The sequence below is a fragment of the Lissotriton vulgaris genome, chromosome 6 (assembly GCF_964263255.1).
Source record: "Lissotriton vulgaris chromosome 6, aLisVul1.2, whole genome shotgun sequence".
NCBI lineage: Eukaryota > Metazoa > Chordata > Amphibia > Caudata > Salamandridae > Lissotriton > Lissotriton vulgaris.
The window spans coordinates 1,886,980,395-1,887,052,483 of NC_141694.1; positions in this window are offsets into that span (position 1 = coordinate 1,886,980,395).

Consider the following 72,089-nt stretch of genomic DNA (forward strand, 5'->3'; position numbering starts at 1 on the left):
TTCTCAGCTGGCTAACATTAGTGACGGGATTGCGCTGAGCCTATTTCAATTTCACAGTTGTGCTGGTGTTAGTTAGGCGAAGGTCAAATTACAGGCCATTCTGAGGACCGCGGCTGATTTGGAGAACGGCCGGTCGCCCATTCTGACCTTGTTTGTACGTTTGACAGAGGCAAGGGCTTGGTGACAATATCTCAGGTTTTGCGAGGGGATATGAAAATGTAGTTTATCTTGTAGGATGTGTGGTCCTTTTTTGTGTAGGGTTCTGTGTTCAAAACAGAGGAGCTTGAAATTAGCTCTCTGACGCACCGGTAGCCAATGTAATTTCTTCAGGCAGTATGATGCTGAACTGTATTTTCTTTTGTTGCATATTAGTTTGGCAGCAGCACTCTGGACCACCTGAAGTCTGGAAAATAAATAGTCGGCCATGCCAAAGTAAAGAGCGTTGCCGTAATCCAGTCTGCTCATAAGCAGAGCCTGTGTAACCATTTGTCTGCAATACTTTGGAATCCAGGGGAAGAGTTGGTCTAAAACGTTATAGTATGGAATAGGCTTTTCCGCACAGCGAGCGTATTTCATCCTGCATAGATCGTAGAAAATTATGCCCAAGTTATTTGCCACTCGTTTGGGTTCTGGGGCGGTGCCAAGTGCCTGGGGCCACCAGCTAATGTCCCAAATACCATGGACACCCCCGAAAAGTAGGATTTCCGATTTCCCGGCATTTACTTTTAGACAGTGTTGGGACATCCAGCCTCCAAGCTCAGTGACACAGTTAATTAGGTTGTCCTTAGGCTCAGTGTTGGTCAGCCTGTCTGTCAGGGGAATCACCAATTGTGTGTCAACATGTGTATGAGCATATGTCAAATCCCCATTTCCTACTAATATCGGCCAGAAATGAAGCATAAGCATTAAACAGGTTGGGGCTTAGTGTAGCTTCCTGCGAGACTCTGTATATAATGCTTTGTGATGTGGTTGTGCAGGATCCCATGTGAATTGTTTGGGTCCAATCTTTCAAAAAGGAGGCGAACCATGCCAAGGCTTTAGAACTGATTTCTTTTTTATGCAGGATTTGGTGAAGTTTGGTGTGGGATACAGTGCCGAAGGCCGCGGTAAGATCCAGTAGGATCAGTGCTACAGCTCTTCCTTGATCAACAGGTGGTCTAATATTATCAAACACTGCCAGTAAAGTGGCTTCATTGCTGTTTGTTGGCTCTAAAGCCTTTCTGCAAGGGGTCAAGTATGTTGTTCGATTCAAGGAAGGTGGTAATTTGCTTATTTACTAGACGCTCCAAGACTTTAGATAAGTAGTGCAGTTGAGAGATTGGGCAGTAGTTAGCTGGGTCATATAATCTGAGTCCTTCTTTTTTTAGAAGTGGAAATACCACTGGTTTCTTCCATATTTCTGGGAATAAAGCTTGTTCCAGAGATCGGTTAAATATTATGGTGATGTGAGGGGATAGAACGGACGCTAGTCTGGGAAAAATAAAAGGAGGGCAGGGATCTAATGGAGATCCAGCTTTGACCGCAATCTTGGCTTTGGCCACTTCTTCGACTAAAAAAGGAGTGAAAATGTCGAGCTGAGTTTGTGGAGGGGGTGGGGGCCAAGTTTTCCCAATCTGTGACGTCTTCTTCAGGGGGATTGTCAAAGGAAGTGTAGACTTTTGTCACCTTGTCTGTGAAAAAATGAATAATCAGTTCATGATTCTCTGATGTTGGAGCCATAGACAGAAATAGGCTAATGGGTTTGCAAAGTTCACAAATAACTTTGTAGAGTTCCTCAGACAAGTTGCCATTGTCTTCAATCCTTTCTGTATTGGATGGATGCTAGCCTCACACACCTTGTTTTGGTTAATATGTTTTCACCTGCATAACACACAAGAAGACAAAATCTATTTCAGACCATGATCCGTTGCCATTCTAGTTTCCCACAACATTTTCAAGCTGAACATTTGACAGTTAATTTAGTTTTATCTTTTATCTTTCTCTGTTTCTTGTCCTTTAGGTTTATTCTTTCATTCATATTCTTGTGGGTCATAACATTTATTTAGCTTTTGCCTGATTGAAAGTGGCAGGGAAGTGAAATGCCCGTTTTACAGAGGGAGAATTGTAAGTCATGGTGGATGAAATAATTAGAGCAGAGCCACAATTGTTTGGAGCCCAACTACAAACTACAACCATCGCTCAAAAAAAGGCAAATGTGGACCAGAATAGTTGACAGAGTGAATACTGTAGCAAACAACCTGCGTACACAGGGAGAAATAAGGAAGAGGTAGAATTACCTGCAGGGGTAGAGCTTTACTTGGAGAACTTGAGGATTGGTGGTGGTTCTCCCAGCCCCCCTTACAACTATTTACCTGGGAGTCGAAGGTCTTGTAGAATCTCTACTTCCTGAAGGCTTCTTGGTAAGTTTTACGTTTGAATGTGTCACTAAACCAAAATTTCATTTTTGCTATTAAGTTAGCTGTTGCTAATGTATATTTCACCTTTTGGAAACATGGACACCTATATATATTTGTATACTATTTCATTTGGTCTTGTTTGTTTGAATGTAGATGAACATTACAGGTCTCAATCCACATTACATTTCACATGATGTAATGATGCTTGTAAGTGTTTTTTCACCAAATAACCAATTTCATATATGTGTTTTATATTATAAATGTCTTTTCTTTTTTACTACATGTTTTCACTGGGTATGTTTCACTTGCAACGTTTCAAATGTTGTTAAAGTTTAATTGAAAGGACAACAACTACCATAATGCCTTCTTTTATTTTGTACAAGATAATATTGCATTGCCATCTTCCTCATTCTCTATAATATTTTTCGCATATGTTAAAGTGTGACCTAATTATCAATCTCAATTACATGCTATGTTTTTAAATCAATTTAGTATGTTGTCCTATCCTTGTTCTTTTATTGAATTGATGCTATTTGTCTCACAAATAAAAGTTTGTTGACTTAAAACATTTAAGGTAGGTAAAATAGTATGCTGTGTAGAAGTATTTTTGTTTTAAAATGTACTCTGACATGTTTATATGATGACTAATGCAATATTGGCCTCTATGTTGTCTAATTGTCAGATTTGTAGACTTTGAGGTCTTTGAATGGTTTCCGTCACATTTCTTCTCTCTACTGTGTTGTGTTCAATCATTGGTATATGAAAAAGGCAGGAGCATTGGTACACTAAATTGCCAGTAGCAGCAGACAAGCAAAGCCATACAAGAATGTGTGCATAATGTACACAGTGCCAAAAAGCAAGAGAATCAAGACTGCTGTGCAAATAGGCGCTTATACAAAATATATCATATGGTACTCAAATGGTAAAAAAAGAACAAAGTGCAAATTCACAGTCAGAGCATAACAGGTCTCATAGCCCCCTATAGATCAGAGTAAGGGTATAGTCGGGTCCGTGATGAGACCTATGATGTTGGAAAATATGGGGTCCAGCAGGTGACCTACTTTATGTGTTGGAGAGGAATTAATTAGGTGGAGGTTCAGGGCCCCCAGGTCCTCTACAAGAGCCTGGCTTAGATTAGAGGTGACATCTTCAAAATGCATATTTAGGTCTGTAAGCAGAGTAAAATTAGCTCTTTGAGATATAGAGTACAAAGGCAACATAGACATTGTAAGCCTAGGAATTCAAAGTAAACTTCATATATTGATTGATTGATTGATATATTAACATACACAATACAAATGAGCCCAAAAAAATGAGGCTTCTATATAGATAAACACTATGCAAAGAGATATCCTACAGTACTCAAATGGGGAAAAGTCACCAAGGTGCATGCATATAGTTTATACGTAAGAGGTTGCAAAGCCCCCTCTGGAGTACAAAAACAGCATAACCATTCTAAACCTAAAAATTCAGAGGGCCAATCATTTGGAGTGCCATAAAGCATATACCAATAGCAGTCATTGTTCATAAAAATCAAAGCCATTCCATTATATATAGAGTTATGGAGGGGGTAACCCAATTGACTTTAGGCTGGCAAGAATTAGAGAGAATTTATCAAATGCTCTCCATTGATTTTGTGATAGATTGCCAAATCCGAGACCCCCCCATCATTGTGATTTTCGTCCTTTGCACTCATACCGCTTAATTTCCATGTTATATGTTCCCAATAACCTGAACCTTCGTTCAGCAAATGTGGGGAGTTCTGAATTCAGCCAGCCTGTTGCACTACACATCCTTGCAACTACCATAGCAATAAAAACCATATGAGACTCTTTTTTTAACTGACCCAGTGCTCATTGTATCATCTACAATCCACCATGTATATGTAGTGTATACTTTCTAAATATCAACTTGACAGTGGTATTAGTTATGTGTAAAACGGCGCCACTTAGAAAATTAACACAACATATTTGCATTCATTTGATATCTTACGGTGCTATAAGGTAAGGAGAACCACCACTCTCCTTCTCAACAGGCTACTGCCTTCTAGAACCAAACCACTCCTTAGCACACGTAGTATTTCTGTTAAACATAAGTTAATAACATGTTTCCACAAGCTTTGATATAATAAAGTACAATGGTATTTCTTTTCTTTCTTTGTTGTCCACTTTCATTCCTGTGTAATTTATTCAGGAGGTTGTTTCACAACCAACACGTGTTTCGTTGTAAAGGGAAATCTTCCCACGACTTTCTCCAGGCTGTATGAAGCAAAAGAACAGACAAAACCGTAAATGTGTTAGGACTTTATCTATAGTCCATTGTGCTATACAGATACCTATATTTTCTGGTATTGCCATCATCACCAAACCATTGTGTGAGAACATTTTAGGAAAATTTTAAGAAAAAATTGGTGGTGAGATAAGACTCTGAAGTTGACAAGATATTTAACAAGAAAAACATATTGACGATTTAACACTGGGAGGTATATTAAGACTGACCACGGAGCAACAGAGTTCAAAAGGATCATAAGTAATTAGGCATTTTAATGGACGCTATATTTCTAACATCAACACAGTACAAAACGCATAGAGTCAAAATAAGTTTATAAATTAAATAAAAACTAGGGTCATGAATAATATAAACGTATTCAAATAAATGCAAATACATGTTGGGTGCTTAATTCGGCAATAGGGGTGATATACTACACAAAGTAATAGCTTAGTATGCACTGAACGTACATTTAAATGTTAAAGATGGCCACCGGCAATACGAGGGATTATAGTCCCTCTTCAATTTTCAGACCAAAAGCCGGATAAACTGATCACATTAACGCGAGATCGCGCAGATCTCGGAATACTACTTAGCAGAAATACCGAAGCAATCATTCGAGAGTACTCTGCCTTGATATTGCCAGGAGACGTCCGACGAGCATCAATAATATCCGTAAAGGTAAGACAAAGTCCACCCGCCATCCTAATGGACCCCTTTGTCTTAAACTGATCACATCCGTAATACTTGTTTCTTAAAAACTGAGACTGGGTGTTGTTCTCTATGGGCACTCGAAGATCTCAGTAATAATACGGATTGTGTTCCTAGAAACTCAGACGTCAACGCGTTTCGATGGAAGAATTATAATACCATCTTTATCAAGGCCAACATTATATGACTCTCTCAAACTGATAAATACAGGAACAATTATAATCACCTGTGTAACAAAAAACACATGAATCAATATATCTTGTGTCAATACTCTATACGTCATAAAAGCAGTCGAAATTTTTTTTAAAGTCACATTTTGCTCACTCTTGAAGATTGTCCTCCAAACTGTGAACATTTGGGCCTCCTCCCCCAGCATACAAGATATTAACCACCAAGTAAAACTTCGATGAATATAGGTTCTCACTTAACAATAAGAAGCACAGTTAATCTATGTGTTATTCATAGGGGCCCTAATGTTGGGAATTACACACAAACCAGCATCTAATATTTGTTGACCTAACAATGATTTATCACAAAAACATAATAGCCTGGCTAGTAGCTTGTACATATGACAGAAATAAAGTTCTCGAATCCCACTTTGCTCCTTTACCATACTATACCACACCACATTCACTTATTCCATTTACACTTCTACTTGTGCATCTGGTTGAAAAATGACAACTCACCTCATTTCCCATAGAGGTTTAAGGGGATATGTATATATGTTGAGCACCCGATTATTAATATGTCTGGGCTTCAGGGGCAAACACCTCCAGTTGTTAACATTGCAGGCCCGTAAATTGACGAAAGGATGTATCTCTGGAATTTAGAATGACATCCATATCATCCTTGTTGTCATAGTTAGAAGATTCAAACAGCCCATATACATAACAATTCTTATCTAGACTGTTACACATATAGACTCACCTTTTTCAGATATCCAAACACCCCAAAGAGAAACAATAGGATCTGGGGATAAATAGTGTGAGAATCCTGTCGGTAGCAGAAGCTATACTCCTCATGTTCATAGCAAACAAATTCCTAAAATTTACACAAAGGGAACATTTGATCACTGCTACTACCTTCAAATGTAGTATATTATCTTCTCTATGAGCCTCTGACTATGGTTTATTTTTAGTCTGAACATACCTGCATAGAATATCCTCAAGTTTAGGTAGATTGTTGTTCCTATAATTTTGTTTTCCTTTAATGATGGAAGTGTTGGGGTCAGAAAACTTCTTGCAGCGATCCTATGATGATATGGATCTATAGCACAGGAAAAAGAAAGGGGCTACTTAGTACATTTAAGTGTTCAGTTACTATTTACTGAGCCTCCGGATCCTCCTGACTTGGCCATATATTAGGCAGAGTTGTATTTTAAAAACACACATCAGCATGCCATTAAATTTTACAGACCACTAGAGCCCCTAACATGTACACATAGAGGACGCATCAGTATATTTTATTTGATCAATACTTATTAATGACAGATCTCTCCATATTATATAGTTATGCTTTCTGGAGAGGAATGGACTGCTTGCCACATGTTTAATAAGATACAGGCTAACAACTAAGTTAGGTGTGTGAGAAATAAAAGATGGCATGCTTCGGACACACATAAGGTGCAAAAATAGATAAATACATTTCTCTGTAAAAATTCTAAAGCGCACTAACAGTTGTTTTGCTGGTGTATCTCTAGTGCTTGCGTGGGAACATAGTAGTGTGTTAAAACGCATATCTAATAACACTAAGGCTCGCACTACTAGACTTACTTGCTGACGGGTGGCAGCCTCACGACCTCCGTTTCTATGACTGTAGAATAATGCGAATCTGCCACTTTTATATTGTAACAAATATCCGGCACCTGAAGCTGATTAACCCATGACTCATGATGTGCCGTGACGTCAATAGCAAGTTTTGCACGCCCATATGTGATCATACTAGAAATAAAGGATGGTCCCCTCACTGCAACAATACGAATATCACAAGTCTCGCCATCTTATAGTGTTTTTCTAATTTATAGCTAAATTACCTTGTTAATTAGGGAAACACTATCAGTTGGAAAACATCTAGGCCAGGGTGCACCTGGGCTACTTATAATAGGCACGTTTTTGATGCAATTTCTGAAAAAAGAATTCACTACAATTGGTGGTCCCATAATACCTCATAAATATAACTAACTGGACCCGAATTGAAAACCTAAGTCCTATTTTAAGAAAAACGAAAATACACACCTTGGCATCCTAGTACTTAACAAGGATGCAGGGCCATCTGGTGGCCAAATCCCGTAAATACATGCAACCTTAAAAAAGGGTCATCAGACAGATGATACTATAAATTATATCATACCAGGAGGCCCTAAACTGGAACAGAAGTTATAGCAATCCTTAATTTCCTAACTAATGCTCTATCTGATAAAAGACATCCAGTCTTCTCATGAATTCAGGCCCTTATTAATAGTAGCTAGTCTCATCATGTACCATTGTTCTCTTAAGTTTCTGACTTTCTGTTCCCTCCACGTCTGTTGTTCCTCATTATTTCCAGAAAAAAACACCTAAACTGATCACATTGATGGTTTTGCTGGAAATAGTGGGAGGTAAGGGGTGCATTCTCTTTATTTGTTTGCAGCGTAGACTTATGTTCAGTCACCCTCACGCGTAATTCCTGTCCTGTTTCACCCACATAGCCGAGGCCACATGGGCAAATCAGGAGGTAAACCACGTTATTGCGTCTGCAGTTGTTAAGCGTACTAGGGGTAGCTATAAACCCATTACATTCCAGTTGTTTGGCTGTGATGTATTGTTCGCAGATCGAGCAAGATCCACAGCTGCAATTACCTACTGCTTTTGCAGAATGTAGGTTCATCTGTGTATTGTCCCCACTATCTAGATAGGTATGAACTAAAGAGTTACGTAAATTGAGTTTACGTCTAAAGGCAAACAAAGGTTTATCAATAGGATTTGCTGTTTCATCGTTAACTATTTTCCAGTTTCTACGCATGATATTATTTATTTGGTTACTAATCTGTGAAAATGTACTAACAAAAACGAACTTGTCTACATTTTTGTTCTTGTTTCTGTCTCTATTCATGTCCAGCATGTAGTCCTGGTCATAAAATCTTGCACGTCTGAAGGCTTTTTTGACAAGTTTTTTGGGATAGCCCCTGTCGCTGAGCTTTTTCTTCATGGTTTCAGAATGGGCATAAAAATCTTACAATGAGGTATAGTTTTGTCGGAGGTGCAAAAATTCACCAAATGGAATATTATCCCTTTGGGCCTTCTGGTTATTACTCTGATAGTGTATCAGAGTGTTTTTGTCAGTTGGCTTGGAGTATAATTCTACAGTCAAGACATTGCCACTATTCTTAATACAGATATCAAGGAAGTTAATCTTCGTATTGCTCCAGTGTGACATGAACCTAAGGTTTTGGTCCCCCAGGTTCATCCAACTAAAAAATTCCTCTAAATATTCACTGGTACTGGTCCAGTCGAAAATAATATTGTCTATGAATCGGTACCAGTGACTTACATTTCGAAGAAGTGAGCCACCTCATTAAACACATGCCTCTGATCAAAGATGCTGACATAGAGGCATGCCAGACTGGGGGCTCAAGTTGCGCCCATACTGGTCCCCTAATTTGCTTGAAAAGATCTTTTTTTTATATGAGAAGATGTTGGTTTTGAGTACCAAATCGATGTTTCCTCCACCAAGGTCTTCTAATTCTAGAATAGATCAAACTGTTCTTATGGTGTCATCCTGGGGTATGTTGGTGTACAGGGCTTCAATGTCAAGGGTGACCAGAAACTGGGTCACCCCATTAAATGTCACTATCGTATTTGTGTAGAATCTCTAAGAAAAATTCAGCATATTTGCTAAGGGGTTCCAGAATTGAACCAATGCTACTTACAATGGGCTCATAGGTGGATCAGTGATATTTCTGTGGACTTTTGGTAGCCCATAGATTGCAGGCGTAACTGTGTTCGTGTTATACAGGAACTTAAATTCCTCTTCACTGACCCATTCTTCGCTTTTAGCTATATCCAAGAGTTCATAGACCTCCTTTTTCAATCAGTCATTGACTGAGTGCGAAACTTGCTCGTAATGTTCAGCAACATTTAATAGGCTCATCATCTTTTTATGGTAGTTCTGACTTTAAAAAATTACTACCCCACCGCCCTTATCGGCAGGATTGACAGTAATTGTTTGGTCTTCCTTTAGCCCTTTGAATGCCTGTCTATGTTCTTTAGAGAAATTGTTCTGTGATTTATATGGGCGGGCCAGGACATTCTTGATTTCAGTTTCTACAGATCTTTCAGATGTCTCGTTATTTTTACTAACCTGGCTTGAGGTCGGCATAAAAGTGGATTTGCCCCTAAAGCCGGAGACATTATTGCTAGGACAGGATTCTAGGCCTTCAAAATAATCTTTTAACATAATTTTTCTAAAGACTGATTTGTGATCTTTTTCCAGTTCAAATTGATTGGGAGCTTCTGTGGCAGCAAAACTAAATGCTCTTTCATGGACCTCTTCTTCGGTGTTAGTGAGACCCTTTGAGGATAGATTGATGATAGGAATTTTATCTACCTCCAGTATGTGCGATTTTGGGTTTTCAGATAATCCTGGGGGGGATAATTCCTCATCCGTTCACCTCTGGTAGGATTCCTGTAATTCATTTGATCCTGTTTTGGGCGCTGCCCAAAAAAAGAATCCTGTTCAGAATTAAAACCCATTCTGCTGCGTGGTTCAGGAGATTGTTTTTCTTTGTCACTGAAACTCAACTCTGAGAAAACAGAAGAGCTAATGCTTGGCCCTACCCCTTCTGCATGGGATGACTCCTGGTGGCCCTCTGCCCTCGGACCTCCCCCCCACCCCAACAGACCACAAACAAAACCTCAGTATCATACTAGACACATTGCTCACAATGAACCACCAGATCAACACCATATCCTTGGCCTGCTTCAATACCCTCTGCATGCTCTTAAAAACGTTCAGATGAATCCCATTCTAAGCCAGAAAAACAGTCCTGCACGCTCTCATCAGTAGCAGACTGGACTACGGCAATGCTCTCTACGTCAGAATCAACAAGAACCTACTTACAAACTTTAGACACTCCAGAAATTATTATTATGCCACCTCACTTAATTACACAGTGTTCTCAGCACATACTATGCATGCTCAAATTTTGTGCTAAATACCAGTTTTTGAATTTCAAGAAAATGCATGAAACTAAATTACACACATTTTGAGCACTTCCAATGAAAAGCTGCCTTGCCCCAATGGAAACTCTGAAGCACAGCAGAGCCTTGACAAATACAGCAGCCCTTGACAAAGGACATTTGTTGCACAAGTCCAGTCATGATACAGACAAAAGCCCTCAAACTACAGTGTTTTGGCACAGGTGCAGTCCTATCATGTACAGAAGCCTGGATCAAGAGGATGTCTTGGACAAGTGCCTACCCGATGGAAATATGATCTATGCCAACCATAGCAGCAGTTCACCACAAATACTAAGCAGCAGAGGGACATGAGAAGATCTGTAACACAACACAAACACAACAGCGTCATTGCCACAAAAATAGAATTTCAGATGTTTGCAGCCTTGTATTTGTGAACTGCACTCCTGACATGTGCAGTTGCATAGAAAGGATGGCTTGAGCCCAAATGCAGTCAAGGAGAATAACTCTTGACTGCTGTTTGTGTCGCAAAATATACCAACTATCAGGTTCATGGGGCACCTCACTGCACCTGCTTCACTAATGGTAGGTATGACCCTCGACTCACGAGACAACCTATGTGGCTCACTGGTTAGAGGCGGCAGACCCGAGAGCAGAGGACGGCCCGGGACCAGGGTTCGATTCCCGGCGTGGAAGGTTTCTGGACCAGGGTCAGCGGACTCGATAATTCTCTCGCCTCGGTGCCCAATCTGATCAGCGATCACACTCGGCAACTCTGGGCATTAGCTTGCCTCATCTTCACTAACGGCCCCACCAGACCGCCGGGGATGCCTGGTCTCACCCTGGAGATACCCATTAAGGGACCATCTCTCAGGGAAGCCAGGAAGGGTTTCGCAGCGGTCGAAGCGCCTTGGGACCCTCTGGGTAAGTAGTGCGCTATATAAATGCCTATACATACATACATACATACATACATATAGAATTTAGAACTTATGTTACTTTTCTCTTCCATTGTTTTTACCATACACATTATATTTTGTTGGAAACTTATAAGCTACCAAAAATAAATTGTGAAATCGGTTGTAAGTCTCATTCCTTAAAGGACCACCTCTAAAACACATTGACTTTTGGAAGATGTATATCAAAATATTCAGTTTTTACATCAACACCCGAAAAAAATAAATCAATAATATCATGTACCACACTGTAGTCATGGTAGGAACATATGTAGAAACCTTTCATTAAACTCTAAAGTAGGAATCGCTTGCATTATGTTAGATGTGGCTATGCCCGAGAAGTCCCTCAGAAGTAGGTATGTCACTTTCACTGATGTGCCAAGGAGGTGATGTCACTAATATTCCTGACCTGGAACTACTGCCGTGGAAATTAAGGACCTGATTTAAATCTTATCAGGAATCCCGTTATCCCTCTGCGGTGGAGTCTGTCAAGCTGACAGAATCCTGCCAGCCTATTTAGATGTTTGCTGGTTGAACCGCCGTCTGTGTCGACAGTGTTTTCTGTCGCATACACAGTTCACCACTGTAGACGTGGTGGACCTCTCTGCTGGCTAATATTACTCTGTCACCATCAGGGTGGTGGGGTTCTGCCAAACATATTTACATTTCATAGTTTTGCTGGCGTTGTTCTAGTGGGAGATTGCCGACAGAGAGATTCTGTAGACGGATGCGTTCATCATTACAGTATTCCTGTGGCTTTTAGATGGATGCCAGCCTCACACATCTGATGTGTTTTGCTAATTGTTTTCACCTGCATATCACACAATAAGACACACTCCATTTCAGACCACGATTCTTTGCCATTCCACCTACCCATAACATTTTTAAACTATACTTTTACCAGTTGTCATGTTTGTTTTTAAGTACTCTTTTTTTATTGTATCATAATTATTCTTTAATTCATATTCTTATGTGACATAACATTTATTAAATCTTTGTTGTATTCATAGTGGCAGGGAGGGAAAAGAGTATAAACTTTAGTATCTATACTTTAGTATATACTTATATGTGTATGTACTTTGTTGGCTCTGGAGATCAGCCCTAGGACTTGTCAGCTTCCACTTAGGGACTTTCTTTTCTGTTCAACTTCCTCTATTTAACGGTCTTGATAGGAAATGACACGCAGAGGTAAGTAAATTAACAGAATTGCTTTCTGCTGAGGGAGTTTCTTTTTAAAAAAATTCTGGCAACTGCCTCTATTTAACTTTCTTGATAGAAAATGACCAGCAGAGGTTAGTAAAATACCAGAATCTCGTTAGCATTCTCTAGATTCCAGTCCATAGAATTTGTCTTCCACGAGCACCCATAGACAATAATATTTTTTTCAAATCTTGTATTTTCAGTGATATGACCTACGAAGGCCCTGCTTTTATATTAAAAACAGAGCTTTAGACTATACCATTTCCCGCTGAAAGGCAAGATTTCTCTCCATGTGTTCCCATACCTGGCGTGTCACGCAGCTTGGTGCTTACTTTTCCTCCATGTTAAAGAACAGTAGATGTTTCAGCACCCAAAGGCGAGACCGGAAGCATAACATAGAAAACTATATATATATTTGTATTCTATTTTATTTGGTCATTTGTTTGAATATAGATTGTTGTATTGAAGATTACAGGTCTCAATCCCCAAGACATAACACATGATGTAATTGTGCTTGGTAGTGTTTTTACACAAATAATTCCATATATGTGTTTTATATTGGAAATGTGTTTTCTTTTTCAAAGCATGTTTCCACTAGGTATGTTTCACTCACCATGTTTCAAGCGTTGTTAAAGTTTAATTTAAATGGCTACGTCTATCATGATGCCTTGTTTTAATTTGTTCAAAATAATATTGCAATGTCATCTTGCTCATTCTCTTTTCTATCACTATTCTCACATATGTTAAAGTGTGATGCACTTACCAATCTCAATATCATGTCATGTTTTGAAATGTGTTTGTGTTTAATTTAGTATGTTGTCCTATCCTTGTTCTTTTGAGGAAATGATGTTATTTGTTCCACAAATAAACGTTTGTTGACTCAACAAGTTATAGGTAGGTAAAATTATATGCTGTATATCAGTCTTTTTGTTTTAAAATGTTTATGTGATGAGTGTTGGTATTTTGATTTGTGGAATATGGAATGTGGAATGGGGATTTATTGTGTATGAAATTGGAAGGTATAGTCTTGAACAAGGAGCAGCAGTTTATGTAAGCCTGCTTCCCTGCCAGTCCTTACTTACAGATCCTCAGAATTAATACTTTTTGAAGAAGCACTTACCGGACTATGCACCTTTATATTGGTGACAAGCGGACTGTCAGGGTACCAGGCGTTATTCCTCGCATCATTGTATGCAGTTTGTTTTTGTGTTACTGCTTCTGCTGATCTCCCCGAGGCACTGGATTTCCTGAAAGCCAGGGATTCCTTCCTGGATTTGTGGAGTGATGGAGGTGTCTTCACATCGTTTGAGGAGTACAAACTCATATGTTTTTGGGTTTTGACTTTGTCACTGGGTCACCTAGCAACCCCTTTTTGAGTTGCATTGCAGGCCTTTTCTGTCCATGTTGCCTAGCAATGACATTCTCTTGAGTTGGAGTCATGTTGTTCACTCGTCTTTTGCTTCCTTGTGACGGGGCATTGCTGGAGACTTGGGGGTATTCACTCGGACTCCTGGTAATGTACTGAGCTACTGCGGAATCATACGTAATTTGCATGCAACTGCCTGGCTTATACCGTTTTTGCCAGCGGCTGCAGTCGGAATCGTAATTTAAGATCATACATTTTTTTTTATGGTTTAGGGTGGCAGGCACTCATAGCGAATTGTTTCACTCCGCTGCAATATCAACAAAGTTTTTAATAAAGAGTACACAGATCTCCCGCTTGTCCATCATGATCTCAGGATTACGGTGAAAGGCACACCTTTTACTTTAAGTCTGGCATCAATTTATATCAAAATTGCCATAACGCTCTTAATCATAATAGTTGTGGTATTATTTCAAATAGTATTACTGTAATAGTGTTAGCAGGCTTATGAGGTCCTAGTTAATGCCAAAGTTAAGGTAGTACCTTTGTTCTTAGTATTCTACTACAACATTTTGTGACTGGGTTTTCATCATAAATTGTATATTGTGTGATATTATCATTATTGTATTTTTTTCTTCACCCTTCTTTTCCCCCTGTGTTACACATATATCACTGGTTAATAACATGAATTAAAGTATAGTACCTCCACCCTCATTTTCCGCTAGCACTACCAATGCTGGTCTTGTCTGGGAGTTGTGGAAAGAAAGTTTAGAGGTATATATGGCTACTTTTGATGGTAAAGATTTTACCTATAAAAAGAAATATGTGTTATTGCGTCATTGTTTAGGGTCTGAAGGCAGGAACATTTTAGAGCATTTACCACAACAGTCAATATTCGGGGAAGGTTATGTAGTTGACGACTATATGTCCTCGATTAGACTGTTAAATAGCAGGTTCAAACGACTCACAACTGTAATTCTAGAGAGACATAAGTTCATCAACTTCCAGGAGAACTAATTAAGACTTTTTTGGGGCCTTTAAGAATTTCAGCATCCACATGTGTATACAAAAGTCTTACACAACTGCAGGGCTGGTGTGTATATTAGGCAAATTAATTAAGTCGGCAGCCGTGCTTGATGGCACAAGGTTAAGTTACACCTTATGTTGTTGCGAGACCCTGTATTACGTGGGTCAAGTACTGACGAGTCTGATTCGGAGCGCTTCACTCCTACTCAATTAGAAGTGGTGAGATAAGTGACCCTTTGCATACCCAGGCTCTGTCTCCATCGAGACATAGCCAGGGTAGGCGAAAGGCAGTAGTGTAAGACTTTTTAGGAAATTTATCTTTATGGTCCTGAAGAATTGCCAATAGACCCCTTAGTGACTGACCTGGCAAGAAACATTTTTACCAAAAAAATAATAGCACCTCTGCTCTATAGGATCATTGCCCCCCCATAGGAGCAACATTGTTTGTACTTAGGTTAGCGAGCCAGGATTAATAACATTTATTTAATAAGAGTCTCCCTAAACCTATTTTAAAATTCTTCACTCACTACACTACACACCCCAGTTGACATACCCTCACTCACCAATTGGCTTTATCAAAAGACCACCGCCATTGAACCCCTTCACGGGTGTCTGTCGGGCATTGCAGCGTTGGCCCTCCAAGGAACATGCCCAATGAGGAGGCGAGACACCTTTCAGGGCACTTCCTCCATTTGGAGGTTCTCCCAGAGACCTGACCACCACTAATATCCTTGGGAACGGCACCCTCGCGTATTTGAACTATTACAAGGGAGTACGTGTGCTGAACCTGGCGAAAATACTTCCTTCGTTTTGGAAACCAGAAGTAGCCCACGTTGTCCATGCTTAACATTGGTAACATAGAGAACACACGCTATATGACACCAGTATCTATAAAATCCCTATCTATTTTTATTAATTTATGTTATGAAAGAAACACTCAGAGCCTGATTACGATGTTTGTCGGAAAGGCTCGGAACGGCATTTGCATTCTCCTAAATCGTGTCAGAACCTATTTTTCCGATCAACTTGGAAACATTTCCGACTGACTGATTAGAATGTTTTGATTCAGTTCCGACCGGCATTTGGACGCTCTGAGTCGGTCGACGCTGAATCGTACGGCTTTATGGACTGCATTTCCGATGGACGTATTACAATGTCGGATTCTGACAGCCTTTCCAACTTGGTCTGTCTGATATGAAAAAAAACTGTTGGAAACTGACTTTAGGTGCTCAAAGCAAGTACCCTTCACCCTGAGGCCTCCGGTCAGCAGCCTTGGGGTTACCCAAGGGACCCCCCCAGTTAGACCATGCACAGTGTGAAAGGTACCAACGGGTGCATGCAATAGGGTGCAAGGCTTTCTACAACCACCTCTTTTTTCAATGTGAGTATATGTTGTCAGTGGGAAACATCATAATTGGTTGGTCGGACTCACCAAACGTGAGTCAGTCAGACCTGATTCCGACAAGGAGTCGGCGGGATTGCTTTCCAACAGACATCGTAATGAGGCCCTTAGGTGTAATCTCAACGATGGCAGAGGGAGCAGAAACACTCTATGAGTGACCCTTAGACTGAATTTATTTAGAGGAAACAGCATCAGAGGCACACTAAAAGATGGTGAAATCACTAGACACCTATGTGGTTCATCTTTTACACTGGTAACCTAGAGAACACACAATATATGACACCAAGTGGCACCCACTCCAGACACGGTAGCTGAAACACTTGTCAGGAAGGGAGACACAGAGAGACTGTCCTGTACACGGGTAAGCCATGCTCCTCACCAACTTATTCAAGTGTCTGTGCTGGCAGCTTGAAATAGATCATTTTTGCCAACTCAAGAGTTAAATGGAGTAACATGAAATAATACGGGGAGATGAGATGCAAATGTGAGATCATTTTTAACTCGAGAGCAAAAAAATTGCCCACATTTGAATACGGGATGATGCGGTCTGCAGCTGCGTTCCATTAGAGATTTTCTCATTTTTAATACACATTTAAACTGATATAAAACTCATTGACCATTATTTCAAACTACAAGTGATAACATTTTATTTGAAGCATACACACTTATACTGGAACTTGACAGAATTTTGCGATGCAGAAAGGTGGAGAATATTTCCGCCATTATGGTACAATATTTTCAGACATTATTTACTACTGCACAATAATAATTATGGAAATAATCTCATTATGGATTATTATATTTTTTTAAACATTTTAAAAACCATTTTGTACATAGAGAATTCTGCCATTAACAGGTACCTTAGATTGGTGATAGTCACTTAATTTGTGAACACACTTACATTGCATAAGACATAATTGCAAAACATTTTAGAATATTTATGAGCTTAACACTAACCAGAATGTGCAATCAGATGAGTTAAAGGTCACACTTTACAAATGAAAAGTTTTTTCTGGTTAGTAGTGGCAAATGAAGGATAAGCATGTAAAGTACAAAGTATGTTACATGTAAAAACTGTACGCCAATAGGTCTGTAAACATGGTTTAAAGCATACAAGTATCGAGAACATCTGGTTCAATGAAGTGAGTACAGGATATACCATTCGGCTGTGTGATCAATTGAAACAATTGGAAACGAAGATGAACTGAAGCAAGTTACATGTAAAGTATTGTACATTGGAAAAGATTACACCACGTTGATGGAAACATGGTACTCTCACACTGAGAAAGCATGGGCTTCCATCAGTAATTGCATTTCACCGAGCACTATGTGTATAAGCAAGCATAAGCACTTTGAGAAATTTGTTGTGTGCACATACTGAGAGCCTCTGTAAAACAGATTTCAATTTAATTTCCAGCCCTGATGAAGTCATAAGGTGACCCCCTGACGAAACATGTGTTGGCTGGCAGAAGAATCAATATCCTATAGAAGAAATGAATTGGAGACTATGAGGGCGACTGGATGACTCTCATTTATGCTTATACATGTTGCATGTACTCAGAGATCTGTTTCATTGATTCATATTTATTTGGGGATGCAGGGATGACATTTCTTCTCTGTAAAGCATCGCACTAATACTATAAGACATTAACATTTGTATACTGTGGATTGTGCACATATTCCCTTATTCTCCCCCATTAATGCAGGAGCTGGAGTTTTTGGCTGTAGACATCCTGTCCCTGTACAGCCAGCTCTATAGTTCAGCAGAAGAACAAGTACATGTTAAAAATACATTTTTTATTCCGGCCTTCTTGTTTTTTGAAAACGCAAACTAGAATGGTTCTTTTTAGTTCCTGAATGAAGCATAGTGATTGAAGTAAAGTTTCTGTTATTTTTAAATTACGTAGAAAAACAATGATGTTTTAAACAAATTTGGACAACACCACAACATTAGTATGTGTTGTGTGTTAGATTACCTATATTTTATTTGGTGTGTTTTCCTATGTATAATTTTTAAGTTTATGTTATAACGACTAAATTAACATTATTTTAATTTAGATGATATATTATATTTTCAATACAAACACACACACACACACACACATATATGTATGCATATAAATATATACTTTTTTAACATACAAAATAATCAGCCTAGATCAGGCGTCTCCAACCAGTCGATCATGACCTACCTATAGCTCCCAGACACCTTCAGAGCAGCTCAAAGACTTTAGTACATTTTTAAATAAGCACAAGGTCACATTTTACTTTTAAAGTCAAGGGAAGGCTGTGCTAATTTTACATTATTATTATCAGTCTGAAGATAGCAGGCCCAGCAATGAACAGTCAGATTTATGAGCTAATCTTGGTCGAGCCAGATAGGTGAACAACTGAAGCACTGAGGTATTTTACTCTTAGCTAACAGTCCTTGTCAACTCAGTCTTGGAGCTGTGGACAAAAAGATGCTTCTGAATGCCTTTAAATGGAAGAAAATGAATCTGGAAAGTTACCTACATGATTAAGTGAACTCTTTATTTCAATATTCTCCCATTTAAAAGTGTTGCATTTACAAACAGCAGGCCCGTTACACACAGTGCCCAGTAGACACTGTGCCATACATATAATGGAAAGGCTTTTGGAAATTACTTTGGAGGCCCCTACCCGGGTCCCCTTCTCCCGTGGTCCTCTGGTTGAGTCCCTGGGGGCACCTATGGTGCCCCACATGACATCCCTGCATTGTGTGTCAGGCACAGTGAGGTGCCTGCCACACAGTGCGGGGATGTGCAAAAACTTCCATTGTACAATGGGAGCTTGTGCTGCGGACAGTTTTGGACTGCTGCACAAGCTCCCATTGTAAACTGAAAGTTTGCGACTGCACCATGTGCAGTCGCATCCTAATTTCAGTGTCAGGACTGACGACCAGAGGGTGGCCGGTTCTGCATCCATGGCGATGTTGGTTGGAGGCAACTCAGTCTGACATCGTAATGAGGCTCATACTGTTCCTACTACAATTTGTACAAAAGTGCACAAAATGTTCTACTAAAGAGGAATAAAATGTACTTGTCCCACTTGATGCAATGCAACAGTAGGAAAACTATTGCATTACAAAGGGGTAAAATGTACTATTCCCACTCCAGTCAGTGCAACAGTAGGGAAAGTATTGCATTGCGGAGGGGTAAAATGTACTATTCCCACTCCAGTCAATGCAACAGTAGGGAAAGTCTTGGATTGTGGAGGGATAAAATGTACTATTCCCACTCCAGTCAGTGCAACAGTAGGGAAAGTGCTGGATAGCGGAGGGGTAAATATTACTATTCGTACTCCATCCAGTGCAACAGAAGGCAAAGTGTTGGATGGAGGAGGAATAACATTTACTATTCCCACTCCATTCATTGCAACAACAGGTAAAGAGTTGCATTGCCAAGGGGTACAATGTACTATTCCTTTTCCAGTCATTGCAACATTAGAAACAAATTAATTTACCTAAACATAATACAATTATTTCAATAACGTAATAAACAATAAAAAATATAAATATGTCAAAAAAGAAAATATAATTAAATACTATAAATATGTATTACAAATACATATCATTAACTACAAAACATACTCCCTTTAATAATTACAGTTAATTACTATCCAACCATTGATCCATAAAAATAGAACAACTCAAGCCAATTATATAAATTAACAAATTATTATTCCCATCATTTTCATAATTAAATATCAACGAATTAATTAGTATTACAAAAAGTTAAATAATAATAATTAATAATACTTAAATAACTTCCCACCATCAACTCGTACCAATTCAACAACTCACATCTAATACATAATTTAAATAATATTTTAATTAACATATTTAACATAATTATTCATCAGTTCTATAAATGCTAAAAATTAACTTTCTTTATTATTTAGTATAATCAATTTCCTACCCACCCTTTACACATACAAAAACAACAACACACTATTTTTTTTTTTTAAATAATGTTACATTCGGGGGAACAAAATGGCGGAGAGGACAGCGCTTTGTTTGATATCCTTTTTGGCAGCAAAACATCAAGATTCTCCACGGATGGCATAATAAGAGTTAAATGCTGCTACTGATTACCTACCATTTGTTTTGGGCAAGGACGCCGAGTTTCGCAGAGTCCAGACTTGGGCTGGTGCGAGCGTCTGGTGGTGCTCTGTCTATCGTGTCTCTCTTGCTCTGGCGTAACAGGCATAGGGGAGGGAGTAGGCGGAGTGTGGACGACATGGCTCCGAAAGCGGTGACTGGAGCAGCGGCAAAGGTAGCCGCGGCGGCCCGGAAGAAAGCTGATGCGGAAGAGCAAAAGCGGGCTGGAGTCGAGTAAGAGCGAGACGCCACGCATGCTGCGGACACCTCCTTCTGAGCCGCCAAAGAAAGGGAAACATGCCGCTGTCAGGACTCGCCAGGCAACTGCATCGATTGCAGAGATGTTCTCACGGAGTGGTAAGGAGCAAGGTCCAAAGGCTGTCGGTGAGGAAGAGGCAGCTGTTCCCGCTGCCGCGACACGCTCACAGAAAGTTGGGGTACCGCCGCAAGTACTGGGGATAGGCGCAGATGAGGCTCAAACCCCCTGCAAAAAAATTTAAATTTTCATGAGGACCTACAAACTCATGCAAATACCATCCCTACAATGATAGACTCATAGGCTTCTATAGCTAGTGCAAAAGGGGATAAGGGACTTAATCCCCTCGGTAATGAGGTAGAACTTGGAAAGCTGAGTGACAGTGAGGTGAGAGCGGCTGAAGTGGGGGTCTTAAGTAATGACATCTCCATCCCTCAAGGAGAGAGTGAGGCTGATCTGGCTGTTCAGGTAGCTTTGGAAACAACTCAAAAGACTATGGCAGCACTCTGGGAGGGGGTGAGATTGGAGGACTATATGGAAAAGAGAAAGAAAAGGACAGGATGGACTATGAAAAGGACAAAGATCCCAGTGAATGCTTTTTTTCTGTCTCAGAAGGGGCGGAATGGTTGGAAGAAGAGTGGAGTTTATCCCTGGGGGATAGTAATTTCGAATCGGAGAGCGATCCCGAGCATGAACCTCCGGGAACAGCTATAAGACCCAACATTCAATTAAAAACACATGAGCAACCTGTAAGGGACTTAAGCTGGGATCATTCATCTACTATGCCACTTCAGGGTAGTCCCAATGTTGAAATCCCCACAACTCACCCCCCGCTCCTTGAAGTTATTCATCAGGCAATCCTTGCTCACAGAGAGAAAACACGCCAGAATAGCCGTAAATCTCAAGCAGCAATGAGGAAGATGCATGGCGTGGTAAGGAAGCTGTCTAAGGCATGTGTCAATGTAGGAGACAGGGACTCAAATCTTAAAGAGAGGATCGTAGCGACAGAATCTGAGGCCGCTGCAGCCACCACTAAAGTAGAATCCCAAAGCGCCCAGGTCATTGATATCCAGTGGAAGCTGGAAGACTTGGAAAATAGGCTCAGGAGAAACAATCTCAGGGTGCTGGGGATACCATAGGGAGTGTAGGGGTCAGACGTTAGGGCCTATATGATAAAGCTATTCAAATCGTCCTTCCCCGAGCTCCCGGACTGGAATTGGTCGGCAGAAATTCAGAGGGCGCACCGTACCCCTCTTAAAATACACCATGATGCAAGAGGAGGAGATAAGCCAAGGGCAATACTAATATTTCTGGGGAACTTTATCTTACGGCAGGCTATAGCCGAAATATCTAGACAGAAGCAAGAAGGTCCAGCGGGGGAGGCCTGTTCATTGTCCACCCAGACCACTGCCATGCAATGGTGGTGAGACGCTGGAGGCTGAGGCAACTGCTCAAACTGTTCCAGGATAAGAACATTCAAGTATACCTCATTAATCCTGCGCAACTCAAAGTGATAAATGAAGGGCGGACACCGTATTTTTCGTCTGAAGTGAAGGCGCAAGAGTATTTAGACTCCCTGGGCAGTTAGGGAAACTGTAGGGATAATGAGGATTTTTTTCAGGAGTGAGCTAGGGGAAGAAGAGTTGTTCATTTTTCAACCAATGTTTGCTTATTGATCCTATTGGGTGTGGAGAAGGGGTACTGGTGAGCTAAATTGTAAATGGGTGAGGGTGTCCTGACCGCTACTACTGCAAGCATCACAAGCACAGACCAAGGTCTGAGCGCTTCACAAGGGAGGGTGGAGAGGAGGGTAAGGGGAGGCGGGCAGTGGGGTTAGGGGGAGGTTGGGCTGTTTAGGGAAGGGAGGAAGGGTAGTAGGGTTGTAACGAAGAGGGAAAAAAGATAAAAAATAGAATTTTTGGTACAAATGTGGTCTTATTTTTGGAGGTGAAGTTTGCTTTATGGGTTCTGTATGTGTTTTTTGCTCAGTTTCTGGCACAAAAAGAGAAGGAATATTTTAAATGGAAGAATAGTGAATCTTATTATATGCTCGATTATTATCGGGGAGCTAAACAACTGGATAAAAAGGTGCAGTCCTGCAGAGTTTGTTAAATCAGAGCATATAGATGTTGTATGTTTACAAGAAACGCATCTGCCTTGGGCAAAAAAACAGTTGTTGAGTTTGAAAGGCTTTGATATTTTGTCCTGCTCTTCTCAGACTTCTACAGTAAGAGGGGTAGCTATTTTAGGGAAGTCGGGACTTGGGGGTACAAAGCGCTTCAAGGCCGATACATTAGGGAGATGGGCATTGGCTGAAATGTGAATTGGCATTACACTTTGTGGTATATACGGTTCTAACCAAGACGACCCAGAGGTCTTTGAATTATTAGAGAAGGAACTGACTAGCTGGCCTACCCCTATTGTGGTATGTGGGGATTTAAATATATCGGCAGATCTCATTAATAAATCTCCGTATGTGGGCCGGAAGCCAAGGGTATTTCGGGCTCTGAGTTCCATGATGCAGTCACATGGACTAACAGATGTGTGGGGGAACAAGGAGCCCGGTAATCCTGGGTTTACTTATTTCTCCTGCCCATACCAGAAATATACAAAACTGGACTACTTTTTAATCCCGTACACAGAACTGAGTAAAGTTAATATTCGGAAGTTACCCAAAATTATATCAGACCATAGTCTGTTATTTTTGAGCTTTGATTTATTAATACCAGCAAGAAAGCAGAGGGGCTGGACTTTGATAGAAAACTACTAGCACATAGTATATATGTGGAGCATTTGAAGAAATGGACTCGAGAATTCTTGGATGCTAATCCGTTCAGCGCTCCCAGAAATAGTGTCTTGGATGCGTTTAAAGCAGCACTTAGGGGTGAGACAATCAGTTATGCTGCCCAGCTCAGGAAAAAGGTACTGGCAGATAAGGATAGGTTATTAGGTCAATTGGCAGCAGTGGAAGAGCAACATGGCAAAGATATCCTGCAAGGAAAAGAAGGGAAGGAAAGCCAACTAAGAAATAGCTCTATTAAAGCAGAGATACATAAACAAATGGCTAAAAAAGCTGCTTCAGAATATCAAGCTTATAGAGGTAAAATGGATGAGACAGGAGAGCAGGCCGGTAGGGCGCTTGCACTCCGGATCAGACAGGGTACTACTAAGAATCTAATATCTAGCATTCATGAGAATGGCCAGGATTATGTGTGGAAAGGTAGGGCCGATTTTGACCAAGAACCCTTCAGTATTTGCCCGGCGTTAGCCGCCTCTTAAACCATTCAATATTACCAAACAAAGAGGCAGGCGCTGGAGACTGGAAGGCAGGAAACAGGAGTTTATTCCGACGGAGCAGAACACGTCAAATCAGACAACAGGGTATCTTCTTGAGGTGCTCTAAACGCATCCTTGAGGCCTGGCCTCTTATACACAGGTTTATGGCTTTATTGCATGAAACACATTCTTGTAAATACTTTGTTGTACAGAAAGACATCCTCGGAATCCCCGCTTCAGGCCTGCTCCCACACATATCTACCAGATGTCGTTCCCCCTCCCAAATGTAACAGATGATTGTCATCTTGCAGCTAGACATTCCAATAGGGCATGAGAGGGTGTGGGAAAGGTCAGATCTAAAAGGTTGTGTGAGTGATAAGGTCAAATGCTTCTGCTCGTAAAACAAGTCTTGCTGTGTGGGGGGCAAAAAGGTGCGACCACAGGGCCTGGTTTACAACCTGGGACCGAATCAAGTGGCCAGGTGCAGTTGGGGGGTTATCGGAAGGCTCGGCTCATGTGCAGGGGATGAAAGGACAAATGTGCTTTAGGGTAGGAAGTGGCTCTGGGGTTTTGTCGGGCTGATAGGGTTTTATGACCTCAGCGCATTTGGTCATGTTGAATCAGGACACCGGGGATGGTTGCAGGGTTTAGGGTGAATCATAGGTGGCTTGCAGAGCGTGAGATGACCACGGTCCCTAAAATGGATGCCATTTACGTGTGCGCAAAAGGCCTATGTTGGCAAGATGGTGTGGCCAATGTTTCACGATTTTCACTTTACTTTCAACAGTGGCTGTGGTGACAATAAATGAACGCCGCTTATGTATACCTAATTTAGTCATTTTCCACAGTCCCCAGTTTTTATCATGAGTTAGTTCATTTCTGTTCATGTCTGAGGTGAGGACGTACAAGCTGACATTAGTTATACTAATGAGGGAAGTATGTGGCTGGGCTGTCCATTGAGATCTTTGGTAGCCCATATGCATTACGGGCAGATGGAAACAATCCTGCTTTAAATACTGACAGAATCGTACATAACCATATGTAGTCAATGTGATAGGCGAGGAGGCAGTGCATACAAAATTACATCAGCTGTGTCATACGTTAGACCTGGAGATGGGGACATTACTTAGATGATATAGGAAGTTTGTTCGAATACAAACATGATGTCATACAAAAAATGTTCTGGCAGAAAAAGGGTTATTAAGTACAATACTTGAGGTCTAGACTTCATGGGGATCAAAAACTAGACAGCATGCTCATGTGCATGACTGGTGTTCTACAATCATCATGATACAGAGTTAACACTTTCTTAGTTATCCATGTACAGTTGAAAGTGACCGATGTAAGGTTTCAAAAGCTCAATTGGGTGATAATCAATACAAAGTGGTTGGGAGAGGAATTCAACTTTATACAAGTGACAGTCAGAGGGTGGTAATGTTCAAAAAGGGTTCTTCTTTCCAGTGTCTTATTACAGCGAGCCATAACTGGTAGGCTCTCATTGCTCTTCTTCTTTCGTTGGCGCTGTTGAGCACCGGCGGTGGAGCTATGTGTCCAGCTCTAATCCAAATTTCACATTGCAGGGGGTGGCCATTCTTTGCTCTCGGACCACAGTCCTGTTTGTCCTGTTCCCTAGCTAATCTATCATAGGTACTTTAGGCGGGGTACCCGCATTCCGTTCTTCTTTCGTGACAAACCCTATTCTATCTTTGTGATGTTTTTCTTCTTCAAGTCAAGTTAAAAAAACTCCATATGAAAAAAGGGGGGATGGGGGCGTGCTTTGGGAAGCCGAGGGAAGAGAGGGTGGAGTGGGATCAGATCTGGAATGGACCAAGGAGGGCAGAAATTTCAAGCAAGCGGGCCCATCAATCGGGCTCAATGGGCAGGGACTTTCGGCACGAGCTGATCAACAAACAGGGGGCTTCTGGACAGCCCTTCTTTCTTTCACTTTCCATGTTGAAAATGGTACCTCGTCCCGCATCTCTTTGCTCTGTGGCTCCACCTTGGTCGAGGTCATAGATGTTCCCCGATCTGCAGTCAGGCTGTGCGTCACGTCCGGCCCCTCTCCTCCGACGACTGCATGTTATCTTTAAATAAGTACAAAAACAAATCTTAGAGAACTGGCAGGGGAAGACGTTTACACACTTCAATTTCTCTCCCAACCCCAAGTAGCTGGGGGAAACGTTTATCGGTCACGGTAGGGTGGATGCTTATTAAACCTTACATTGGGGTATGCTATTAACTCATGAATCATTGCTGTGGTGCAGGTTTGTAAGCATTTCCACTATTTTCCATCATCATGTCTGCTTGGTGTTTATTCCTGTTACCTTCGCGAACGTGGCAAGAAGTCTGATATCTATCAATTACATGGTTTATCGAATTCAAACTGGCTCCTCCGGTAGAGACTCGTCTTTCTAAAACAAATCCTGTTGAGATATATTTTTCTTCAGGGTCTGCTAATTTTATGAAAAGTGTGGAGTGCTACTAATGTGGGCTTATAGGTACTTTTTCCGGGGAAGGACACACGTTAAGCATTTTTCTTTTCTGGAAGCAGCGGCTAACCTTTATCAGTTTTAGACGATTTATCTTTAAAAACAAGGTCATCAGCTATATTTCCTAAAAATTTTTTTTTTTGGGACGGCTGGTACAGAACTGGGACCATTCTGGAAAAACGGGGACGTTTCGGACACTCTACTTTTGTGCAATGGGCGGGGTAATCTGAACGATGAAGGTGGTGTTACTAAAGCACTAAAACAAAAAGCCACTGACATATAGTTCCCTTTTAAGGGCCAGATTAGGGGACATCAGTCGTCTTACCTGTCCTTTCTTTCTCGGCCAATTAAGTTCCATCATTTTACAGAAAGGAGAGGTAGTGATATGGCAAAATACGATCGTTTTGTTTCTGCCAATTTGTTAAAACAATGTCGTGTTTAAAGCCAATTATACATGTACCGGCGAGGTACAGTGTCGTTAATTTATTCAGAAGGGAGCAAGGGAGCCCTCAGAGGGAGAGAGCGTCGTGCACATCAAATAGGCTATTCAGTACACGTACGACATAGAGAGAGAGAGAGAGAAAACGCGTAGAATAATAGGCTATTCAGTGCACACACAACATAGGACAGTACGGGTCAGTTTTACGTATAAAAACACAAGCTGAGGGAAAACATAAATTCATAGTTTACGTACACACGATTACCAGATAGGGTGCGACAGTACATACATCAAGTACGAGAATTTAAGACAAAACACAGAGCTATTTTTGGCAAAAGGACTTTTTCATGCGTGTTGCGCATTCTCAGTATTCCACTTAATTCATTTGGGGGTCGGGCTCTTTTACTCTCCTTCCTTCCTAATAGTAGACAATTTTTGTTGGTGGCCTCATTTCAAAAATACTTACTCCCTTCTAATGGGTCGGACACTAGTCCAGTCGTGCTTATACTCACGGTGGGGTCTTCCAACATCTAACAAATGATGATCCAAGCTGAGGTAAAGGAGGGGTGTCAGTCGGACGTGCAATGGTACAATTCTTCTTTTTCTATGAGGATGGAAGAAGAAGGGGTAAATCTAAAACATGACAATATCCCTAAGTTCTGGGCGGAGGGGGGTTTTGGATGAACCCCAACACGGGGTACTCTTAACTTCTCTATTTAGTCAGCACATAAATTAACTCACTGGTGCGCATTATTTTGGTCCCACATTTGGGATATCGGTTGGAGTCGGGTTCGTTGTACTGCAATGATCCTTCAAGTTTCTGATGTAGGCCACTCTCCCATTCACTAGCTCCAGAGAGAGTCGTTTCTAAGTAAGGAATGTGCTATACTCTTATTCGTCTTTCACATGCAGGTACCAAGTTCGGGCTTATTTTTCTCATCCCATTAACCATTCGATCAACACCTTAGTCAGAAAAAAAGCATTCTCTTATCGACCCAGATGTGCGCCGCACATAAGCATTCATACCGCACAAATCAGGGCACACGAGCACATTCATACCATACAAATTTTCACGCTCCCAGAGATAGCTCCTGCATACAATGTACCATCTCAAAGGGCTAGCCTATTTTTCGCGTGGAACACGGTGCGTTTTAGGTCTTCTCCATATTTCAGCTGAAATTCCGATGTAACCTGCAGAAAAAGAAAAGAGGGGGAGGGGGCAGCGTTCAAAGCACATCAGCGGGAATAAACACGAAAATGTTTTTACCTTCCACGTACCTGACTTATCTCTTTGGGATGCAGTCCCTTGCATCTCGGCATTGAAGCTCAGAGGAACTGGTAGTGCGGCAAAGATAACCAATGATAGGCTGTTCATTACAGAGATCGCCCGCGTGTGGTAGTACAGACTGCGTGTAGGAAAGGGTTAAAAGCCAGAGGTATTTAGTATAAGGTGAGGGTGGTGACGGATTCATGTTTTTATTTGAAGAAAAGAAATGGTCTACAGTGGCATGGAGCCGTTCCTATTCGCAGAGCGTGGGAACTATAAGGGGTGGCCAGTTTCACTGAGGGCTTTTGTGCTTTCAATAGTATGCATTTTGCCTAATGATAGACTAGATGGCATTCCTTTGGTGAGGCTTAGGAGCATTTGAAAAACTCTTCTGATACATGTGGTGTGTAAAACAAAGATTACGATGTTTAGGATTCCGAGGACCAGAATGCACTTGGGGTTCATCACTAACAATATTTCGGGCTAATGTACTTCTTCAGGAAATTTACAACTGTAGTGTAATTAAAGATTCCTAGTGTGGAAAAGGGGCGCTTTTGACCCACGAGGGAGCTGCTAAGAAAAAGAGGTTCGATCTACTGTCCTATTCATTGATATATTCTCCGACCGACCCCTGCCCTCACCACGTCTTCAACAAGGCCGACGCTTTCATCGCACCCCACCTGCGGGACATCATCAACACCTCCTTCGACACCGCCACCTTCCCGGAAAGCTGGAAGCACGCCGAACTCAGCGCCCTAATAAAGAAACCTACAGCGGACCCCACCGAACTCAAGAATTACCGCCCCATCTCGCTCCTCCCGTTTCCAGTCAAAGTCATCGAGAAGACCGTCAACAAACAGCTGGCCGCCTTCCTCGAGACGAATGGATCCCTCGACCCCTCACAGTCTGGCTTCCGAGCCAACCACAGCACCGAGACCGCCCTCATCGCTGCCACCGATGACATCCGAGCCCTGATGGACAACGGAGAAACAGCGGCCCTCATCCTCCTAGACCTCTCCGCGGCATTCGACACTGCCTGCCACCGCACCCTAGTGCAGCGCCTCAGCAACGTTGGAATCCAGGAGAAGGCACTAGAATGGATCATCTCCTTCCTCGACGGAAGAACACAGAGCGTCCGTCTACCACCCTACAAGTCAGAGGCCACCGAAGTCATCTGCGGCGTCCTTCAAGGATCCTCGCTGAGCCCCACCCTCTTCAACGTCTACATGAACCCCCCTCGCGGCCATCGCACGCCAACACAACCTCAACATCATCTCCTACGCTGACGACACCCAGCTGATCCTCTCCCTGACCAACGACCCTGCCGCCGCCAGAGCCAACCTTCACGAAGGGATGAAAGACGTAGCCGAGTGGATGACGACCAGCCGCCTGAAACTGAACTCAGACAAGACGGAAGTCCTCATCCTGGGCCCCTCGCCTTCCGCCTGGGACGACTCCTGGTGGCCCCCCGCCCTGGGCACCGCACCCAAACCGACAGACCACGCACGCAACCTGGGCTTCATCCTGGACTCCTCCCTCACCATGACCAGACAAGTCAACGCCGTCTCCTCGTCATGCTTCAACATCCTGCGCATGCTACGGAAGATCTTCCGATGGATCCCCACCGAGACCAGGAAGACGGTCACCCAGGCCCTCGTCACCAGCCGACTGGACTACGGCAACGCCCTCTACGCCAGAACCACCGCCAAGCTCCAGAAGAGACTCCAGCGGATCCAGAACGCCTCAGCCAGACTCATCCTCGACATCCCAAGACACAGCCACATCTCCGGACATCTGAGAGGCCTGCACTGGCTCCCCGTCAACAAAAGAATCACCTTCTGTCTCCTCACCCACGCACACAAAGCCCTACACGATCAAGGCCCGAGCTACCTCAACAACCGCATCAACTTCTACGTTCCCAAACGCCATCTCCGATCAGCCAGTCACGCCCTCGCCGCCGTCCCCCGCATCCGAAGAACGACAACAGGAGGAAGGTCCTTCTCCTACCTGGCCGCCAAGACCTGGAACTCCCTCCCGACCGACCTTCGCCTGACCCAAGACCACCTCTCCTTCAGGAAGAAGCTCAAGACCTGGCTGTTCGAGCAGTAGCAACACCCCCCAAGCGCCTTGAGACCCTCCGGGTAAGTAGTGCACTCTATAAATGTCTTTGATTGATTGATTATATTTAAATATCGGGATCTTTACCGATTGCTTATGTTGCGGGAATGTAAAATACAACAGATCTTGACTGTTCTCTTCACATTATTTCTGTGTACTATATCTTTTTACTTTTTATAATCAAATTGCTTCATTTTACTTGCCCCTTTAAATTCGAGTTCCTCCTTTGTGTATTTGTTTCTCAATTAGTCGTACAATATGGGACAAAATACCATACCTTATATCCGGCAAACAATTCAAGCTAAAGACAACCATTTTCTAACAACTTTGGAAAAGACAGGCATGATGGATAGAAATCTCAATCAATCCTAAATTCAGACAAGGGGTCTGCATTACCTGTCCTTTATTATTTGAAAATAGCAGCCATTATTCAAAACCTACCAACCCAGGCGACCGTTATGATGCTGATTCCATATTTTTTTTTTTAAAACCTTTATTGTGAAAATGCCAGCATACAAATACGGGACTACAACCATATAGGCCGGCCACGGCGCAGACTGGAAACGCATAAGGTAAGGAGAGATTACACTGTAGTAGAAAAGTACGTAACGGGCGAGCCATTTAATTGTAAAAACTAAACGTGACTAACAGTTGCAGGATCAGTGAAGGTTAATTTTATGATTGAAAGTATAACAGGATCAGTTACAATAAAATCGTCCATATGCACACTGTGGGTGAGTATCATGAGTAACACCACTTTGAAGCTACAATAATACAACAATCAGTAATTAAAAAAACCAACATCAATAGGGTTGTCCGCATGCCCAGTCAGTACCCTTCCCCGCCCGCCCTGTGCACAAAGACCACATACATATCCCATAACATCAAGGCTAAGTAACTAGAACGCCATAAGGAGTTGTAAGCCCTGCCTATACTGGCGCCATTTTGGCCGAGGCCGGGCAGGTCCAGAGTATAGTCCAAATGCCTCCAATAACTAGCGGCCGGACCAGAACCCCTTTCGGCAGTTCAAAAAAATTCCGTTAACGCCAACAGAAAGGACAGGCGGCATGAACCGTGGCTCAAAGGTGAGGAAGGCAAAATCTTCCCTACCGGGTCACGCTGAGGTCCCACCGGAACTGATCGAGTTGGTAGTCTACAGTGTTTCTTGGTAATTCTGACAAAAGCTGGCGTCAGCATGAGAGCACCACCATCTCGCGGCAACGTTGTGGCCACTCCGGAGAGCGGGACAGCAGGCGTATCCCTCCGCCGATGCACTGAATCAGCCTCCCTCGCGGCACCAGATGAGGGTAAGGCAGCGGTCACCCGGGGCAGAGGCACATCAATGGGGGATGATCGAGCAACAGTGGCGGTCGTCCCCACCGGAAGCCCGCGGGAGTCGAGGGCCAACGACTCCCATAGAATCTTTAAAGCTGAGAGAACGTCTTCAAGAGTGGGGCCCAAGCCTGAGCAGGCAAGCATCCGAGTTCCATGGTAGCCCAGAGCCATCCTAGTGGACCAGGCCCGAATCTGGGGAGCCGGCCGCCATCTTGAGAGTCCCACAGCAGCTGCCCTTCACCACGGCCACCGGAGCGGGTCCCCCGGCCAGCAAACCGCGTGGGCCCACTGAGTGGAACGCTAATGGCAATCATGGTGCAGGAGAGGAACCTCCATCTGGGGGGGAGGGGGAAGCTGTCCGCGCCATCCCCCCCCCTCGAGGGCACCCCACGCCGTCTCCTGGCGCGTTATTACGAGATGGCCGGACCAGGCGACAAAGGGGGGAGCCATCAGCAAGGCATCCCCCGCACACAACTTGCTGGACACCACCTCTGGGCGATCTGGGGACGGGCCTCGGCGCGTTGTGTTGCCTCCGGCTTTTTCGCACAACGGTCCCTTTTGGTCGGCCTCCATCCTCCACCCCAGGCCGCCACCGATGCCACCTCGCCGGCTGATGGCTGCAGGCAAGGCCCCGGTCTCCACGTGCCGGAGGCCTCATCTTCCGGACGAGCGTAGCTGCGGATCTGCTGTACTCCGGAGCCCCTGGGACGGATGGTAGGTATCAGCAGGTATTTTTATTTGATTAAGGTTGTCGTTATTGGGCAGGGTGGGCGGCAGGATAGACACATTTGGGCAGCGAGGGCGGCGGAGCCGAGCTACCTTGCGGCCATCACGGTGTCGAGCCCGGCTCCTCCCACTAGTTTCATATTTCTCGTGAAGGGCTGTTCCTAGTGTTTCTATTTTAGCGGGGTCAAAAAGATCCCATCAGTGGCCTACTGATTTTGCTCGATTCCTTTTGTTTTTCCTAGCGATTTTTATGCCATAGTTTGCTAGAAAGATACAGGCTAATCTGTATTTTATATACATTAGGGGTGCCCTCCGGTGGAGCCGGACGATCTACCTCTAATAAACGGTCCGGGTAGAACCAATTACCAATCAGTGGGGAGAAGATGGGCATGACGGGTTACAATGGGAGACAAAAGTCTGCACTACCTATCTTTTCACTGCTTGCAAAGACTAGACAGAATATCTCTATTCCACGTTATTTGTAAGCAGAGAATACCTCCAAAGAACCAATATCGAACAATCAATGTTCGGACAATCAAACAATCAATGGCGAGAAAGAGATAGGCACGACGGGTTACAACGGGGGACAAAAGTCCGCGTTACCTACCCTTTACTACCTGCAAAGGAAGAGAGAATCTTTCTATTGTTCTCCGTTTGCAGACAGAGAATCTCCTAAAGGAACCAACAATTCGTAGAGTAATACTAGTATTTTCCAAACAATCAAACAATCATTTCGCAATGTGTCGTGTTACACGACCTTACCCGGACCGTATGGACAGTTTCTTGTCTTCCGAATCCAGCGCCCGATCGTCCTCTATCTTCTGTCGCGGCACTTCCTGATGGTTCCCAGTCAGGACCGTAGATCACTCGAGAGAGGTCTGTTCGGAACCAGTGAAGTTCGGATGATCGGCTGTCAGACGATGGTCTATCGGACAGGAGCTCTCCCGATCGTTGCAGTCGTTCACTCTGTCGTCAGGACCTCTCCCACTGGATCCACGTGTCACTGATGGGCCCCATGTTGGGCGCCAATTGTGGAAAGGTAGGGCCGATTTCGACCAAGAACCCTTCAGTATTTGCCCGGCGTTAGCCGCCTCTCATACCATTCAATATTACCAAACAAAGAGGCAGGCACTGGAGACTGGAAGGCAGGAAACAGGAGTTTATTCCGAGGGAGCAGAACACGTCAAATCAGACAACAGGGTATCTTCTCGAGGTGCTCTAAACGCATCCTTGAGGCCTGGCCTCTTATACACAGGTTTATGGCTTTATTGCATGAAACACATTCTTGTCAATACTTTGATGTACGGAAAGACATCCTCGGAATCCCCGCTTCAGGCCTGCTCCCACACATATCTACCAGATGTCGTTCCCCCTCCCAAATGTAACAGCTGATTGTCATCTTGCAGCTAGACATTCCAATAGGGCATGAGAGGGTGTGGGAAGGGTCAGATCTAAAAGGTTGTGTGAGTGATAAGGTCAAATGCTTCTGCTCGTAAAACAAGTCTTGCTGTGTGGGGGGCAAAAAGGTGCGACCACAGGGCCTGGTTTACAGCCTGGGACCGAATCAAGTGGCCAGGTGCAGTTGGGGGGTTATCGGAAGGCTCGGCTCATGTGCAGGGGATGAAAGGACAAATGTGCTTTAGGGTAGGAAGTGGCTCTGGGGTTTTGTCGGGCTGATAGGGTTTTATGACCTCAGCGCATTTGGTCATGTTGAATCAGGACACCGGGGATGGTTGCAGGGTTTAGGGTGAATCATAGGTGGCTTGCAGAGCGTGAGATGGCCAAGGTACCTAAAATGGATGCCATTTACGTGTGCGCAAAAGGCCTATGTTGGCAAGATGGTGTGGCCAATGTTTCACGATTTTCACTTTACTTTCAACAGTGGCTGTGGTGAACATAAATGAACGCCGCTTATGTATACCTAATTTAGTCATTTTCCACATATGTAGAACCACAGGATATCCTGAATGTGTCTAAAATTTTTTACTAAACACTATATCAGGAAGAGACGGCTGTAGAGATGCCACAGGGGGAGTATGGGGGTGAAGGTACTAAACTGGATGAGCCAGAAAGGGAAACACTGGAAAAAGATTTAACCATTAGTGAAGTACTAGAGGCACTATAAGAGCTAGCAGCCTGCAAGGCAGCAAGGCCGGATAGTATTCCATTAGAGGTCTATAAGTGTTTCTCGCGGGAGGTAGCCCCAATCCTTTTAGACTTATTTATTGGGATAATGAGTACTGGCAAAATACCTGAGATGTGAAAGGATACAAACTAAGCATGGGCGAATTTTGCGAATCTCGCGTTCGCGATTTTGCGGATTTGCGAACTCGCAATCCGCAAAATCAGCGAATTCTCGCGAATTTGCGGATTTTTTTTTGTGTTCGCGCGGGTTTCTGCCAGTTCGCGAGGGTTTTGTTCAATTTCGCAAACGCGAACTTACCTGTCGGGTCGCAAGTTTTGCGAACTTGTTGTTTCTACGTGTCCAGCCTGTTTGGGACACTCTTCTTCACCACTGCCACTCTCTGACTACTCATGCCACCTTCTAGCCTACCCATGCCACCCTCTGTTTCATCACAGCACCCTCTGGCTGTCCAGTGTACATTATTGTGGCAAAGCAAAGCACACCTTCCCTGCCTCAAGTGACCTGAATTAATTTGGGGCTGATTAATGTGTCACAGAATATTTTTTTAGCTGGCACCTGCTTCCTTAGTGCTTCCTGATTAGTGATCTTTTGCACTTGCTAAGGGCTTTCATTGTTGCAAAATTAGTTACAACACCTGCCCTGCCCCAACTGACAATAATGAATTAGGGGCTGATTAATGTGTCACTGGATTTGAACTTCCAGCCTGGCTCCTGCTTGTCTGCTTTAGCTGTAATTCAGGACCTTTGTGTAACTATTCTGAGGGTCAGAGCAGGGTCACATAATAGTTGCAAGTAGGCAACTGAACTCTGGAGGGGCCCCTCAGGAAGCACTACAGGAAATGGCTACTAATGATGAGCTTGAACTTTTGAACCTGGTAAGTAGTTTCAGTTTTGCTAAGATCGTATTTCTGCAATTTAGCGCTTATTCGCGGGGCGCGAAGTTGAACTGGGAAGCCGCGAAATCACGCGAACAGTGCGAGCAAGCCATAAAATCCGCTGCTCGCGGATTTGAGGATTTTGCGGGAAATTCGCGAATCTCGCGGATTGCGAATTTACCGAAAATCCGCAAAATCCGCGAGCGGAACGGATTTTCCGCCCATACTTAATACAAACATAGTGGTATTCCACAAGAAAGGGAAGCCAAAAGAAAATCCTGGCTCCTACAGGCCCATATCACTAATAAACACGGTTAATAAAATCTATGCTAAAATCCTGGCTAACCGATTGGGGAGGGTCATTGGGGGTCTGGTCTCCCCCTGGCAGCATGGTTTCATCCCAGGTCGAGGAACAACTGATCACATAAGATGAGCTATATCCCTATTTGATTTCCATGCTGTCACCGGGGGGGAATGGCCATGATCCTCCTCAATGCGGAGAAAGCCGTTGACCGCGTCAGGTGGAAATATTTGTGGGGCGTACTGGAGGGAAGAGGGTTCGGACCAAGAATGCTGACTGCCATCAAAGCCATGTACTCTGATCCAGTTGCCAAGGTCCAGCTGATGGGTGAAAGCTCGGGGAAAATCTACTTAACAAGGGGGACACAGCATGGGTGTCCCTGTTCACCCATCCTGGTTGCGCTGTATATAGACCCACTAATAAGGCAGATATTGTGTAACGCGGAGATAAAGCCTGACATCACAAATGGATTTGAGACTAACATATTGGAGTATGCCGATGATTTAGCAGTCATCTCTGCGGAACCGGACTCAACTATGCATGTATTGGTTAAAATCACAAAGGCATTTGGGAGGTATTCAGGTTATCATTTGAATGAGGGGAAAACACAGGTAATTTGCACCAAGAATATTGTGAAATCAGATTTGAGATATGTGGATTCCGCAGTATACTTAGGAATAATAATTAACGCTACAACAGAATCAATTACCAGGGATAATTTTGCCCCAGTGCTAAAATCAATGGAGTTAGAACTTAACATAATGGACACACTACATCTTTCACTAATAGGGAGATCCACCATCCTGAAAATTACAATGCTTTCCAAAATCCTGTATTTGTTTTGTGCTATTCCATCTTTAATAGATGAGAGATTGATTAAATCAATGGAAGCCATATTTATGGACTTTCTATGGCAACATGGTAAGATCAGACGCTCTTTAAGATTCATGTCTCTTCCGCAGGAATTGGAAGGTCTGGGAATCCCTAATGTAAGCTATTATCACTGGGCATGTCTGCTAACCCAAATGGAAATTTTATTTGATCCATATGTGCCACATAGTAATCAAAATCCTCCCTCAATATATGAATTAATATTAGGGAGGCAGGCGGTGGGGGTCCTGTTAAGAAAAACGGATTGGTGGTATTTTAAGAAAATGCGATATAAGATAATGGATAGTGTCTGGGGGATTTGGAAATCAATACAAAAGTCATTAGCAATCCCAAAGAATAATTGTCATACACCATTGTGGAAGTCAGGGCTCTTTCCAAATCTAAGCATTGATGGTATGTGGAAATATTGGGAGCAGCAGGGAATCCGTACAGTGGGAGACATTATGAAGGGGGGCGACATGATGAGCTTCGGGGCTATTCAGCAGAGATACAGTATCCCCAGTAATCAAGGTCTTAAATATGCTAAGGCCTCCCAAACACTTAAAGCTAAGAGACCCCGGATCTCCTCCGGTAATAGGTGTAGTTTATGGGAGTATTTGCTAAAAGGTGGCGGTATGATCAAAATCATATATAAGATTTTAATGTCTGGGATCCAAGATGATCTGGAAAAAAATGAAACTTCGTGGTCCACAAAACTAGAAGACCCAGATGTAGACTTGGATAAAGCTCTACAATTAGACAAGAGGATTCTACGCTCCTCTAATTTAACAGCGCAACATTTCAAAACGGTACTTAATCTTACACCTTCCAAATTGTTTGAGTGGGGTAAGAGGGAAGATAATAGATGCCCCAGATGCTTGAAAGGACCCGCCGATCTCCTGGACATGTTCCATCAGTGTGAGAAGCTAAGTATAATCAAGGGGGAGATTAAGATATTTTGGGAGGGGCTGCTAGACGTTAAGATGAGTCTATCCCCGACTTTAATGATCCTAGGAAGTGAAAGTAAGTTGGGTCTAAAGATAGAGACTGAAGCTTTTGTTTTTATCTCGGTGGCAGTTCTGCATATTCTTATATCAGCTGCATGGAAGGATACGGTTGCCCCGTCCTTCCAGATGTGGTTGACCAGATTTTTGGGTATACATAATATAGAGTCTGCCCTATACGAAGCCAAGGGCAGGAAAACACGTGAGCTGGGGCTAAATATCTGGGCACGCCTGAAAAGCTGGAGAGACATACGAATGTAGTTATAAACTAAAATATATCGGTATAATTTATTTCTATGTATAGTGCTTTTTTATCATTCTTGTGATTGTGGAAGCACGTGTAATTATATAATTGTTTATTTGTTGTATTTTCTCTTAATGTCACAAGCTGGAATAATGTATGGAATTTTATTCTATGGCTAATTTTGTACCACATTAAATTCTCAATAAAAATTTAGAAAAAAAGAACCAATAAAGAAATTCACTATATTTCACAATTTACATCATTAATTATCATTAGGGCTCCCGGTTTTACGGTATTTCTTTTTTTGCCATTTCCATATTTATTCTTTGCTAATTTGATCTGTATTTATCCATATTTATTTGGGGTTTTGTGGAAAAATTTGCTGAAATTAGTATATTTCCACATTTATTTTAACCAATAAATATGCACTCATGCTTTAATGTCTACCAGGTTTCAAGGCTGTGAACACCGGCTGAAGATAAATCATTGCACTTATATGAACATTTGCAAATTTTAGTATCAAACTGGTGCATATCAACTGCTGTTAAATCCTCTTTACTAAAATTCTTTTCTGTTTTAGCCCCCTTATCTACCAATCCACACAGCTATTGGCCTGAAAGTCATGGCAGACAGTATTTAGAATTACTCAAAAAGCAACCCAATTTCCCTTTTAGCCACATTTAAAAATAAATACAGGCAAAAAAAATAATGTTTTCTGTCTGTATTTATCTGTACAAATCAGTAAAAACAGAAATCAGTAAGTCTTAATTATACTTGAAATACCTAATATAATAGGAAACGTAAAATTATTTAAAAAATCAAATTTAATTACTTCCCACGCTGTCTCCTTACAGAATACACTACTCAAACCTAAAACATAATAAAAAAATATTCTATAATTACTATAATTAATTATGTATTAAATCATTAATCATAGTTCAAAGTGAATAAAAATTTAATTCGATATCATTTAATTCCCATCCTATACCCCAACAAAATGCACAACTCAAACCTAAAACTTAATTAAAAAACAAATAATAATATAATTAAAATAATTAATGCTAATTAAAATGTTACTATGATAAACCCTATATTCCTGCAAAATACACCACCCACACCTAAAGCGTAATTAAAACAAATAGTCATACAATTAACATAATTAATGATCAGCTTACTACAAAATATTAATTAAAATAAAATGTGAATTAATTATAATTAAATTACTATCCACCCTGTACCCCTATAAAGCCCACAATCCACTATTGTACTACAAATGAAAAAATAAAATTATCAAATTACATTTTAAAACTTCTAACAATTAAATAACAATATTTAAAGAACATTAACAATAGTTATACATACACTTTAAAACATATATAGTTAAAAAACATACTGAAATAAATTAACAGCTTTATTTTAGTAAACAATATAAATGCTTTTGGTATTTCTAACCATATTAATGACTTTGATATTGTTAACATGGATGCTACTTACCTAAAATGTATAGTTTTACCAACTATATTCTTGCATGCAATATTTCTATATCACAATATTTAAGACTCAATATTTTTGCAGGTCGATATTTTTTTTGATATTCTGTTTGAATACCTTGCATTTTTTGTGTGCGGTGAAGCTGAGTTGATCCTTCTGATAGTTGATGGAGTCATTAGCGATAGTCAGTGGATCAACCTGATGAGATATTCTGCAGGTTTATTTTTGCAGGGCGCTATCATTTTGGAGGCTTCATTTGTCTCCTCAGTCCTATTACAAGGCAGCCTACTGGAAGTGGTTAGAGATAAAGTGACAGTTGACAAAGGCTAATTGCCAAGTTGAGCCTCATTTTTCCATAGATATGAAGTAATTTTCTTAATAGAAGAAATAGGTTAGGATACTAATCTAAAATATTTTAAAATATTAAGTCAACAGGAACATGTCCAATTGGCTCAAGGAGTTACCATAGTCCAAGCTTCTTTCTCCCTCATCCCGTCCTTGGTCACATGAGTCAAACTTCAATATAAGTATAACAACCAATCAAATGACAGCTTTTTTAATGTGCTTCTTCCATACATGAGACCAGAAAAGTGAAAATATTCTTATTTGGCGGTTTGAATACAATCATCCAATATAAAAACCAAGTGCTCAGTTAGAGGCTTTCTACTTTTGTACACTATTATAAAGGACTTTCACCAAATTGGAATTCTCCAGGCTTTGACAGATGTGGAGGGTTGACCGGTATGAGGCACAGGGAATCAATCATTCATTTAGCTTGGAGAGAGAAGAAGGGCTCTGGTACAATCAATGTTATTATTTAATTATTTTATATCGCATAGCTACTGACAGGGGTATCCCAGCGCTTGGAGAGAGGTAGAACCATTTAGTGATGGACCTAAAATAACCAGGTTTTGAATTTCTTGTGGAGGTGGATAAGGACGGGTAGCATCTCAAAGAATCAGGGAGAGTTCTCCATAAGTTGGATCCCAAGAGGGAGAAGGAACAACCACCCTTCCCGGTGTATTTGATTCTGGGGACCCTAAAAAGATATTAATTGTTTGAGTACACAGTATGAGGATGCCAAAAGGGCATCATCTGTTTTTGCAGGTATCGATGTCCCGAACACGTGCAGATTATATACATAGGAAAGAGTGCCTTACAATTGATATGTTTGTCCACTGTGAGCTCATGAATGTCACGGAGAAGGCCAGATGCAGAGGAATGTTTGGGAAGTCAGAATAGTAGCCTGGCGGCAGAGTTCTGGACTACTTGGGGGTATCTTATTGTGACCTTGTTTGCCCCCAAGTACAGGAGTGTGCCATAATCTAACCTCAAAAGTATAATTACTTGGGTAACTGTCCTTTGGGCCAAAAAAGGAAGTATCCACAGAATCTTTTTGACCAACTTCATGGTGGTGAAACATGTGGAGGCTACTTTAATTACCTGTGGCTTAATGGGCAAGGTGGAGTCCAGCAAAACAGACAAGATGATGAACAGAATGTTGCACAATGGCAAAACATTCACCCCCAGTCACAAGTCAAAGTTCTGTACCTGTTAAGTGGGTTCAGAAATGCTCCTAGCGTAGCTGGCCAGTGTTGGGACCCTCAAAGCTGTGAATACTTGCCCAGTACTATTACCTCGATTGTGCCTTCATTTAATTTTAGAGAGTTTGTATTCATTCAGGTGGAGACTAGACCGAGGTAGGAGTTAAGATCATCCAAGCTGACTTCCCGCCTAGATGACGGAGAGAAAATAAACTGGGTGTCGTCCGCTTAGGGGTACAGGTCAAGACTACAGCTTTCTAAAAAGGTTTGTCAGAGGGCATTGCTAGATGCTAAAAAGCAAAAGGCTAAGGGCTGAACCCTTCAGAACACGAAAGGTGAGCCAGACACAGCATTCGTCGAGATGATCTGGAAGATTTGGTCCACCAACAAAAATATCAGCCATGTAGTGCCAATACCTTGGAGACCAACTTCAATCAGTCTTTCTACAAGTGCAATTGGACCAGTTAGTCGGGTCCATGCTTCCTTGTATTAGGGTAGGTGCCCTTCGTAAAGACAAGAATTCAAGAGTTCCCCCAGTGGATGCTTAAGATATGGGCTCAGAGTCCTCTACTTGGTTGGAGAGATAGGATTTAGGGCCAAGCCTCATTTAATTGACTGCAGTTGGTCAAGGAAACGAGGCAAGTCCAGGAGGATCAGAGACTGCAGTCTTGCCTGTGACTGACCTGCAACCAAGGGATTATCTTCACTGGTGTAAGGTGGAGTGGATGTTTGGGCTATTATTCCCTGACTGGGTTTTGCTAGTTCTTGCTGTGGTGAAGGTATTCTGAATGTCTTTCACTTTTTGACAAAAGGTTCACAAGCTCTTTGCATTGAGCTTTTGGCAGTAAGAGGGGTGGGACAGTACTCTTCAGGTCAGGCAGGTCTTTGGCCACTTTGAATAATGTTTTGGGGCAGTTTTGTGTTAAGAGAGGGAAGGTTAACTATTTCTGACTTAAAAAAGTTATTGAGTCGGAGCTGTTTTAAATTTCAATTTTGCGTTCTTCTCATATAACTTCCTCCCGTCCCTTTCTAGCTGTTTATAGAGTTTCTTTTCATCCTGTAAGGTTTCATTGAGACAGGAGATAAGGGGTGTTTTCTGGATTAAGATTTAAGTTTGGCTGTTAGAATTGTGTCTAGAGAGTTGTGTAGCCAGTTGTTCACTGTGGGTTGATCTAGTTCAATCTTCTGTACACGCTGTGGTGTTCAGTAGGTGTGTGTTGAAGGTGATTTGGCCCAGTTCCTGGCCATGACTTTGATCATGGCTGCTGTCAGCGTGAGTGAGGAATGATAAGGATATGGAGAAGGGTACTGCAAAGTGGTCTGATCAGGATAATGGTATGGGCGGGTCAGTGATGAGACCTATGATGTTAGAAAAGATGGGGTCCAACAGATGGCCTGATTTGTGTGTTGGAGAGGAATTAATTAGGTTGAGGTTGAGAGCGCCCAGGTTCTGTGCAAGAGCTTGGCTCAGATTACAGGTGGCATCTTCAAAATGCATATTTAGGGCTCCAAGCAGAGGAGAGTTAGCTCTTTTAAATATAACGGGAGCGATTAGGTCAAAGGATTAAGGAACACCAGTTTCACGCATAACTGGGAGGCCGGTAAATTAGGACACTGGAGACCCTGGATTTAGGCTTGAGACCAAGTGAAAAGAGAAGGGCTTCATAAGCTGAGAAAGGTAGCTCCTCAATTTTGCTCTGAAATATATTATCATAAACAATGGCTATACTTCCTCCTATCGTGTCTTTTTGGGACCTTCTCGCAATATAGTAGGTATTTGGGAGTGCAGCAATGACGTCTGGTAGAGATGCCTCATGTAGCTTTGTTTTTGTCAAGAACAAGGCATCTGGGGCTCTATTTGCCTGGAAGTCATGGATATGTTGTTGATGACTGGTCAGAGACCGACAATTTATGCCATAGAATTGGAAGCCACTTCTGGTCAAGCACTCCCTTGCCAAAGTTTTCAGTATTCATGCTCTTAACATTCAGGTATAGGGTACTCTCTGAATTATTTGTACCTGCAGTATAATCCTTTGGGTAGCAGGAGAAGTGGAAATGTTTGAAACTGACTCTGTAGGTTAAGGGGTGGACTCATAACCAGCATGCCTCTAAGCAGGCTGGACACTGCTTTTAATGGATGTGGGTAAAATACCTTTCTGTCTGCTGTGAACGGAGCAGGGTTGCTGGTCCCTGGTCATGCAGACAGGCACAGACCGGCTTGCGTTTGGCACACCAACTGAGTGTCTGTACCTAACTGTCCTTTTATGGTGGGGGTAGCATTGGAACGCCATTCAGCTGTGCTGTAAACTATCCAAAAAGGCTCGGTTCCACTACACAAACGAAGAACCCGCAGCAGACCGGGGAGCTATGAAAAATAGAGGCTGAGTGGAATCGGGTAAGCCTGAGAAAAAGTACAGTGTCCAGTTTGAAACTTCTAATTACAATTGGAAGATCGCCTTATTATTTCCCCTGCACTGTCACCCTCAATCAGTTTTAACTTTAGTTACAATTCTGAGATTGAGCTAATTTTTCCCCGGCAATTTTGTAAAAAACAAAAACAATCTAAAAAGGTTTGACAGGTTTAAAAAGTTTTGAAAAAGTGAGAATAGAGCCACATGTGACGGAGCATAAATTACCCCAATTTTATCAACAGGTGGGCTACCTGTCCCTTGCCACTCACATAAGGAGTCATAAGGATCTGTCTAATGGAGGTTTGTGTGGGCAGAGGCTTTTGGTGCTGGGAATCCATTGAGGAAGCCTGGGATTGAGTTCTCCAGGCCAAGAGGCTTTTACCTATTTTAGCCTAACTTCTTTAGTCTGTTCTGTTTTAATTAGCTTCCTTAAACTGCTTTAAAAAAAATCACAATTTTCTCTCATTTTTTAAAGGGTAGTTTTAGAAAAACTACCACACAAATAAGAGCGACAGTTGTGCATTTAGTGGGCCTGGCAGAGGAAGGATATTGGCATGAAATATTTAATAAGCTTCAGTGTTTTTAAGACTAGGGTATTCTTGGCACGCGAGATGTTTTTGACTTTTGAACAGTAATTACGCACAGGACAGCCCTGGCATAAGATGACTCCAGGTAAACAGAGGCCCAGAAGATCATTGGATCTGGCATGTTGAGAAGGGTTAGCACATCAATGACATTGGACTTGCAAAAGTCCCAGGCACCTAGGAAACCTGGCACAAAGAGCAGGGATAGTACATCAGATAGTATGGCACATAGATTGCCCCGGGCACAAGAGACTGCTTGGCACATAGAGCAACTTATGTCCCGGAACTAGAAAACCTTGCAGGGGCACTGCTGGTGAATAGAGCAGCATCTGGTGCCTGCCACACAGAGGAGCCTGGAACAAAAGCAGACCATCATCGCCATCTTTCAGTGGCCATTTCTAAATGCCAATGGAATGCTCATCATCATTATACCTTTATTTCGGCCAGAATGGCCATTAAAGTGCATAAAAAAAGTAAAATTTTTACAATCATTAAAGAAGCACCGAACAATACAATTCGCAAATGCAGAGATATACATACACAATGAAGGTACAATTTTTCCAATTAGGGATTTAGGCCATTAATAACGACAGTATGGGATTATTTTATAAAACGATATATCTTAAAAATATCAGTTAACATGTGAATATCAAAATCCGATTAAAAGAAGCGGTATAAAAGCATCAAATAAAAACATCACAAGCACAAGAACGCCCACGAATAGATAGTATATTGCCGTACTTATAATCTGGGAAATCCATTCACATGTTCCCCTGTTTTTTAGGAGATTACCCTAGGCAAAAGTTTAAAAACTGCAAATGTTGCCCTCCTTTTTTAGCTTGTTGCCCTAGATGAGAATCTAAAGACTGCAGATATTACCGGTTGGCAAGACCAGTAGCAAGAAGATACCTTCTCTTGGACCACATTGCAAATAGAAATTTCGATATCACAGCAACAGCAACCGGGTCAGTATCTGATTTTAGAATTCTAAAGCTTTCTCTATGATTCCTGATACCCACATTTTTACAAAATTGGATCACCCACCTAGATCTGGGACTCTTATATGCCGAACGGAAGAATACCACATGTATAACGTTTTTTTCCTCGACTGAACACCCGGGACAGAGGCGGCCTGCCCCGCCTTCCCACTTGTTTGTACGGGCATTCAGCGGGAGAGTCCCATACCTAAATTGTAGATACAATTTTTTAACCAGAACTGGTTGCATAGTGTCAACCACTTGTTCAAATTTATACTGGCACGTATAGTCCAATAATTCATAGGTTAAACTGGAGGTGCCACCTGCCTGCACAATAATCGCCAGTTTGTAGTCCTTCAGAGCACCAGCTATGTTTTTTTTTTAGATTTCATCACATGCAGTTTCAGGTATGGACCATAGGTCTCCCATCCCCAATGCTCTAGTTATATCCCTTATAGAGGCCAACCACTGGATCTTACCCACCCTCTTGGTGGACAGCAAAGCTTTCAATTCGTCCCTATAATGGGCCAGTTCTCGGGTGCTCCAGAGACGTCGCCAGTATAACAATGGACACGACGAGATCAAATCTGCTATGGGACTAATACCCAGGTCCATTCTGAGCGGAGTGATAGACGTGTTCCTAAGTAAGCCTAAGATCTGTCTCATGAAATTATTTTCGGTTACTGTGAGTGCATTCACAGGGCAATGCTCCCACAGTTCTGCCCCATATATAGCTGATCCCCTGGCTTGTATTTTATAGATTTCTGCTGGGGGACTTATAGCCTTTAAAGCCGAAGTTTTATAAAATGTTATAATCCCTCCAGTAGCCTGGGTCAGTTTTAGGTTGGCCTTAATAATTTGGGAAGTCCACCCCATTTTATCATTTAAAGAGAGTCCCAAATGATCAAAAATGGTGACTCTTTCTAGTGGTCTACCAACCAGAGTAGGGTGGGGACAATTAATGGAATTTGCATTAAAGACAATGTATTTGGTCTTTGTGATATTAATCACCAAATTCCTCCTCTTACAGACCTGGACAAATTCCTCTAGGACACGCTGCATCCCCATAGATGATTTCGAGAGGAGCAGCGTGTCATCCGCAAACATTAGTGCAGGAATTTTGCGGCCTGCCAGTTTTGGGGGGGGGGGGTCTACGTCTTTTACTGTGAGAAGGTCTTCGATTAACCCGTTGAGAAAGAGGGGAAAAAGGGTCAGAGCAAGCACACACCCCTGTCTCACCCCCTTCTCAACGGGAAAAGGAGAAGTCAGATTGCCATTCTTGCCAAACTGCACCCAAGCGAAAGTCCCTTCATGAAGAAGCCTAAACTGGTGGCATAGATACGGTGGAGCTCCCATATCTAGCAGTATGCCCCACAATTGTTCGCGGTCAACCATATCGAAGGCTGATTTTATGTCGATGAACGTGAGGTACAGACTTTCACCCTCCAGGACTATATGTTTCCAGTGGATCAGTTGTAACATAAACAACTGATCAATAGTCGAGGTTTTGCTTTTAAACCCCGCTTGGAGTGGGGTCAGAATATCATGGTCCTCCATCCACTTGTGTAGCCTAGCTAGTAACACTCTGGCGTACATTTTTTGAGACACATCTATCAGACTTATCGGCCTGTGATTTACAGAGTCGATTTGGGACCCCTTTTTGTAAAACGGGATGATCTCAGCCCCGGCCCATGTGGCAGGGGGTGGCATCCCATTAAGGATCGCATTAAAAAGCAATTGGAGGAATGGGGCCCAAACTGCCTGTTCACTTCTATAAAGATCCCCGGGGATTCTATCTAACCCGGGGGCTTTATTTGGTAATATCTTCGCAATGGCGATATACACCTCAGCCAGGGTACAGGCGGGTTGATCTATCGGAACGGCTAAAAATATCGCTTGTATTGCAGTAAATGGGTTGATCTCCAGTTGAGCTTGAGTATAGTTGTTTAAAATGAAGGTGCCAGGCATCCTCGGAAATATTGGGCTCTATGGCAGACTTACCCGCGACACATCCCGAGTGGATTAAGTTCCAAAATCCTCTAAAATCTTTTTGATCTAAGGCATTTTTTATTGCCTGTCATCTTTCCATTTCCCATTCTGCCTTTGCACATAGAGTTACCTTTTGAGAGGACGATCTACTTTCCCTAATAATTGCACTAGCGCCCTTTCTAAGGGATATCAAAAGAGCCTTTTTAGCATCTATGCACTTCGAATTGAACCAGGGACTTTTACCCCTTGGTCGGTTGTTCTTCGTTAGTTTAGTGGTATAAAAGATGGGTGCCAGTGTTGCAACAAATTCCTGATAGAGGAGTGCTAACTCTGAATTAAGGATCTCATGGACTCCGGAGCTGATAAGAAGGTTTACCTTTTCCAGCATGGAGATGACACATAGATAGATTTCACTTATTGTATCTTGGGATTGAAATATTGCACCACAACGGATGCGTCTACCTCCGCCTACCACTGTTAAATTATCTTGTTCCACGGCTTGCCCCGATTCTGGGACTAGTATATCCAAAGACAGGACCAGGGGATTGTGGTCACTTTCTGACCGGGAAAGACACAAAACTTTGTTGCTTTGTGGCAGATTCCGGTATGTATTAAGATGTAGTCTATTATGGATTTGTGGGCTGGTTTGTTGTAAGTAAAATAACCTGGATTATCATTGACGAACCTGCCATTACAGGCCCTCAGTGAATGAGTAAGGGTGAGGGAGGTCAATTGAAGGACCAGAGGGGTCCATCCCCTTATAGGATAGGCATTGGCAGCAGGGATCAATAGAGTTGCATCTTCCTCGGACAAAATTGATAAAGGCAAACCATTTAGGGGCTCAAAGTGGCAGTTGAAGTTGCCACCTATGATGGAGGGTGCTTCCCCTGAAAGTGATTCCAACAAGGCTGCCAAATAATCCAATGTTGGTGATGTATACCCATACTTTACTGGTCTGGAGTATACATTATTAATAGCCAAGTTGAGTAGGTCAGCCTTGGAAATGATGATGCATTGCATCCGGCGTATAAGTGTCAACACGCATTACTGTATACCCCAAATGGGAGCCCACCCAAATACATAAACCCCCAGATGGTCTACCTCTTATACAGTTCACTGCTGGCTCACTATATGTTACAAATCCTACTCTATGTGGGGATTGTAAAGCCCAACTTTCCTGAAAAAAGGCATATTTCATGCTCGTCTACAAAATTGCCCCAGTCCGACTGCTCTAATTTAGCCCCTAATCCTGCTATATTCCAAGACATAACCTTGGTGCCATTAAGGGTTCCTTCCGTCCCTTCCTCAGATTTGGAAACTATTTCTTGCCCAGGGGGTTAGCTGTGATACCAATGTTTTCACATGAGGAGACACTAGACTGATAAAATGTACCCTCTGACCCTTGCCCTCACCACATCTTTAACAAAGCAGACTCCATTATTGCACCGCACCTCTGAGACGTCATCAACTGCTCCCTCAACTCCGCAACCTTCCCGGAAAGCTGGAAACATGCCGAACTCAGCGCCCTCCTGAAGAAACCCACAGATGACCCCACCGAACTCAAAAACTATCGCCCTATCTCACTCCTTCCATTCCCGGCCAAAGTCATCGAGAAAGCTGTCAACAACAAGCTCGCCGCATTCCTCGAAACCAACAAATCCCTCGACTCCTCACAGTCCGGCTTCCGAGCCAAGCACGGCACCGAAACCGCCCTCATCGCAGCAACAGACGACATTCGAACTCTACTGGACAATGGAGACACAGTCGCCATCATCCTCCTCGACCTCTCCGCAGCCTTCGACACAGTCTGCCATAGCACCCTTCTACAGCGCCTCAAAAACATCGGAATCCAAGGAAAAGCACTGGAATGGATCACCTCGTTCCTCTCCGGAAGAACCCAGAGAGTCCGCCTTCCACCATTCAAGTCAGAGGCTACTGAAGTCATCTACGGCGTACCTCAAGGTTCCTCACTCAGTCCCACCCTCTTCAACGTTTACATGAGCCCCCTCGCGGCCATCGCATGCCAACATAACCTCAACATCATCTCCTACGCCGACGACACTCAACTGATCCTTTCACTCACCAGAGACCCTAACACGGCCAAAACCAACTTACATGAAGGAATGAAAGAAGTAGCCGAATGGATGAAGCACAGCCGTCTGAAACTGAACTCAGACAAAACAGAAGTCCTCATCTTAGGTACCGCCCCCTCCGCCTGGGACGACTCTTGGTGGCCAGAAGCCCTTGGAAAAACACCCATCCCGACGGACCACGCACGGAACCTGGGCGTCATCCTGGATTCCTCACTCTCGATGAACAGACAAGTCAACGCAGTTTCTTCATCTTGCTTCAACATTCTTCGCATGCTCAAAAAAACATTTCGCTGGATCCCTACCGAAACTAGAAAAACAGTCACCCACGCTCTGGTCACGAGCCGACTGGACTACGGAAACACCCTTTACGCCGGCACCACCGCAAAACTCCAGAAAAAACTACAACGCATCCAGAACGCCTCAGCCAGGCTCATATTAGACATCCCGCGTAAAGAACACATCTCTGATCACCTGAAAAACCTCCACTGGCTCCCCGTCAATAAGAGGATCACTTTCCGGCTCCTAACCCACGCACACAAAGCACTCTACGAAATCGGACCCGAATTCCTCAACACACGACTATCCTTCTACACCCCCTCCCGCCTGCTACGATCCTCCAGCCAAGCCCTTGCCACTGTACCTCGCATCAACAAAACCACCATGGGAGGTAGATCCTTCTCCTACCTAGCAGCTAAAACTTGGAACTCACTTCCCACTCACCTTCGCCTCGCTCAGAACCACCTAGCATTCAGAAAGCAACTCAAAACGTGGATATTCGACAAGTAACTCCCCATCCTTCTTCAAGCGCCTTGAGACCCTCTGGGTATGTAGCGCGCTATACAAATCTTTTGACTTGACTTGACTTCACTAATACACTATTAAAGTTGGAACCAGCCACCAAATAGCCAGATACCTCAAGTACACTAGAATGACTGGTCCTTGCACCTCCTTCACACACATTGACATTCCCATACTGAGGTGGTTGACCCAAAGGTTTTTCCTCCACACCCAAAATAGAATCAACAGGTTGATTAAGGCTAGTGGGCGGTGATGCCTGACTTGGCTCCAGTCAATCAACCATATCCAAGATGCTATATCTGTTTCTTACAGGAATGTTAAATGCAGAATTAAAGCCATCCAGCCCTAGAGTGTTGATCCTAATTCCACTATAGTGACACCCTACCGCAATCCTATCCTGGTGCCCCGATCGCTCGCCTCGTGATGAAGTAGTGTAGAAATAATTGAGATCAAGGGCCTGTATGGAGGGTTTAGGGCTGTGATATGGACCCTTACAAATATGGGGGACCGCCCACCTGTCTCCAAAATTGACTACTATGCAATTCCCCTGTATGTCTTTCTCCCTCCAGCAAACCCATTTTACTCTACGCACAAACAAAATGTTACTGCGTATATTTGGAGGGAGGGGCCTATGGGAGTTTAGCCAATGGGTGGTTTTGTTTTTCAATTCAGTATAAGATTCTGACCTACCCTCGGCTAACTCCGGGACCCCAGCCAAAACAACCACGTATGGTACTGACTCAAGTGGCAAGTTAATGTGAGGTAGATTATTCACATAATTGTCAGAGTCATTCAAACCCCCCTGTGTCCTTATTACGGAGCCCATTTCCACGGGCTGCGGTTGTTGAATCCCTCCCCTAGAGGTGGCACTATTTCCCGTGGGCGGTCTACTGTTGCCGATCGTTTCACTTGGTGTAGTGTTCCCACGCACTGGGGCTTCCATTGACTCTGCAGCGTGGGGGTCTGGATTCATATTAGTAGTGTTCATGTCCCTACATCCCTCAGTAGTTGCATTTATAACCAGATTTTTCCCCAGTAAATTCTTCTGTATCCCGTCAAAGTTTGTCGTTGCCAAGGATTCAAATTTCACCAGCCTCTCCTATATTGCTAAGAGTCTATCAAGCAAAGGTTGCATAGAGGAAGTAATGAGGCCACCAATCTTTGACAAAAATCCATCATCTAATAGCAACGAAGGGCCAGGAAGAGGGGCAGCAGGTACTTTATTCTCCTCTGGCAAGGCTGAGGTTGGATGGTTAACATCAAGTAATCCTCCATGATCATTCAACTTCAGAATTTTGGGGGTTATGCCCCTCTGTGAGCCCTCTCCTCACTTCCTTTTTGGAATTGCCCCCATCTTCCTTACAGATTTGTCCCGTAGGGCTTCCGGGGTTCCCCCCATTGCTGGGCTAGTAAGTGACTGAACATCAATAGTAGGGGCTTGAATGTTCTTACGCATAGTTCTGCTTGGATATTCATGCTCCCTCCCTGCAGAAAGACGCACCTTCTCGCCCAAAGAGGGAGGACTACCACCCAGTTGCGGAGCTCCATGGACCGTGATTCCACCATTTGCTCTCACTGGAGTTCGTGCCATTATCAGCTCTCCCATCGACGAGCGTTTGGCAAATTCTAGTTCTTGAGACACTCTGCGCTCGGTCAGAGTGATTTCATGTGCCAGAACCGAGGTACCCCTGGTAATAAATTGGTCCAGGGTTCCAGCTACATGGCCCCCGTTCCCACTTTCCTGTTTTTTCCTTCAAGGCCAGACATTTCGGTCCAACTAGTAAATGCACTGAAAACTGGTACAGGGTGTAGGATCACAAACAAAAGTAAAATTACTGATAGCTGACTTTAAATTGCAGGCGTAGGAGGGGTGGCCTAGCCCAGCCACCACTGGTCACCAACAGGCACAAACGGACCAGCCCTTGGCCCGGGCTTTGCCAGCGCGCATCCCGCGGAGCGGTGGCCACGAACCGTTAAATAAGGCAGGCACAGGTGTGCATAGTCACAGGGCTGCTGGTCCTGGAAGTCCCCACACGGCGTCAACAGAGTCCCGGCTGTGAGCGGTTCACTTGGAGCGGGGGCCGCGGGCCGTTAAATAAGGCAGGCACAGGTGTGCTTAGTCACAGGGCTGCTGGTCCTGGAAGTCCCCACACGGCGTCAACAGAGTCCCGGCTGCAAGCGGCTCCCGCGGAGCGGGGGCCGCGAGACGTTGAATAAGGCAGGCACAGGCACAGGTGTGCTTAGTCACAGGGCTGCTGGTCCTGGAAGTCCCCACACGGCGTCAACAGAGTGCCGGCTGCGAGCGGCCCGACGGAATACTACTATTGTTCATGTAGCAACATCAATCAGGGCGTCCAGTGCTTTTTAAAAATCATTTTACTTGATTTACCTTTTAAACTTTGGCAGTACCGAACGGAATGGCAACATTATAACCACAACAGGCAGGTTAACAGTATATTTATATGGATGTGAAGCAATCAGTAATAAACTTGAAAAACTTGATTTTCATGTAATGCATCCTGGTTATTCCCTAATAAGCCCTTATAGTTTTACATCAACACTACACTGATTGATTTAATCTACAGAGATCTACTGTCAGGTGAAAATATTAGGTTATTGTCCTGCTGAGTTTTCACCTCTCCTTGCTCTATATAGATTAATATCTTGCGTTTCTGACCATTCTTGCTTATCTTTTAACACAAATTCAACTATGAGGCCATTAGTGAAATCCATTTAACAATTCAACTTTTCACCAACAGTAGCTCTACGCATATCAAGTTGTATGTGATATTATCAATCACTTGCATCATTTTGTTTAATGTCAGTACTTTTGTGTTAGGCTTGTTATATGACATTCTAGAAATTATGTTATTATACCACTTCACGTAATTACACAGCTTTCTAAAAAAAATGGTGCACTCTAAAATTTGGTGCTAAATACCAGCTTTGAATTTCAAGTAAATGCTCAAAACAAAATGACACAAATTTTGCATACGCCTTACCGCAATGGAAGCTCTGAAGCACAGCAGAGCCCTGACAAATACAGCAGCCCTTGACAAAGGACACTAGTTGCACAAGTCCAGCCAGAATACAGACTGAAGCCCTCTTACTACAGAATATTGGTTCAAGTGCAGTCCTGGCATGTACAGAAACCTGGAGCAAGAGGATGTCTTGGACAAGTGCCTCCCTGATGGCAGTAAGATTATCTAGGCCAGTCATAGCAAAAAGTTCACCATGCACACTAAGTAGCCTTGGGACATGGGAAGGCCTGCAACACAATACAAACACAAGAGCATTCTTGCCACAAAAATAGAATTTCAGACGTTTGCAACCTTATATTTGTGGACTGCACTCCTGACAATTGCATTATCATAGAAAGGATGGCTTGGGCCTTGGTGCAGTTAAGGATAAGAACTCCTTTAATTGCTGTTTGTGTAGCAAAATACAGACCCACTGCACCTGCTGCACTAATGTTAGCCATGCCACTGGACTCCTGAGCCAACTCTTAGGAAGTATCACAACCACAAGAGTAGCTCTGACTAAGAAGAAGACCTTTGGCTCATGAGGGATACTGGATCATAGTCTGCCTATACAAAACAATCTTCCTAAGCACACCAGTAATATGGAACGTGTCTTCAAATCAACTGTTACATTAATAGCCCTAGCATAAATGAGGGCCAGCACAGACATATGATCAACCATAGAACTGCGTCGACTGAGAAACAACCAGGAGGTTACTTCCGTGAAATAAGTTCTAACTATTCAGTTTCTTTCTTGTGTGATCTTCTGGTAATGGTGTTTTGGTGTGATCCCCTAAAACCTATTCACTTTTGGAGGATGTACATCAATATATTGAGTTTGCCTATCAACATCACAAAAATAAAATCAGGAATATCATGTACCACTCTATCATCATGGTAAGAACATAAGTGGAAAAGCGGGATACCTTTCATCAAACTCAAAAGTAGGCATGGTTTGTATAATGTTAGATGTGGCTATGCCCCAGAAGTCCAATTGAGGTAGTGATGTCACTTCCACCTATGTGAGCAGGAAGTGATGTCACCTATAACTCCTGACCTGTAACAACCAAACTGGAAATTAAGGGCCTAATTTAGATGTTGGGAAGACTCCTGTTGCCCCTGTGTGGTGAAGTTTACAAGTACTCTGTCAAGCAGATGGAATCCAACCTAAATTATTTTGATGTGCGCTGGCTGAACCGCCGCCCTTGTTGACGAAGTGTGTTCTGTATGGTAAATGGTTCACCACTGTGGACGTGGGGACTTCTCTGCTGGCTAACACTACTCTGTTGCCATCAGGGTGGCGGTATTGCGCTGAGCCTATTTCAATTTCACAGTTGTACTGGCGTTGTACTAGTGGTGGATTGCCGACAGAGGGAATCTGTTGCTGGACACATTCACCATTACAGTATTCCCGTGGCTATTTGTATTTGTATTTGTAGAGCACATCAATCGTCCCGATTGACATCACAATGTTAGGACAGAATAGAGTATACTGGAATGATCAAGGTTGGAATCAGTGTCTGGGAAACAGGATGGTTTTCAGTTTTTTTCTGAACCGAAGATAGTCGTTAGTTAGGTGAAGGTCAAGTGGCAGGCTATTCCAGAGGACCGCAGCTGATTTGGAGAACGACCGGTCGCCCAATCTGACCTTGTTTGTACGTTTGACAGAGGCAAGGGCTTGGTGACAAGTTCTCAGGTTTCGCGAGGGGATATGCAAATGTAGTTTATCTTGTAGGATGTGTGGTCCTTTTTTGTGTCTGGTTCTGTGTGCAAAACAGAGGAGCTTGAAATTGACTCTCTGATGGACCGGTAACCAATGTAATTCCTTCAGGCAGTATGAAGGTGAACTGTATTTTCTTTTGTTGCATATTAGTTTGGCAGCAGCACTCTGGACCAGCTGAAGTCTGGAAAATAGATAGTCAGCCATACCAAAGTAAAGGGTGTTGCCGTAATCCAGTCTGCTCATAAGCAGAGCCTGTGTGACCATTTATCTGCAATTCTGTGGAATCCAGGGGAAGAGACGTCTAAAAAGTTTTAGTATGGAATAGGCTTTTCCGCACAGCGAGGGTAGTTGGTCCTGCATAGATAGACTGTCATTGAAAATGATGCCCAAGTTCTTCGCCGCTCTTTTAGGTTCTGGGATGGTGCCAAGGGCCTGGGGCCACCAGATATTGTCCCAAATACCATGGCCACTCCCGAAAAGTAGGATTTACGATTTCCCGGCGTTCAGTTATAGACACTGTTGGGATATCCAGCCTGCAAGTTCAGTGAGACAGTTAATTAGATTGTCCTTAGTCTCAGTGTTGGTCAGCCTGTCTATTAGGTGAATCGAATGCTTGATTCCGGTCCAGGGAAGACATGGCTTGGCAGTTCGGGCTGGACTGTTTACATGAGGCACAGGGTCAAGAGTAATTTGCATATGGCCATGTCTGAACTGGGTTGGCGTAGTGAGCAAAATGATAGATTAAACCCAGATCTGTGACTGCGGGTGAATGATTTGCCAATGTGCAACATTCCGTTCATCATCTTGTGTGTTTTGCTGTTCGCCCTATGTGGGCAGGGTATGCCCAGACGTGGGTCCCGTGCTCAGTATGCCACTGGAGTCAAGCAATCCTGGCTGATGATGGTGAAGGTGAAGGTCTTGTAGGATCTATACATCCTGAAGGCTTCTTGGTAAGTTTTACGTTTCAATGTGTCACTAAACCTAAATTTCATTTTTGCTATTGTTAGCTCTTGCCAATGTGTATTTCACCTTTTGGAAACATAGACACCTATATATATTTATATACTATTATATTTGGTCTTGTTTGTTTGAATGTGGATGAAGATTTCAGGTCTCAATACACATTACTTTTCACATGATTTAATGGTGCTTGTAAGGTTTTTTTTCACCAAATAACCAATTTCATATATATATATATATATTTCATATTGTAAATGTATTTTCTTTTTTACTGCATGTTTGCACTAGGTATCTTTCACTTACAACGTTTCAAATGTTGTTAAAGTTTAATTGAAAGGACTACAACTACCATAATGCCTTCTTTTAATTTGTACAAAATAATATTGCAATTTCATCTTGCTGATTCTCTATAATATTTTTCCCATATGTTAAAGTGTGACCTAATTATCGATCTCAATTTCAAGCTATGTTTTGAAATGTTTTTGTGTTTCAATTTAGTCTGTTGTCCTATACTTGTTCTTTTATTGAATTGATGTTATTTGTCTCACACATATAATTTGTTGACTTAAAACATTTAATGTTTATATGATGACTAATGCAATATTGCCCTGTATGTTGTCTAATTGTCAGATGTGTAGACTGAAAGGTCTTTGAATGGTTTCCGTCACATTTCTCCTCTCTACTGTGTTGTGTTCAATCATTGGTATGTGTTTTAAAAAAATGCATTTTAAGAAAAAGGCAGGAGCATTGGTACAATAAGGACAAGCAAAGCCATACAAGAATTTTTGTAAAATGTACACAGTGCCAATGGGCAAGAGAATTAAGACTGCTGTGCAAATAGGCACTTATATAAAATATATCATATGGTACTCAAATGGTAAAAAAAGAACAAAGTGCAAGTGCACAGTCAGTGCATAAGAGGTCTCGTAGCCCCCTATAGATCAAAGTAATGGTTTAGGCGGGTCCGTGATGAAACCTATGATGTTTGAAAATATGGGGTCCAGCAGGTGACCTACTTTATGTGGTGGAGAGGTATTGATTAGGTTGAGGTTCAGGGCACCCAGGTCTTCTACAAGAGCCTGGCTTAGATTAGAGGTGACATCTTCAAAATGCATATTTAGGTCTCTAAGCCGAGTAAAATTAGCTCTTTGAAATATAGAGTACAAAGGCAACATAGACATTCTAATCCTACGAATTCAAAGTAAACTTCATATATGACATACACAATACAAATGAGCCAAAAAAAATTGAGTCTACTATATAGATAAACACTATGCAAGATATATCCTACAGTACTCAAATGGGGAAAAGTCCCCAAGGTGCATGCACAAAGTTCATACGTAAGAGGTTGCAGAGCCCCCTTTGGAGTATGAAAACAGCATAAACATTCCAAACCTACAAATTCTTAAGGCCAATCATTTGGAGTGCCATAAAGTATATACCAATAGCAGTCATGGTTCATAAAAAATCAAAACCATTCCATTATATATAGAGTTATGGAGGGGGTAACCCAATTGACTTTAGGCTGGCAAGAATTAGAGAGAATTTATCAAATGCTCTCCATTGATTTTGTAATAGATTGCCAAATCTGAACCCCCTATCATTGTGATTTGCGTCCTTTGCACTCACACAGCTTAATTTCCATGTTATATGTTCCCAAGAACCTGGATCTTTCTTCAGCAAATGTGGGGAGTTCTGAATTCAGCCAGCTGTTGCAATACACATCAGTGCAACTGCTATAGCAATACAAACTATGAGACTCTTTTTTTTAACTGACCCAGTGCTTATTGTATCATCTACAACCCACCATGTGTATGTAATGTATACTTTCTAAATATGTATTTTATTACAGAACATCTTTTTACCTGCTTTTTTCAAAGTAATTTTCTGTGGCCTTTTTACTGTTCGTTTCATCTAATATCATTCCACTTAAAAGTACAATCATCATATTGATTATCTTGTTCCTTTTAGTTCGCTTACTTTTTAGCTTTAACATCATTTGATATATAATCCAAACTTTTAACATATTTGTTATTTGTAAATCATAATAGCTCCAATACCCAGAACACATGGACAATTTGCCACTGACAATACCAATACTCCAAACCAAGAACAAGCCTTCAGTGAGGACTCCTGCCCTGCAAATCTGTATGACAAAGAACTGTGTGGTCAATCTGGTCTGCCTGGAAAGACCTCTTCTTTGAATCTCACTTGGCCAACACCTACACCTCCTACCCTAGCTATTACTACACCTCAGCCTATGGATACATCCACTTCCTGTGTCCAAACCAACATCACCCCAATCTTTTGCCCCCCAGCCCTGCCTAATGTTGATCCATCACCATTACCACCACCTACAGTTAAGTCAGGATGCAGTGGAATGATGAACATTGGGTTAAGGGCGCAGAATATTTGGAGTAGGGGTCATGAGAGGGGCTCTGTGGGCAAGCAAAGTGAGACCACTGGTTTCACTATCACTATGCCACCATCAACTAACTCTTAGGATACTTCAATCAGTCCAAAGACATGAGGACCAGGTCCTTACAGAGCTCCAGGAGATGAAGCAGTTGCAGAGGGAACTTATTGTACAGATGGAACATCAAGACTACAATATAGCCTCAATAACTTGGATGCTGCCTGATATTGTTCCTATATGTGTAGGGTTTCTCCAGCAACATTGTCCCGCTTCTGTAATACAACAACATCTGTCCCAACTACATCTGCCTCAGCCACAGAAAGGGAGGCCCCGCCACAAGAAGAAACAGATGCATCCACTTCAGTCCCTGCAATTAAATCAATCAATCAGGGAATTATAAGCGCGCTACTCACCCATGAGCGTTTCAAGGTGCTGAGGGGGGGGGGGGAGCCCGCAGCTTCGTTTATCTGAAGAGCCAGATCTTGAGGGTCTTCCTTAAGGTGTTCAGGGAGGGGGCGCGTCTGATATCTGTTTGTAGCTCATTCTAGGTCTTGGCTGCAATGTGAGAGAAGGATCTTCCACCTGCTCTGCCTCTGTGGCTGTGTGGGGTTTCGGCCAGATGCGATACACAATACAAATGAGCCCAAAACAATTGAGGCTACTATATAGAGAAACACTATGCAAGACATATCTGGCAGTACTCAAATGGGGAAAAGTCACCAAGGTGCATGCACATAGTTCATACGTAAGAGGCTGCAAAGCCCCCTATGGAGTACAAAAACAGAATAAACATTCCAAACCAAAAATATCAGAAGGTCAATCATTTGGAGTGCCATTTGGAGTGCATATACCAATAGCAGTCATGGTTCAAAAATCAAAACCATTCATTATATATAGAGTTATGGAGGGGATAACCCAATTGACTTTAGGCTGGCAAGAATTAGAGAGAATTTATCAAAATGCTCTCCATTGGTTTTGTAATATACCAATTACCAGAGGTTGGAAGATCGGAGGTTTCTTTTGGGTACGTGGAAGTTGATTCTGTCATTGAGGTGTTTGTGTCCGGTAGGCATGAGTGAGGATTTTGAAAGTGACTCTTTTCTCCAAAGGGAGCCAGTATAGACTTCGTAGGTGTTGGTTGATGTGTTTGTGACGGGGGAGGCCGAGGACGAGTCTGGCTGAGGTGTTCTGTGTTATCTGGAGTTTGCCTAGTAGAGACTTGTTGATGCAACTGTGGATCCAACAGCTGCCAGCAGCTGTACATGTTCATCCTCCTGCAGGAGGGGATGGCAAGTTCTCCACCATCACCAGCAGGATACGCAGAACATAACTTCCTCCAGTGTGTGACTAGCATTCACTCTGTGGACTATTTTCTGGACATAGTTTCCTTTTCTGATGCCAGCTGTATTTTCTATATTGGCCGTCAAACAATTTAGGCTTTTCAACAAAAGTTTCATTTACCTTGATTGATTATTTAAATTTGTGGTTACTTTTTTCCTATCATCTTGTTTTAGTTTTTTGGTTTTGGTGAATAAAACCAAAAATAAGAAAGTCAAAGGCAGGTGTTTTATTTCATGTCTCAATTTGTTACCTTTTTGTACTCCCATCATACATTTTAAAAAGTTGTATTAAAAATCATGTTTATTCAGAAGTTAATTCAATTTAGGTAATGGTTTTCACTTCCTTAGAAAGATTATTAAAAAAGAACAAAAACCACAAATCACAAACTAGTATTTTAAATACATTGCAACAAAGATTTGTTTGCCATAGTGTTTCAAAAATATTTAAACATATGATCCCAGGGAGAGGTAAAAGGTGACAGCCTCACATTTTTAGACCATGTCCAGTCCTTGTCACCATAAAAGAATGGGATAAAGTAAAAAAAACAGATTCTATAGATTAACTATTCTTGATTTATGTCATTAGCTGGAGCTGGATCTTTTGGCTCACAATAGGAATATGTAATCACAAAGGTTTCCTTTGGACAGCACTATGCAACCAACCATATATATTGCCTGAGCAGAGTTTTCAACGTTATCACTCAATCAGAACAGAATAGGAGAATATATCTGTGTACCCAAGGCTACTATTAAGTGCAAGACTAATGGCAGAAGATTAACATTATTTTATTCATCATAAAACATTCAATAAAGAACACAGATCTACACAGTTAAGTACTCTCTGTCATAAGATATTAAAACAATACAAATTCCATAAATTCATTCAGAAAACATAATAAAAAATATCAGACAATATAAATGTAAAATATGGGCAAGAGTACAGATAATAGACCGAAGACATTGACTTAAACTGATCACATCCGTAATACTTGTTTCTTAAAAACTGAGACTGTGTGGTGTTCTCTATGGGCACTCTAAGGTCTCAGTAATAATACGGATTGTGTACCTAGCAACTCAGGCATCGATGCGTTTCGATGGAAGAATTATAATACCATCTTTATCAAGACCAACGTTATATGAGTCTCTCAAACCGATAAAAACAGGAACAATTAAAATCACCTGTGTAACAAAATACACATGAATCAATATATTTTGTGACAATACTCTATACATCATAAAAGCAGTTGACATTTTTTTTTAAAGTCACATTTTGCTCACTCTTGAAGATTGTACCGCAAACTTTGAACATTTGGGCCTCCTCCCCCCGCATACAAGATATTAACCACCAAGTAAAACCTCAATGAATATAGGTTCTCACTTAACAATAAGAAGCACAGTTAATCTATGTGTTATTCATAGGGGGCCCTAATGTTGGGAGTTACACACAAACCAGCAGCTAACTTTTGTTGACATAACAATGGTTTATCACAAAAAACATAATAGCCTGGCAAGTAGCTTGTACGTATGACAGAAATAATGTTCTCCAATCCCACTTTGTTCATTTACCATACTATACCACACCACATTCACATATTCCATTTACACTTCCATTTGTGCCTCTGGTTGAAAAATGACAACTCACCTCATTTCCCATAGAGGTTTGAGGGGATATGTATATATTTTGAGCACCAGATTAATAATATGTCTGGGTTTCGGGGGCAAACGCCTCTTGTTGTCAGCATTGCAGGTCCGTAAATTGACCAAAGGATATATCTGTGGAATTTAGAATGACATCCATATCATTCTTGTTGTCATAGTTAGAAGATTCAAACGGCCCATAGACCTAAGAACTTTTATCTAGACTGTTACACATATAAGCTCACCCCAAAGAGAAAAAATAGGATCTGGGGCTAAATGGTGTGGGAATCCTGTAGGCAGTAGAAGCTGTACTCCTCACGTTCATAGCACCCAAATTCCTAAAATTTACACAAGAACATATGATCACTGCTACTACCTTCAAATGTAGTATATTTTCTTCTCTATGAGCCTCTGACTATGGTTTATTTTTAGTCTGAACATACCTGCGTACAATATCCTCAAGTTTAGGTAGCTTGTTGTTCCTATAATTTTGTTTTCCTTTAATGATGGAAAGTGTAGGGGTCACAAAACGTCTAGAAGCAATCTTATGATGACATGGATCTATAGCACAGGAAAAAGAAAAGGGGTACTTAGTAAACTCAAGTGTTTTGGTACTATGTACTGAGCCTCCTGACTTGGCCATATATTAGAAGCAGTTGTAGTTTTAAAACACACAGCAACATACCAATGAACTTTACAGACCATTAGATCCCCTAACATGTACTCATAAAGGACGCATTAGTATAGTTTATTTGATCGATACTTATTAATGGTAGAGCCCTCCCTATTATATAGTTATGCTTTCTGGAGAAGACCGGACTGCTTGCCACATGTTTGAAAAGATAGAGGCTAACAACTAAGATAGGTGTGTCCGCGATAAAAGATGGCATACCTTCGGACACACATAAGGTGCAAAAATAAATAAATACATTGCTCCGTAAAAATTCTAAAGCGCATTAACAGTTGTATTGCTGGTGTATCTCTAGTGCCTGCTTGGGAACCGAGTGGCATGTTAAAACGCACATCTAATATAAACTCTAGTAACACTAACGCTCGTGCTACTAGACTTCCGTTTCTAGGACTGTGAAATAATGCGAAACTTGCTTGTGGGAAACCTGCCACTTTTTTATGGTAACAAATATCCGGCACCTGAAGATGAGTAACCCTTGCCTCATGATGTGCCGTGACGTCAATAGCACGTTTTGCAAGCCCATATTTGATCATTCTAGAAATAAAAGATAGTTCCCTCGCTGTGACAATACTAATATACGAGTCTCGCCATCTAATAGTGTTTTTCGAATGTATAGCTAAATTTCCTTGTTAATTCAAAAAACACTATCAGTTGGAAAACATCTAGTCCAGGGTACACCTGGGCTACTTATAAGATGCACGTTTTCGGTGCATTTTCCGAAAAAAGAATTCACTCTAATTGGAGGTCTAAACTAAAGAGTTCGTAAATTGAGGTTACGTCTGAAGGCAAACAAACGTTTGTCGATAAGATTTGCTTATTCTTCGTTAACTATTTTCCAGTTTCTATGTATGATATTTTTAATTTGGTTACTAATCAGTGAAAATTTACTAACACAAACTAACTTGTCAACATTTTTGTTCTTGTTTCTGTCTCTATTCATGTCCAGCATGTAGTCCCGGTCATAAAATCTGGCACGACTGAAGGCGTTTTTGACAAGTTCTTTTGGCTATCCCCTTTCGCTGAGCTTTTTCTTCATGGTTTCAGAATGGGAATAATCGTCTTCCATTGAGGTATAGTTTGGTCGGAGGCACAAAAATTCACCAAAGGGAATATTATCCCTTTGTGCCTTCGGATGATTACTCTGATAGTGTAGAAGAGTGTTTTGTCTGTGGGCTTGGAGTATATATTCTACAGTCAAGACATTGTCGCTATTCTTAATACAGATATCAAGGAAGTTAATCTTGGTATTGCTCCAGTGTGACGTGAACCTAAGGTTTTGGTCCCCCAGGTTCATCCAACTAATAAATTCCTCTAAATATTTACTGGTACCTGTCCAGAAGAAAATAATATTGTCTATGAATCGGTACCAGTGACTTACATTTTCGAAGAAGTGAGCCAGCTCATTAAACACATGCCTCTGTTCAAAGATGCTAATATAGAGGTATGCGAGACTGGGGGCGCAAATTGCCCCCATAGTGAACCCCTTAATTTGCTTCAAAAGATCCTTTTTATATACGAAGAGGTTGTTCTTGAGTACCATGCTGACACAACTATGATCAAATCGATGTTCCCCCCACCAAGGTCTTCTAATTCTAGAATAGGTCGTACTGTTCTTATGGTGTCATCCTGGGGTATGTTGGTCTACAGGGCTTCAATGTCAAGGGTGACCAGAAACTGTGTCACCCCATTAAGGCCTAACCCCTCTAATGTCGCTATTGCATGTGCCAAATCTCTAAAATATGATTTTTGTTCAGCCACTATAGATTTAAGGAAAAATTCTGAATATTTATTAAGGGGTTCCAGAATTTAACCAATGCTACTTACTATGGGTCTCATAGGTGGATCAGTCATATTTATGTGGACTTTTGGTAGCCCATAGATTGCAGGAGTAGCTGGGTTTGTGTAATACAAGAATTTAAATTCCTCTTCACAGACCCATTCTTCACTTTTAGCTATATCCAAGAGTTCAAAGTTCTCCTTTTTCAATCTGTCATTGAGTGAGTGCCAAACCTGCTCGTAATGTTCGGCAACATTTATTAGGCTCATCATCTTGTTATGGTAGTTCTGACTATCAAAAATTACTACCCCACCGCCTTTATCGGCGGGTTTGATAGTAATTGTGTGGTCTTACTTCAGTGCTTTGAGTGCCTGTCAAAAATCTTTAGAGAACTTTTTCTGTGATTTATATGGGCGGGCCAGGACATTCTTGATTTCAATTTCTACAGATCTTTCAAACGTCTCGATATTTTTACTAACCTGGCTTGGGGTAGGCATAAAAGTGGATTTGCCCCTAAAGCCGGAGACATTATTGCTAGGACGGGATTCTAGGCCTTCAAAATAATCTTTTAACCTAATTTTTCTAAAGAATGATTTGAGATATTTTTTCAGTTCAAATTGATTGGGAGCTCCTGTGGGAGCAAAACTAAATCCTCTTTCAAGGACCTCTACTTCGGTGTTAGAGAGAACCTTTAAGGATAGATTGATGATAGGAATTTTATCTACCTCCAGTATCAGCGATTTTGGGTTTTCAGATAATCCTGGGGGGGATAATTCCTCATCGGTTCGCCTCTGGTAGTCAAGTCAAGTCAAGTCAGCACTTATATAGCGCACTACACACCCAGAGGGTCTCAAGGCACTTGAGGAAGGGGGGGTATTTTACTTATCGAATATCCAAGTTTTTAGTTGTTTTCTGAAGGAGAGGTGGTTCTGTGTGAGGCGGAGGTGGGTGGGGAGAGTGTTCCAGGTCTTGGCCGCTAAGTGGGAGAAGGATCTTCCAACCATGGTGGCTCTGTGGATACGCGGAATAGCGGAGAGGGCTTGATTGGAAGATCGTAGCTGGCGGGTGGGGGTGTAAAAGGATAGGCGCGTATTGAGGCAATCGGGTCCTAGGTCGTAGAGGGCTTTGTGTGCGTGGGTGAGGAGACGGAACATTATTCTCTTATTGACGGGGAGCCAGTGGAGGTCTTTCAGGTGACCGGAAATGTGATCTTTGCGGGGGATGTCTAGTATGAGTCTGGCTGAGGCGTTTTGGATACGTTGGAGTTTTTTCTGTAGTTTGGCTGTGATTCCGGCGTAAAGGGTGTTTCCGTAGTTCAGTCAGCTTGTGACCAGTGCGTGGGTGACCGTCTTTCTTGTTTCGGTGGGGATCCAACGGAATGTTTTTTAGAGCATGCGTAGGATGTTGAAGCATGATGATGAGACGGCGTTGACTTGTCTGGTCATCGAGAGTGAGGAGTCTAGGATGAAGCCCAAAGTTCCATGCGTGGTCCGTCGGTATGGGTGCGGTTCCTAGGGGTGGTGGCCACCATGAGTCGTCCCAGGTGGAGGGGGATGAACCTAAGATGAGGACTTCCGTTTTGTCCGAGTTAAGTTTTAAACGGCTGTTCTTCATCAACTGGGCTACTTCTTTCATCCCTTCGTGTAGGTTGGTTTTGGCGGTGTTTGGGTCTTTGGTGAGGGAGAGGATCGTCGGCGTAGGAGATGATGTTGAGGTTGTGTTGTCGTGCGATGGTTGCGAGGGGGCTCATGTATACGTTGAAGAGGGTAGGGCTGAGTGATGATCCTTGTGGTACGCCGCAAATGACTTCGGTGGCCTCTGATTTAAAAGGGGGGAGACGGACTCTCTGGGTTCTACCGGCGAGGAACGAGATGATCCATTCCAAAGCTTTTCCTTGTATTCTGACGTTGCTGAGGCATTGTATAAGGGTGTTATGACAGACTGTGTCGAAGGCTGCGGAGAGGTCAAGTAGGATGAGGGCAACTGTTTCTTCGTTGTCCAGTAGTGTTCGGATGTCGTCTGTTGCTGCGATGAGGGCGGTCTCGGTGCTGTGTTTGGCTCGGAAGCCGGACTGAGAGGTGTCGAGGGATTTGTTGGATTCGAGGAAGGCGGCAGGGCTGATTGTTGACGGCTTTCTCAATGACTTTGGCAGGGAATGGGAGGAGCGAGATGGGGCGGTAGTTTTTGAGTTCGGTGGCGTCTGCTGTGGGTTTTTTCAGAAGGGCGCTGAGTTCGGCATGTTTCCAGCATTCCGGGAAGGTAGCGGAGTAGAGGGAGCAGTTGATGACGTCTCGGAGATGGGGTGCGATAATGGAGTCTGCTTTGTTGAAGATGTGGTGGGGACATGGGTCAGTTGGGGATCCTGAGTGGATGGAGTTCATCAGGCGGATGGTGTCTTCGGTGGTGATTGGGTTCCATGCGCAGAGGTTGTTCGAGGGGGGTTTTGGTTCGGAGGTGGGTGGAGTGGGCTGGTCTCCGGACTGGCTGTCGAAGCTGTTATGTATGTCGGCGATTTTGTTGTGGAAGAATGAGGCTAGGGAGTCGCAGAGGACTTGGGAGGGAGTGATGTCATTGGTGCTGGCGGTGGGGTTGGTAAATTCTTTGACTATGTTGAATAGTTCCTTGCTGTTGTGGGCGTTGTTGTGGAGCCGATCCTTGAATGCTGATTTCTTGGTGGATCGGATCAGTTGGTGGTGTTTGCGGGTGGCGTTCTTGAAGGTGGCCAGGTTGTCAGTGGTTGGGTTTTTTCTCCCGGCTTTCTCAAGGGTGCGACAGAGCTTCTTGGATTTCTTAAGGTCGTCGCTGAACCAGGGGGCTTTTTTGCTACCTTGTTTGATTTGATGTTTTTTCAAGGGTGCTAATTCGTCAGCGCTGTGGGTGAACCATTGTGTGAGGTTGGTGGCTGCTTGGTTAGGGTCCGATGAGTTGGCAGGAGGGTTTTGGTGAAGCGATGTGAAGAGCTGGTCGGTGGTGATTTTGTTCCAGTTTCTTCTGAGAATTGGTTGAGGGTGGTTGTGGGTCGTGGACTTTTTGTAGTTGAAGTGAACGCAGCTGTGGTCCGTCCAATAGAGAGCTGTGGTGTGATTGAAGGAGATGTGCTTGCTGGAGGTGAAGATTGGGTCAAGCGTGTGCCCGGCATAGTGGGTGGGGGTGTCTACAAGTTGTTGAGTCAGAGATTGCGGAGGTTGTCCAGAAGGGTGGTGGTGTTGTTGTCGTTGCACTTTTCTAGGTGGAAATTGAGGTCTCCCAGTAGAATGTATTTCTCGGAGGGGAGGGCGTGTGGGGTGATGAAGTCAGTGATGTCTTCGCAGAATTGTGTGCGGGGTCCTGGTAGCCTGTAGATGAGGGTGCCTCTGAGTGTGGTCTTGGGGTCGGTGTGGATCTGGAAGTGAAGGTGTTCGGCGATAGCGAGGTTGTCGTCAGAACTGGTTGTGACGCGGATGGAGTTCTTATGGACGATGGCGATGCCTCCTCCTGTTTGGTTCGTGCGGTCCTTTCAGATGATCTTGTAGCCATCCGGGATGGCTATGGTGATGTCGGGAGCTGATGATGCGTTCATCCGGGTTTCTGTTAAGAAGGCGACGTCCAGTGATTTTTGTCGAGTAGGTTCCAAAGGTCAATGGCGTGTTTGTGAACCGAGCAGGTGTTGAGTAGGATGCATTTTAGGTGGTTAGTGTAGGAGTTCTGTTTGGGGTTAGTGGATTTGGTGTGGCTCCTGATGCAGTCGAACTTGCAGGAGTGGCAGGTGAAGGGTCCCTGGGTGTGCCCTGGGGCGGCTTGGTAGCAGAATGGGAGCCGGCCGGTGTTAAGTGATGAGAGGGTTGCGGCGTCGTACGTTGTGCGGGTGGAGTGGGTTTTACGGGGGCCAGGGTGTCTGGCGCTGGGCGCGGTCCAGGCGCGGACGGTCATAGACGGGCTTACCTTTGGCACGCCTTTGGCGCGCATAGGGCGCGTCCGCAGCGCGTGAACGCTGCACGAAGGTCCGTCTGTCATATATGGATAGTGGAGGGGGGCGGAGCGAGGGAGGGGCAGCTGGGAGGCGGGGGCGGGGGGTGGGGTATGGTCAGTAGGAGCTGGAGGGAGCGGGGGTGGGGCCGCGGGGGAGCAGCTGCGGCGTGGATGGGCTAAAGGCACAACAACAAATGCTGGTTGAGGTGGCAAGGGAGGTTGTGGGCACAAGCAAAAACGATCGCTGGCACAATCAGGGCACAGAATGCGGTCGCAGGCACAATAAGCTGGCACAGTAGTAGATGCGGTCGCAGGCACAATTAGCTGGCACAAGACAAAATGCGGTCGCAGGCACAATTATCTGGCACAATGGTGATCAATGCAGGCAACGATATCAGGCACAATGGCAGGGCAGGATGCATGTCACTGGCACAAATGGCTGGGAAGAGCTGCGAGAGGAGCGACCAGTTCCGACCGGAGTCAGGCTGGATTACTGTGATTCATTTGATCCAGTTTTGGGCACTGCCCTAAAAAAGAATCCTGTTCAGAATTAAAACCCATTCTGCCGCGTGGTTCAGGACGTTGTTTTTCTTCATCACTGAAACTCAACTCTGAGAATACAGAAGTCCTAATGCTTGGCTCTACCCCTTCTGCATAGGATGACTCCTGGTGGCCCTCTGCCCTCGGAAACCCCCCCACCCCAACAAACCATGAACAAAACCTCAGCTTCATACTAGACTCATCACTCACAATGAACCACCAGATCAGCACCATATCCTTGGCCTGCTTCAACACCCCCTGCATGCTCTGAAAAACGTTCAGATGAATCCCATTCTAAGCCAGAAAAACTGTCCCGGATGCTCTCATCAATAGCAGACTGGACTACGGCAATGCTCTCTACGTCAGAACCAACAAAAACCTACTTCACAAACTCGAGACTGTCCAGAATGTTGCAGCCAGACTGACCCTAGGCATTCCCCGTCGCAGCCACATCACCCAACACCTCTGCGATCTCCACTTGTTCCCTATTGAAAGAAGAATAACCTTCAATCTCCTCACTCACATATATAAGGCCCTCCAGAACACGGGACCAACATAAATGAACAACTGCCTCTCCTTCCACATACCCAAAAGACACCTCTGATCAGCCAACCTCTCTCTGGCCCCCATTTCATGCATCTACAATACCAGAAGAAGAGAAAAGTCCTTCTCATACCTCACAGCCAAGGCCTGGAATGACCGTGTCCTCTACCTCCAGCAAGCCCCCACACTGCTCAAGTTCAGGAAGGACCTCAAGACCTGGCTCTTTGGATGACCCCAGCACTCAACTGAGCTGAGTCCCCTCCCCCAACACCTTGAGACCTTCGCAGGTGAGTAGTTGTTGTTTACTAACCCTGATTGATTGATTGATATGGCTGCTATGATCGGGTCAACACAGATATGTGACTGGGGATGAATGTCTGAAAAGTTTCAGCGTTCCGCCCATCATCCCCTTCTGTTGGATATGTTCACCCTAAGTTGGTAGGGATATGCCTAGACATGGGTCCCTGGCTCATTTTGCCTCTGAATTCAAGCTTGCCTGGCTGATAAGTGGTGTTACTCTGAAATTGTTCCCAGGATGCTTGTTTTCCGGTCCAGGAAACACCTGACTTGGCAGTTCGGGTCGGACTGTTCCTTAGTCCTTGTGAGAGCTAGGCCCGTGTGATATTTCAGTTACATAAGTATAATTTTGCTTAATGTCAGTACTTTTGTGTTAGGCTTATTATGTGACACTCCAGAAATTGTTATTATGCCACCTCACTTAATTACACGGTGTTCTCATCACAAACTATGCATGCTAAAATTTTGTGCTAAATACCAGATTTTGAATTTCAATAAAATGCATGAAACTAAATTGCACACATTTTGCACATTTGAAAAGAAAAGCTGCCTTGCCCCAATGGTAACTCTGAAGCACAGCAAAGCCTTGACAAATACAGCAGCCCTTGACAAAGGACATTTGTTGCACAAGTCCAGTCATGATACAGATAAAAGCCCTCAAACTACTGTGTATTGGCACAAGTGCAGTCCTGTCATGTACAGAAGCCTGGATCAAGAGGATGTCTTGGACAAGTGTCTACCCGATGGCAATATGATCTAGGCCAGCCATAGCAGCAGTTCACCACGCACACTAAGCAGCGGTGGGACATAAGAAGATCTGTAACGCAACACGAACACAACAGCGTCATTGCCACAAAAATAGAATTTCAGATGTTTGCAGCCTTGTATTTGTGAACTGCACTCCTGACACGCGCAGCAGCATAGAAAGGATGGCTTGAGCCTAAATGCAGTCAAGGAGAATAACTCTTGACTGCTGTTTGTGTAGCAAAATATACCAACTATCAGGCTCATGGGGAACCTCACTGCACCTGCTGCACTAATGGTAGGTATGACCCTCGAATCACAAGACAACCTATATAGAATTTAGAACTTATGTTACTTTTCTCTTCCATTGTTTTTACATCACACATTATATTTTGTTGGGGACTTATAAGCTACCAAAAAGAAATTGTGAAATTGGTTGTAAGTCTCACTCCTTAAAGGACCACCTCTAAAACACATTGACTTTTGGACGATGTATATCAAAATATTGAGTTTTCATATCAAAACTCGAAAAAATTAAATCAACAATATCATGTACCACACTATAATCATGGTAAGAGCATAAGTAGAAAAGTTGCATAGCTTTCACTAAACTCAAAAGTAGGGATTGCTTGCATTATGTTAGATGTGGCTATGCCCGAGAAGTCCCTCAGAAGTAGTTATGTCACTTTCAACGATGTGACCACCTATGACTCCTGACCTGGAACTCCCACCGTGGAAATTGAGGGCCTGATTTAAATCTTAGCAGGAATCCCAATATCCCTCTGCGGTGGAGTCTGTCAAGCTGACAGAATCCCGCCAGCCTATTTAGATGTTTGCTGGTTGAACCGCCGTCTGTGTCGACAGTGTTTTCTGTCGCATACACAGTTCACACTGTAGACGTGGTGGACCTCTCTGATGGCTAACATTACTCTGTCAACATCAGGGTGGTGGGGTTGGGCTGAACATATTTTCATTTCATGGTTGTGCTGGGATTGTTCTAGTGGGGGATTGCAGACAGAGGGATTCTTTCAACGGATTTGTTCATCATTACAGTAATCCTGTGGCTTTTAGATGGATGCCAGCAACACACACCTGATGTGTTTTGCTAATCGTTTTCATCTGCATATCACACAATAAGACACACTCCATTTCAGACCACGATCCTTTGCCATTCCAATGACCCATACAAATTTTAAACTGAGCTTTTACCAGTTTATTTATTTATTTATTTATTGAAAAGTTTTATATAGCGCGAACAAGACCCGTAGGTATCAGAGCGCTTTACATAGAGGTAAGCTAAGCAAATTAATAATAAGCTGAAGTCCATTAAACAGCATATAAGTATGAGGTAGATAGTTATAAGGCTTTTAGTGAATGCATAAATAGCCACCTTCCATTCGAACATATATGATGTGAGGTAGATAATTATAAGGCTCAAGTGACAGCATAGATAACTACCTTCTATTAGAGAGGTTATCTATTACATTATACCATACTATAAAGCATAAGATATTAGCAAAGTCATTTTCGTCGTAAATAAGAGGTAGTAGGTTATAAGGTTTCAGATAGTGGTATACGATCAAATAACACAAGGTAGCAGTAGGTGTTCAGATTAATCACAGGAGGTGTCATCGGTTATGCCTCATTGTTTCTCTTTCATCTGAATCCAGTCGAACATTTCCTTACGAGGACGTAAGTGTTTAGTTTGAGTCCAGGAATGTAGCATACAGCGTTCCATGCAATTTTCTATGTAAGGTATTTACTCATTAAGAAGCTCTTCGCTTCCCGCTTAAATGTTGCTGTGTTCGGAATCTTCCTAATGCTAGGGGGGAGTGAGTTCCAGATTCTAGGAGCTGCTCCGGAGAACGCTCTGTCATAAGTTTTTTTCTTTTTGAAGATGGCTGGTCTCAGCACCAACTCCTTGGCGCTCCTGGCCGGTCTGTTTCCTCCTGACAGCTCAATTTTCTTGGATAGGTATCCAGGAGTATTGTGGTGAAGAGCTCTATGGGTGATACATGCGATCTTTAGTTGAATCCTGGCCTCATATGGTAGCCAGTTTAGAGCTTTCAGGTGCGGGGATATGTGGTCAAACTTCCTTGATCCTGAGATGAGTCTCGTTGCAGCGTTGAGGCAGGCTTTTAGTGGCGCTGTGGATGTTTTTGGTAAACCCGCTAAGGTAGTGCAGCCGTATTCAATTCTCGAGATGACTAAGGATTGGGTTGCTAGTTTCAGATCAGATTCCGAGATAAATGGTTTCAGTTTTCTAAGGTAGTTCAGGTGGAAGCGGGCGTTTTTTGCCATTGAATTAATGTGAGCTTTCATGTCAAGATTCTCATCTAAAGTGATTCCCAGTGATTTGGCTGATTTGACGAGCGTCGGGGTGCAGTTGAGCGCCGTCACCAGTTTGGTCCACTCTTTTATTTCTGTACCGCTCCTTGGTGGAGAGATTAGTAAGAATTCGGTTTTCTGAGCATTTAGCTTCAAGTGGTTCGTAGTCAACCATTCCGTTGTCATTTTTAGTGTTTCATTCATACGCTCAATGTCTTTAAGGGAGGATATCTTTAGATATATCTGCGTGTCATCCGCATACATATGGTAGGATAT